This window comes from Lepisosteus oculatus, chromosome 9 (assembly GCF_040954835.1).
Source record: "Lepisosteus oculatus isolate fLepOcu1 chromosome 9, fLepOcu1.hap2, whole genome shotgun sequence".
Taxonomy (NCBI): domain Eukaryota; kingdom Metazoa; phylum Chordata; class Actinopteri; order Semionotiformes; family Lepisosteidae; genus Lepisosteus; species Lepisosteus oculatus.
The window spans coordinates 16,021,978-16,094,066 of record NC_090704.1 but is presented as its reverse complement, the minus strand read 5'-3'; the positions used below and the strand labels follow the sequence as shown (position 1 = coordinate 16,094,066).

Sequence of the window (72,089 nt, the reverse complement as noted above, 5' to 3'; positions counted from 1 at the left end):
TAAGGGCTGAGTGTGTGGGCTCTTCTGAGCCTTGCTATTACAAGGAGATTCAGTTGTCTGAAAAAACGCGTTTATTTCGGGCTGAAAAACACGTTTTGAAAAGTGTCTTGTAACTGCCCCATAACTTACATGGGGTTGACCAAACTTGCAGAAACATGTTTATTTCTGCTGAAAAACACGTTTTGACACATTCTGCACACTGGGGTTAAGGGCTGAGTGTGTGGGCACTTCTGAGCGTTGCTGTTACAAGTAGATTCAGTTGTCTGAAAAAACGCGTTTATTTCGGGCTGAAAAACACGTTTTGAAAAGTGTGATGTTACTGCCCCATAACTTACATGGGGTTGACCAAACTTGCAGAAACATGTTTATTTCTGCTGGAAAACACGTTTTGACACTTTCTGTACACTGGGGTTAAGGGCTGAGTGTGTGGGCTCTTCTGAGCCTTGCTATTACAAGGGGATTCAGTTGTCTGAAAAAACGCGTTTATTTCGGGCTGAAAAACACGTTTTGAAAAGTGTCTTGTTACTGCCCCATAACTTACATGGGGGTGATCAAACTTGCAGAAACATGTTTATTTCTGCTGAAAAACACGTTTGGACACTTTCTGTACACTGGTGTTAAGGGCTGAGTGTGTGGGCTCTTCTGAGCCTTGCTATTACAAGGAGATTCAGTTGTCTGAAAAAACGCGTTTATTTCGGGCTGAAAAACACGTTTTGAAAAGTGTCTTGTTACTGCCCCATAACTTACATGGGGGTGACCAAACTTGCAGAAACATGTTTATTTCTGCTGAAAAACACGTTTTGACCCTTTCTGCACACTGGGGTTAAGGGCTGAGTGTGTGGGCACTTCTGAGCCTTGCTGTTACAAGTAGATTCAGTTGTCTGAAAAAACGCGTTTATTTCGGGCTGAAAAACACGTTTTGAAAAGTGTGATGTTACTGCCCCATAACTTACATGGGGTTGACCAAACTTGCAGAAACATGTTTATTTCTGCTGGAAAACACGTTTTGACACTTTCTGTACACTGGGGTTAAGGGCTGAGTGTGTGGGCTCTTCTGAGCCTTGCTATTACAAGTAGATTCAGTTGTCTGAAAAACGCGTTTATTTCGGGCTGAAAAACACGTTTTGAAAAGTGTCTTGTTACTGCCCCATAACTTACATGGGGTTGACCAAACTTGCAGAAACATGTTTATTTCTGCTGAAAAACACGTTTTGACACTTTCTGCACACTGGGGTTAAGGGCTGAGTGTGTGGGCACTTCTGAGCCTTGCTGTTACAAGTAGATTCAGTTGTCTGAAAAAACGCGTTTATTTCGGGCTGAAAAACACGTTTTGAAAAGTGTGATGTTACTGCCCCATAACTTACATGGGGTTGACCAAACTTGCAGAAACATGTTTATTTCTGCTGGAAAACACGTTTTGACACTTTCTGTACACTGGGGTTAAGGGCTGAGTGTGTGGGCTCTTCTGAGCCTTGCTATTACAAGGAGATTCAGTTGTCTGAAAAAACGCGTTTATTTCGGGCTGAAAAACACGTTTTGAAAAGTGTCTTGTTACTGCCCCATAACTTACATGGGGTTGACCAAACTTGCAGAAACATGTTTATTTCTGCTGAAAAACACGTTTTGACCCTTTCTGCACACTGGGGTTAAGGGCTGAGTGTGTGGGCACTTCTGAGCCTTGCTGTTACAAGTAGATTCAGTTGTCTGAAAAAACGCGTTTATTTCGGGCTGAAAAACACGTTTTGAAAAGTGTCTTGTTACTGCCCCATAACTTACATGGGGTTGACCAAACTTGCAGAAACATGTTTATTTCTGCTGGAAAACACGTTTTGACACTTTCTGTACACTGGGGTTAAGGGCTGAGTGTGTGGGCTCTTCTGAGCCTTGCTATTACAAGGGGATTCAGTTGTCTGAAAAAACGCGTTTATTTCGGGCTAAAAAACACGTTTTGAAAAGTGTCTTGTTACTGCCCCATAACTTACATGGGGGTGACCAAACTTGCAGAAACATGTTTATTTCTGCTGGAAAACACGTTTTGACACTTTCTGTACACTGGGGTTAAGGGCTGAGTGTGTGGGCTCTTCTGAGCCTTGCTATTACAAGGAGATTCAGTTGTCTGAAAAAACGCGTTTATTTCGGGCTGAAAAACACGTTTTGAAAAGTGTCTTGTTACTGCCCCATAACTTACATGGGGTTGACCAAACTTGCAGAAACATGTTTATTTCTGCTGGAAAACACGTTTTGACACTTTCTGTACACTGGGGTTAAGGGCTGAGTGTGTGGGCTCTTCTGAGCCTTGCTATTACAAGGGGATTCAGTTGTCTGAAAAAACGCGTTTATTTCGGGCTGAAAAACACGTTTTGAAAAGTGTCTTGTTACTGCCCCATAACTTACATGGGGGTGACCAAACTTGCAGAAACATGTTTATTTCTGCTGAAAAACACGTTTGGACACTTTCTGTACACTGGTGTTAAGGGCTGAGTGTGTGGGCTCTTCTGAGCCTTGCTATTACAAGGAGATTCAGTTGTCTGAAAAAACGCGTTTATTTCGGGCTGAAAAACACGTTTTGAAAAGTGTCTTGTTACTGCCCCATAACTTACATGGGGGTGACCAAACTTGCAGAAACATGTTTATTTCTGCTGAAAAACACGTTTGGACACTTTCTGCACACTGGGGTTAAGAGCTGAGTGTGTGGGGTCTTCTGAGCCTAGCAGTTACACTGAGATTCTGCTGTCTGAAAAAACGCGTTTATTTCGGGCTGAAAAACACGTTTTGAAAAGTGTCTTGTTACTGCCCCATAACTTACATGGGGGTGACCAAACTTGCAGAAACATGTTTATTTCTGCTGAAAAACACGTTTGGACACTTTCTGCACACTGGGGTTAAGAGCTGAGTGTGTGGGCTCTTCTGAGCCTAGCAGTTACACTGAGATTCTGATGTCTGAAAAAACGCGTTTATTTCGGGCTGAAAAACACGTTTTGAAAAGTGTCTTGTTACTGCCCCATAACTTACATGGGGGTGACCAAACTTGCAGAAACATGTTTATTTCTGCTAAAAACACGTTTGGACACTTTCTGCACACTGGGGTTAAGAGCTGACTGTGTGGGCTCTTCTGAGCCTTGCTATTACAAGGAGATTCAGTTGTCTGAAAAAACGCGTTTATTTCGGGCTGAAAAACACGTTTTGAAAAGTGTCTTGTTACTGCCCCATAACTTACATGGGGGTGACCAAACTTGCAGAAACATGTTTATTTCTGCTGAAAAACACGTTTTGACACTTTCTGCACACTGGGGTTAAGAGCTGAGTGTGTGGGCTCTTCTGAGCCTAGCAGTTACACTGAGATTCTGATGTCTGAAAAAACGCGTTTATTTCGGGCTGAAAAACACGTTTTGAAAAGTGTCTTGTTACTGCCCCATAACTTACATGGGGGTGACCAAACTTGCAGAAACATGTTTATTTCTGCTAAAAACACGTTTGGACACTTTCTGCACACTGGGGTTAAGAGCTGACTGTGTGGGCTCTTCTGAGCCTTGCTATTACAAGGAGATTCAGTTGTCTGAAAAAACGCGTTTATTTCGGGCTGAAAAACACGTTTTGAAAAGTGTGATGTTACTGCCCCATAACTTACATGGGGTTGACCAAACTTGCAGAAACATGTTTATTTCTGCTGGAAAACACGTTTTGACACTTTCTGTACACTGGGGTTAAGGGCTGAGTGTGTGGGCTCTTCTGAGCCTTGCTATTACAAGGAGATTCAGTTGTCTGAAAAAACGCGTTTATTTCGGGCTGAAAAACACGTTTTGAAAAGTGTCTTGTTACTGCCCCATAACTTACATGGGGTTGACCAAACTTGCAGAAACATGTTTATTTCTGCTGAAAAACACGTTTTGACCCTTTCTGCACACTGGGGTTAAGGGCTGAGTGTGTGGGCACTTCTGAGCCTTGCTGTTACAAGTAGATTCAGTTGTCTGAAAAAACGCGTTTATTTCGGGCTGAAAAACACGTTTTGAAAAGTGTGATGTTACTGCCCCATAACTTACATGGGGTTGACCAAACTTGCAGAAACATGTTTATTTCTGCTGGAAAACACGTTTTGACACTTTCTGTACACTGGGGTTAAGGGCTGAGTGTGTGGGCTCTTCTGAGCCTTGCTATTACAAGGAGATTCAGTTGTCTGAAAAAACGCGTTTATTTCGGGCTGAAAAACACGTTTTGAAAAGTATCTTGTTACTGCCCCATAACTTACATGGGGGTGACCAAACTTGCAGAAACATGTTTATTTCTGCTGAAAAACACGTTTGGACACTTTCTGTACACTGGGGTTAAGGGCTGAGTGTGTGGGCTCTTCTGAGCCTTACTATTACAAGGAGATTCAGTTGTCTGAAAAAACGCGTTTATTTCGGGCTGAAAAACACGTTTTGAAAAGTGTCTTGTTACTGCCCCATAACTTACATGGGTTTGACCAAACTTGCAGAAACATGTTTATTTCTGCTGAAAAACACGTTTTGACCCTTTCTGCACACTGGGGTTAAGGGCTGAGTGTGTGGGCACTTCTGAGCCTTGCTGTTACAAGTAGATTCAGTTGTCTGAAAAAACGCGTTTATTTCGGGCTGAAAAACACGTTTTGAAAAGTGTGATGTTACTGCCCCATAACTTACATGGGGTTGACCAAACTTGCAGAAACATGTTTATTTCTGCTGGAAAACACGTTTTGACACTTTCTGTACACTGGGGTTAAGGGCTGAGTGTGTGGGCTCTTCTGAGCCTTGCTATTACAAGGAGATTCAGTTGTCTGAAAAAACGCGTTTATTTCGGGCTGAAAAACACGTTTTGAAAAGTGTCTTGTTACTGCCCCATAACTTACATGGGGTTGACCAAACTTGCAGAAACATGTTTATTTCTGCTGAAAAACACGTTTTGACCCTTTCTGCACACTGGGGTTAAGGGCTGAGTGTGTGGGCACTTCTGAGCCTTGCTGTTACAAGTAGATTCAGTTGTCTGAAAAAACGCGTTTATTTCGGGCTGAAAAACACGTTTTGAAAAGTGTGATGTTACTGCCCCATAACTTACATGGGGTTGACCAAACTTGCAGAAACATGTTTATTTCTGCTGGAAAACACGTTTTGACACTTTCTGCACACTGGGGTTAAGAGCTGAGTGTGTGGGCTCTTCTGAGCCTAGCAGTTACACTGAGATTCTGATGTCTGAAAAAACGCGTTTATTTCGGGCTGAAAAACACGTTTTGAAAAGTGTCTTGTTACTGCCCCATAACTTACATGGGGGTGACCAAACTTGCAGAAACATGTTTATTTCTGCTAAAAACACGTTTGGACACTTTCTGCACACTGGGGTTAAGAGCTGACTGTGTGGGCTCTTCTGAGCCTTGCTATTACAAGGAGATTCAGTTGTCTGAAAAAACGCGTTTATTTCGGGCTGAAAAACACGTTTTGAAAAGTGTCTTGTTACTGCCCCATAACTTACATGGGGGTGACCAAACTTGCAGAAACATGTTTATTTCTGCTGAAAAACACGTTTTGACACTTTCTGCACACTGGGGTTAAGAGCTGAGTGTGTGGGCTCTTCTGAGCCTAGCAGTTACACTGAGATTCTGCTGTCTGAAAAAACGCGTTTATTTCGGGCTGAAAAACACGTTTTGAAAAGTGTCTTGTTACTGCCCCATAACTTACATGGGGTTGACCAAACTTGCAGAAACATGTTTATTTCTGCTGGAAAACACGTTTTGACACTTTCTGTACACTGGGGTTAAGGGCTGAGTGTGTGGGCTCTTCTGAGCCTTGCTATTACAAGGAGATTCAGTTGTCTGAAAAAACGTGTTTATTTCGGGCTGAAAAACACGTTTTGAAAAGTGTCTTGTTACTGCCCCATAACTTACATGGGGTTGACCAAACTTGCAGAAAAATGTTTATTTCTGCTGAAAAACACGTTTTTACCCTTTCTGCACACTGGGGTTAAGGGCTGAGTGTGTGGGCACTTCTGAGCCTTGCTGTTACAAGTAGATTCAGTTGTCTGAAAAAACGCGTTTATTTCGGGCTGAAAAACACGTTTTGAAAAGTGTGATGTTACTGCCCCATAACTTACATGGGGTTGACCAAACTTGCAGAAACATGTTTATTTCTGCTGGAAAACACGTTTTGACACTTTCTGTACACTGGGGTTAAGGGCTGAGTGTGTGGGCTCTTCTGAGCCTTGCTATTACAAGGAGATTCAGTTGTCTGAAAAAACGCGTTTATTTCGGGCTGAAAAACACGTTTTGAAAAGTGTCTTGTTACTGCCCCATAACTTACATGGGGTTGACCAAACTTGCAGAAACATGTTTATTTCTGCTGAAAAACACGTTTTGACCCTTTCTGCACACTGGGGTTAAGGGCTGAGTGTGTGGGCACTTCTGAGCCTTGCTGTTACAAGTAGATTCAGTTGTCTGAAAAAACGCGTTTATTTCGGGCTGAAAAACACGTTTTGAAAAGTGTGATGTTACTGCCCCATAACTTACATGGGGTTGACCAAACTTGCAGAAACATGTTTATTTCTGCTGGAAAACACGTTTTGACACTTTCTGTACACTGGGGTTAAGGGCTGAGTGTGTGGGCTCTTCTGAGCCTTGCTATTACAAGGAGATTCAGTTGTCTGAAAAAACGCGTTTATTTCGGGCTGAAAAACACGTTTTGAAAAGTATCTTGTTACTGCCCCATAACTTACATGGGGGTGACCAAACTTGCAGAAACATGTTTATTTCTGCTGAAAAACACGTTTGGACACTTTCTGTACACTGGGGTTAAGGGCTGAGTGTGTGGGCTCTTCTGAGCCTTACTATTACAAGGAGATTCAGTTGTCTGAAAAAACGCGTTTATTTCGGGCTGAAAAACACGTTTTGAAAAGTGTCTTGTTACTGCCCCATAACTTACATGGGTTTGACCAAACTTGCAGAAACATGTTTATTTCTGCTGAAAAACACGTTTTGACCCTTTCTGCACACTGGGGTTAAGGGCTGAGTGTGTGGGCACTTCTGAGCCTTGCTGTTACAAGTAGATTCAGTTGTCTGAAAAAACGCGTTTATTTCGGGCTGAAAAACACGTTTTGAAAAGTGTGATGTTACTGCCCCATAACTTACATGGGGTTGACCAAACTTGCAGAAACATGTTTATTTCTGCTGGAAAACACGTTTTGACACTTTCTGTACACTGGGGTTAAGGGCTGAGTGTGTGGGCTCTTCTGAGCCTTGCTATTACAAGGAGATTCAGTTGTCTGAAAAAACGCGTTTATTTCGGGCTGAAAAACACGTTTTGAAAAGTGTCTTGTTACTGCCCCATAACTTACATGGGGTTGACCAAACTTGCAGAAACATGTTTATTTCTGCTGAAAAACACGTTTTGACCCTTTCTGCACACTGGGGTTAAGGGCTGAGTGTGTGGGCACTTCTGAGCCTTGCTGTTACAAGTAGATTCAGTTGTCTGAAAAAACGCGTTTATTTCGGGCTGAAAAACACGTTTTGAAAAGTGTGATGTTACTGCCCCATAACTTACATGGGGTTGACCAAACTTGCAGAAACATGTTTATTTCTGCTGGAAAACACGTTTTGACACTTTCTGTACACTGGGGTTAAGGGCTGAGTGTGTGGGCTCTTCTGAGCCTTGCTATTACAAGGAGATTCAGTTGTCTGAAAAAACGCGTTTATTTCGGGCTGAAAAACACGTTTTGAAAAGTGTCTTGTTACTGCCCCATAACTTACATGGGGGTGACCAAACTTGCAGAAACATGTTTATTTCTGCTGAAAAACACGTTTGGACACTTTCGGCACACTGGGGTTAAGAGCTGAGTGTGTGGGCTCTTCTGAGCCTAGCAGTTACACTGAGATTCTGCTGTCTGAAAAAACGCGTTTATTTCGGGCTGAAAAACACGTTTTGAAAAGTGTCTTGTTACTGCCCCATAACTTACATGGGGGTGACCAAACTTGCAGAAACATGTTTATTTCTGCTAAAAACACGTTTGGACACTTTCTGCACACTGGGGTTAAGAGCTGAGTGTGTGGGCTCTTCTGAGCCTAGCAGTTACACTGAGATTCTGCTGTCTGAAAAAACGCGTTTATTTCGGGCTGAAAAACACGTTTTGAAAAGTGTCTTGTTACTGCCCCATAACTTACATGGGGGTGACCAAACTTGCAGAAACATGTTTATTTCTGCTGAAAAACACGTTTGGACACTTTCTGCACACTGGGGTTAAGAGCTGAGTGTGTGGGCTCTTCTGAGCCTTGCTGTTACAAGTAGATTCAGTTGTCTGAAAAAACGCGTTTATTTCGGGCTGAAAAACACGTTTTGAAAAGTGTGATGTTACTGCCCCATAACTTACATGGGGTTGACCAAACTTGCAGAAACATGTTTATTTCTGCTGAAAAACACGTTTGGACACTTTCGGCACACTGGGGTTAAGAGCTGAGTGTGTGGGCTCTTCTGAGCCTAGCAGTTACACTGAGATTCTGCTGTCTGAAAAAACGCGTTTATTTCGGGCTGAAAAACACGTTTTGAAAAGTGTCTTGTTACTGCCCCATAACTTACATGGGGGTGACCAAACTTGCAGAAACATGTTTATTTCTGCTAAAAACACGTTTGGACACTTTCTGCACACTGGGGTTAAGAGCTGAGTGTGTGGGCTCTTCTGAGCCTAGCAGTTACACTGAGATTCTGCTGTCTGAAAAAACGCGTTTATTTCGGGCTGAAAAACACGTTTTGAAAAGTGTCTTGTTACTGCCCCATAACTTACATGGGGGTGACCAAACTTGCAGAAACATGTTTATTTCTGCTGAAAAACACGTTTGGACACTTTCTGCACACTGGGGTTAAGAGCTGAGTGTGTGGGCTCTTCTGAGCCTTGCTGTTACAAGTAGATTCAGTTGTCTGAAAAAACGCGTTTATTTCGGGCTGAAAAACACGTTTTGAAAAGTGTGATGTTACTGCCCCATAACTTACATGGGGTTGACCAAACTTGCAGAAACATGTTTATTTCTGCTGGAAAACACGTTTTGACACTTTCTGTACACTGGGGTTAAGGGCTGAGTGTGTGGGCTCTTCTGAGCCTTGCTATTACAAGGAGATTCAGTTGTCTGAAAAAACGCGTTTATTTCGGGCTGAAAAACACGATTTGAAAAGTGTCTTGTTACTGCCCCATAACTTACATGGGGTTGACCAAACTTGCAGAAACATGTTTATTTCTGCTGAAAAACACGTTTTTACCCTTTCTGCACACTGGGGTTAAGGGCTGAGTGTGTGGGCACTTCTGAGCCTTGCTGTTACAAGTAGATTCAGTTGTCTGAAAAAACGCGTTTATTTCGGGCTGAAAAACACGTTTTGAAAAGTGTGATGTTACTGCCCCATAACTTACATGGGGTTGACCAAACTTGCAGAAACATGTTTATTTCTGCTGGAAAACACGTTTTGACACTTTCTGTACACTGGGGTTAAGGGCTGAGTGTGTGGGCTCTTCTGAGCCTTGCTATTACAAGGAGATTCAGTTGTCTGAAAAAACGCGTTTATTTCGGGCTGAAAAACACGTTTTGAAAAGTATCTTGTTACTGCCCCATAACTTACATGGGGGTGACCAAACTTGCAGAAACATGTTTATTTCTGCTGAAAAACACGTTTGGACACTTTCTGTACACTGGGGTTAAGGGCTGAGTGTGTGGGCTCTTCTGAGCCTTACTATTACAAGGAGATTCAGTTGTCTGAAAAAACGCGTTTATTTCGGGCTGAAAAACACGTTTTGAAAAGTGTCTTGTTACTGCCCCATAACTTACATGGGTTTGACCAAACTTGCAGAAACATGTTTATTTCTGCTGAAAAACACGTTTTGACCCTTTCTGCACACTGGGGTTAAGGGCTGAGTGTGTGGGCACTTCTGAGCCTTGCTGTTACAAGTAGATTCAGTTGTCTGAAAAAACGCGTTTATTTCGGGCTGAAAAACACGTTTTGAAAAGTGTGATGTTACTGCCCCATAACTTACATGGGGGTGACCAAACTTGCAGAAACATGTTTATTTCTGCTGAAAAACACGTTTGGACACTTTCTGTACACTGGGGTTAAGGGCTGAGTGTGTGGGCTCTTCTGAGCCTTACTATTACAAGGAGATTCAGTTGTCTGAAAAAACGCGTTTATTTCGGGCTGAAAAACACGTTTTGAAAAGTGTCTTGTTACTGCCCCATAACTTACATGGGTTTGACCAAACTTGCAGAAACATGTTTATTTCTGCTGAAAAACACGTTTTGACCCTTTCTGCACACTGGGGTTAAGGGCTGAGTGTGTGGGCACTTCTGAGCCTTGCTGTTACAAGTAGATTCAGTTGTCTGAAAAAACGCGTTTATTTCGGGCTGAAAAACACGTTTTGAAAAGTGTGATGTTACTGCCCCATAACTTACATGGGGTTGACCAAACTTGCAGAAACATGTTTATTTCTGCTGGAAAACACGTTTTGACACTTTCTGTACACTGGGGTTAAGGGCTGAGTGTGTGGGCTCTTCTGAGCCTTGCTATTACAAGGAGATTCAGTTGTCTGAAAAAACGCGTTTATTTCGGGCTGAAAAACACGTTTTGAAAAGTGTCTTGTTACTGCCCCATAACTTACATGGGGTTGACCAAACTTGCAGAAACATGTTTATTTCTGCTGAAAAACACGTTTTGACCCTTTCTGCACACTGGGGTTAAGGGCTGAGTGTGTGGGCACTTCTGAGCCTTGCTGTTACAAGTAGATTCAGTTGTCTGAAAAAACGCGTTTATTTCGGGCTGAAAAACACGTTTTGAAAAGTGTGATGTTACTGCCCCATAACTTACATGGGGTTGACCAAACTTGCAGAAACATGTTTATTTCTGCTGGAAAACACGTTTTGACACTTTCTGTACACTGGGGTTAAGGGCTGAGTGTGTGGGCTCTTCTGAGCCTTGCTATTACAAGGAGATTCAGTTGTCTGAAAAAACGCGTTTATTTCGGGCTGAAAAACACGTTTTGAAAAGTGTCTTGTTACTGCCCCATAACTTACATGGGGGTGACCAAACTTGCAGAAACATGTTTATTTCTGCTGAAAAACACGTTTGGACACTTTCGGCACACTGGGGTTAAGAGCTGAGTGTGTGGGCTCTTCTGAGCCTAGCAGTTACACTGAGATTCTGCTGTCTGAAAAAACGCGTTTATTTCGGGCTGAAAAACACGTTTTGAAAAGTGTCTTGTTACTGCCCCATAACTTACATGGGGGTGACCAAACTTGCAGAAACATGTTTATTTCTGCTAAAAACACGTTTGGACACTTTCTGCACACTGGGGTTAAGAGCTGAGTGTGTGGGCTCTTCTGAGCCTAGCAGTTACACTGAGATTCTGCTGTCTGAAAAAACGCGTTTATTTCGGGCTGAAAAACACGTTTTGAAAAGTGTCTTGTTACTGCCCCATAACTTACATGGGGGTGACCAAACTTGCAGAAACATGTTTATTTCTGCTGAAAAACACGTTTGGACACTTTCTGCACACTGGGGTTAAGAGCTGAGTGTGTGGGCTCTTCTGAGCCTTGCTGTTACAAGTAGATTCAGTTGTCTGAAAAAACGCGTTTATTTCGGGCTGAAAAACACGTTTTGAAAAGTGTGATGTTACTGCCCCATAACTTACATGGGGTTGACCAAACTTGCAGAAACATGTTTATTTCTGCTGAAAAACACGTTTGGACACTTTCGGCACACTGGGGTTAAGAGCTGAGTGTGTGGGCTCTTCTGAGCCTAGCAGTTACACTGAGATTCTGCTGTCTGAAAAAACGCGTTTATTTCGGGCTGAAAAACACGTTTTGAAAAGTGTCTTGTTACTGCCCCATAACTTACATGGGGGTGACCAAACTTGCAGAAACATGTTTATTTCTGCTAAAAACACGTTTGGACACTTTCTGCACACTGGGGTTAAGAGCTGAGTGTGTGGGCTCTTCTGAGCCTAGCAGTTACACTGAGATTCTGCTGTCTGAAAAAACGCGTTTATTTCGGGCTGAAAAACACGTTTTGAAAAGTGTCTTGTTACTGCCCCATAACTTACATGGGGGTGACCAAACTTGCAGAAACATGTTTATTTCTGCTGAAAAACACGTTTGGACACTTTCTGCACACTGGGGTTAAGAGCTGAGTGTGTGGGCTCTTCTGAGCCTTGCTGTTACAAGTAGATTCAGTTGTCTGAAAAAACGCGTTTATTTCGGGCTGAAAAACACGTTTTGAAAAGTGTGATGTTACTGCCCCATAACTTACATGGGGTTGACCAAACTTGCAGAAACATGTTTATTTCTGCTGGAAAACACGTTTTGACACTTTCTGTACACTGGGGTTAAGGGCTGAGTGTGTGGGCTCTTCTGAGCCTTGCTATTACAAGGAGATTCAGTTGTCTGAAAAAACGCGTTTATTTCGGGCTGAAAAACACGATTTGAAAAGTGTCTTGTTACTGCCCCATAACTTACATGGGGTTGACCAAACTTGCAGAAACATGTTTATTTCTGCTGAAAAACACGTTTTTACCCTTTCTGCACACTGGGGTTAAGGGCTGAGTGTGTGGGCACTTCTGAGCCTTGCTGTTACAAGTAGATTCAGTTGTCTGAAAAAACGCGTTTATTTCGGGCTGAAAAACACGTTTTGAAAAGTGTGATGTTACTGCCCCATAACTTACATGGGGTTGACCAAACTTGCAGAAACATGTTTATTTCTGCTGGAAAACACGTTTTGACACTTTCTGTACACTGGGGTTAAGGGCTGAGTGTGTGGGCTCTTCTGAGCCTTGCTATTACAAGGAGATTCAGTTGTCTGAAAAAACGCGTTTATTTCGGGCTGAAAAACACGTTTTGAAAAGTATCTTGTTACTGCCCCATAACTTACATGGGGGTGACCAAACTTGCAGAAACATGTTTATTTCTGCTGAAAAACACGTTTGGACACTTTCTGTACACTGGGGTTAAGGGCTGAGTGTGTGGGCTCTTCTGAGCCTTACTATTACAAGGAGATTCAGTTGTCTGAAAAAACGCGTTTATTTCGGGCTGAAAAACACGTTTTGAAAAGTGTCTTGTTACTGCCCCATAACTTACATGGGTTTGACCAAACTTGCAGAAACATGTTTATTTCTGCTGAAAAACACGTTTTGACCCTTTCTGCACACTGGGGTTAAGGGCTGAGTGTGTGGGCACTTCTGAGCCTTGCTGTTACAAGTAGATTCAGTTGTCTGAAAAAACGCGTTTATTTCGGGCTGAAAAACACGTTTTGAAAAGTGTGATGTTACTGCCCCATAACTTACATGGGGTTGACCAAACTTGCAGAAACATGTTTATTTCTGCTGGAAAACACGTTTTGACACTTTCTGTACACTGGGGTTAAGGGCTGAGTGTGTGGGCTCTTCTGAGCCTTGCTATTACAAGGAGATTCAGTTGTCTGAAAAAACGCGTTTATTTCGGGCTGAAAAACACGTTTTGAAAAGTGTCTTGTTACTGCCCCATAACTTACATGGGGTTGACCAAACTTGCAGAAACATGTTTATTTCTGCTGAAAAACACGTTTTGACCCTTTCTGCACACTGGGGTTAAGGGCTGAGTGTGTGGGCACTTCTGAGCCTTGCTGTTACAAGTAGATTCAGTTGTCTGAAAAAACGCGTTTATTTCGGGCTGAAAAACACGTTTTGAAAAGTGTGATGTTACTGCCCCATAACTTACATGGGGTTGACCAAACTTGCAGAAACATGTTTATTTCTGCTGGAAAACACGTTTTGACACTTTCTGTACACTGGGGTTAAGGGCTGAGTGTGTGGGCTCTTCTGAGCCTTGCTATTACAAGGAGATTCAGTTGTCTGAAAAAACGCGTTTATTTCGGGCTGAAAAACACGTTTTGAAAAGTGTCTTGTTACTGCCCCATAACTTACATGGGGGTGACCAAACTTGCAGAAACATGTTTATTTCTGCTGAAAAACACGTTTGGACACTTTCGGCACACTGGGGTTAAGAGCTGAGTGTGTGGGCTCTTCTGAGCCTAGCAGTTACACTGAGATTCTGCTGTCTGAAAAAACGCGTTTATTTCGGGCTGAAAAACACGTTTTGAAAAGTGTCTTGTTACTGCCCCATAACTTACATGGGGGTGACCAAACTTGCAGAAACATGTTTATTTCTGCTAAAAACACGTTTGGACACTTTCTGCACACTGGGGTTAAGAGCTGAGTGTGTGGGCTCTTCTGAGCCTAGCAGTTACACTGAGATTCTGCTGTCTGAAAAAACGCGTTTATTTCGGGCTGAAAAACACGTTTTGAAAAGTGTCTTGTTACTGCCCCATAACTTACATGGGGGTGACCAAACTTGCAGAAACATGTTTATTTCTGCTGAAAAACACGTTTGGACACTTTCTGCACACTGGGGTTAAGAGCTGAGTGTGTGGGCTCTTCTGAGCCTTGCTGTTACAAGTAGATTCAGTTGTCTGAAAAAACGCGTTTATTTCGGGCTGAAAAACACGTTTTGAAAAGTGTGATGTTACTGCCCCATAACTTACATGGGGTTGACCAAACTTGCAGAAACATGTTTATTTCTGCTGAAAAACACGTTTGGACACTTTCGGCACACTGGGGTTAAGAGCTGAGTGTGTGGGCTCTTCTGAGCCTAGCAGTTACACTGAGATTCTGCTGTCTGAAAAAACGCGTTTATTTCGGGCTGAAAAACACGTTTTGAAAAGTGTCTTGTTACTGCCCCATAACTTACATGGGGGTGACCAAACTTGCAGAAACATGTTTATTTCTGCTAAAAACACGTTTGGACACTTTCTGCACACTGGGGTTAAGAGCTGAGTGTGTGGGCTCTTCTGAGCCTAGCAGTTACACTGAGATTCTGCTGTCTGAAAAAACGCGTTTATTTCGGGCTGAAAAACACGTTTTGAAAAGTGTCTTGTTACTGCCCCATAACTTACATGGGGGTGACCAAACTTGCAGAAACATGTTTATTTCTGCTGAAAAACACGTTTGGACACTTTCTGCACACTGGGGTTAAGAGCTGAGTGTGTGGGCTCTTCTGAGCCTTGCTGTTACAAGTAGATTCAGTTGTCTGAAAAAACGCGTTTATTTCGGGCTGAAAAACACGTTTTGAAAAGTGTGATGTTACTGCCCCATAACTTACATGGGGTTGACCAAACTTGCAGAAACATGTTTATTTCTGCTGGAAAACACGTTTTGACACTTTCTGTACACTGGGGTTAAGGGCTGAGTGTGTGGGCTCTTCTGAGCCTTGCTATTACAAGGAGATTCAGTTGTCTGAAAAAACGCGTTTATTTCGGGCTGAAAAACACGATTTGAAAAGTGTCTTGTTACTGCCCCATAACTTACATGGGGTTGACCAAACTTGCAGAAACATGTTTATTTCTGCTGAAAAACACGTTTTGACCCTTTCTGCACACTGGGGTTAAGGGCTGAGTGTGTGGGCACTTCTGAGCCTTGCTGTTACAAGTAGATTCAGTTGTCTGAAAAAACGCGTTTATTTCGGGCTGAAAAACACGTTTTGAAAAGTGTGATGTTACTGCCCCATAACTTACATGGGGTTGACCAAACTTGCAGAAACATGTTTATTTCTGCTGGAAAACACGTTTTGACACTTTCTGTACACTGGGGTTAAGGGCTGAGTGTGTGGGCTCTTCTGAGCCTTGCTATTACAAGGAGATTCAGTTGTCTGAAAAAACGCGTTTATTTCGGGCTGAAAAACACGTTTTGAAAAGTGTCTTGTTACTGCCCCATAACTTACATGGGGTTGACCAAACTTGCAGAAACATGTTTATTTCTGCTGAAAAACACGTTTTGACACTTTCTACACTGGGGTTAAGAGCTGAGTGTGTGGGCTCTTCTGAGCCTAGCAGTTACACTGAGATTCTGCAGTCTGAAAAAACGCGTTTATTTCTGGCTGAAAAACACGTTTTGAAAAGTGTGTTGTTACTGCCCCATAACTTACATGGGGGTGACCAAACTTGCAGAAACATGTTTATTTCTGCTGAAAAACACGTTTTGACACTTTCTGCACACTGGGGTTAAGAGCCGAGTGTGTGGGCTCTTCTGAGCCTAGCAGTTACACTGAGATTCTGCAGTCTGAAAAAACGCGTTTATTTCGGGCTGAAAAACACGTTTTGAAAAGTGTGTTGTTACTGCCCCATAACTTACATGGGGGTGACCAAACTTGCAGAAACTTGTTTATTTCTGCTGAAAAACACGTTTTGACACTTTCTGCACACTGGGGTTAAGAGCTGAGTGTGTGGGCTCTTCTGAGCCTAGCAGTTACACTGAGATTCTGCAGTCTGAAAAAACGCGTTTATTTTGGGCTGAAAAACACGTTTTGAAAAGTGTGTTGTTACTGCCCCATAACTTACATGGGGGTGACCAAACTTGCAGAAACATGTTTATTTCTGCTGAAAAACACGTTTTGACACTTTCTGCACACTGGGGTTAAGAGCTGAGTGTGTGGGCTCTTCTGAGCCTAGCAGTTACACTGAGATTCTGCAGTCTGAAAAAACGCGTCTATTTCGGGCTGAAATACACGTTTTGAAAGGTGTGTTGTTACTGCCCCATAACTTACATGGGGGTGACCAAACTTGCAGAAACATGTTTATTTCTGCTGAAAAACACGTTTTGACACTTTCTACACTGGGGTTAAGAGCTGAGTGTGTGGGCTCTTCTGAGCCTAGCAGTTACACTGAGATTCTGCAGTCTGAAAAAACGCGTCTATTTCGGGCTGAAATACACGTTTTGAAAAGTGTGTTGTTACTGCCCCATAACTTACATGGGGGTGACCAAACTTGCAGAAACATGTTTATTTCTGCTGAAAAACACGTTTTGACACTTTCTACACAGGGGTTAAGAGCTGAGTGTGTGGGCTCTTCTGAGCCTAGCAGTTACACTGAGATTCTGCAGTCTGAAAAAACGCGTTTATTTCGGGCTGAAATACACGTTTTGAAAAGTGTGTTGTTACTGCCCCATAACTTACATGGGGGTGACCAAACTTGCAGAAACATGTTTATTTCTGCTGAAAAACACGTTTTGACACTTTCTGCACACTGGGGTTAAGAGCTGAGTGTGTGGGCTCTTCTGAGCCTAGCAGTTACACTGAGATTCTGCAGTCTGAAAAAACGCGTTTATTTCGGGCTGAAATACACGTTTTGAAAAGTGTGTTGTTACTGCCCCATAACTTACATGGGGGTGACCAAACTTGCAGAAACATGTTTATTTCTGCTGAAAAACATGTTTTGACACTTTCTACACTGGGGTTAAGAGCTGAGTGTGTGGGCTCTTCTGAGCCTAGCAGTTACACTGAGATTCTGCAGTCTGAAAAAACGTGTCTATTTCGGGCTGAAATACACGTTTTGAAAAGTGTGTTGTTACTGCCCCATAACTTACATGGGGGTGACCAAACTTGCAGAAACATGTTAATTTCTGCTGAAAAACACGTTTTGACACTTTCTACACTGGGGTTAAGAGCTGAGTGTGTGGGCTCTTCTGAGCCAAGCAGTTACACTGAGATTCTGCAGTCTGAAAAAACACGTTTATTTCGGGCTGAAAAACACGTTTTGAAAAGTGTGTTGTTACTGCCCCATAACTTACATGGGGGTGACCAAACTTGCAGAAACGTTTATTTCTGCTGAAAAACACGTTTTGACACTTTCTGCACACTGGGGTTAAGAGCTGAGTGTGTGGGCTCTTCTGAGCCTAGCAGTTACACTGAGATTCTGCAGTCTGAAAAAACGCGTTTATTTCGGGCTGAAAAACACGTTTTGAAAAGTGTGTTGTTACTGCCCCATAACTTACATGGGGGTGACCAAACTTGCAGAAACTTGTTTATTTCTGCTGAAAAACACGTTTTGACACTTTCTGCACACTGGGGTTAAGAGCTGAGTGTGTGGGCTCTTCTGAGCCTAGCAGTTACACTGAGAATCTGCAGTCTGAAAAAACGCGTTTATTTTGGGCTGAAAAACACGTTTTGAAAAGTGTGTTGTTACTGCCCCATAACTTACATGGGGGTGACAAAACTTGCAGAAACATGTTTATTTCTGCTGAAAAACACGTTTTGACACTTTCTGCACACTGGGGTTAAGAGCTGAGTGTGTGGGCTCTTCTGAGCCTAGCAGTTACACTGAGATTCTGCAGTCTGAAAAAACGCGTCTATTTCGGGCTGAAATACACGTTTTGAAAGGTGTGTTGTTACTGCCCCATAACTTACATGGGGGTGACCAAACTTGCAGAAACATGTTTATTTCTGCTGAAAAACACGTTTTGACACTTTCTACACTGGGGTTAAGAGCTGAGTGTGTGGGCTCTTCTGAGCCTAGCAGTTACACTGAGATTCTGCAGTCTGAAAAAACGCGTCTATTTCGGGCTGAAATACACGTTTTGAAAAGTGTGTTGTTACTGCCCCATAACTTACATGGGGGTGACCAAACTTGCAGAAACATGTTTATTTCTGCTGAAAAACACATTTTGACACTTTCTACACTGGGGTTAAGAGCTGAGTGTGTGGGCTCTTCTGAGCCTAGCAGTTACACTGAGAATCTGCAGTCTGAAAAAACGTGTCTATTTCGGGCTAAAATACACGTTTTGAAAAGTGTGTTGTTACTGCCCCATAACTTACGTGGGGGTGACCAAACTTGCAGAAACATGTTTATTTCTGCTGAAAAACACGTTTTGACACTTTCTGCACACTGGGTTTAAGAGCTGAGTGTGTGGGCTCTTCTGAGCCTAGCAGTTACACTGAGATTCTGCAGTCTGAAAAAACGCGTTTATTTTGGGCTGAAAAACACGTTTTGAAAAGTGTGTTGTTACTGCCCCATAACTTACATGGGGGTGACCAAACTTGCAGAAACATGTTTATTTCTGCTGAAAAACACGTTTTGACACTTTCTACACTGGGGTTAAGAGCTGAGTGTGTGGGCTCTTCTGAGCCTAGCAGTTACACTGAGATTCTGCAGTCTGAAAAAACGCGTCTATTTCGGGCTGAAATACACGTTTTGAAAAGTGTGTTGTTACTGCCCCATAACTTACATGGGGGTGACCAAACTTGCAGAAACATGTTTATTTCTGCTGAAAAACACGTTTTGACACTTTCTACACTGGGGTTAAGAGCTGAGTGTGTGGGCTCTTCTAAGCCTAGCAGTTACACTGAGATTCTGCAGTCTGAAAAAACGCGTTTATTTCGGGCTGAAATACACGTTTTGAAAAGTGTGTTGTTACTGCCCCATAACTTACATGGGGGTGACCAAACTTGCAGAAACATGTTTATTTCTGCTGAAAAACACGTTTTGACACTTTCTACACTGGGGTTAAGAGCTGATTGTGTGGGCTCTTCTGAGCCTAGCAGTTACACTGAGATTCTGCAGTCTGAAAAAACGCGTTTATTTCGGGCTGAAATACACGTTTTGAAAAGTGTGTTGTTACTGCCCCATAACTTACATGGGGGTGACCAAACTTGCAGAAACATGTTTATTTCTGCTGAAAAACACGTTTTGACACTTTCTACACTGGGGTTAAGAGCTGAGTGTGTGGGCTCTTCTGAGCCTAGCAGTTACACTGAGATTCTGCAGTCTGAAAAAACGCGTTTATTTCGGGCTGAAAAACACGTTTTGAAAAGTGTGTTGTTACTGCCCCATAACTTACGTGGGGGTGACCAAACTTGCAGAAACATGTTTATTTCTGCTGAAAAACACGTTTTGACACTTTCTGCACACTGGGGTTAAGAGCTGAGTGTGTGGGCTCTTCTGAGCCTACCAGTTACACTGAGATTCTGCAGTCTGAAAAAACGTGTTTATTTCGGGCTGAAAAACACGGTTTGAAAAGTGTGTTGTTACTGCCCCATAACTTACATGGGGGTGACCAAACTTGCAGAAACATGTTTATTTCTGCTGAAAAACACGTTTTGACACTTTCTGCACACTGGGGTTAAGAGCTGAGTGTGTGGGCTCTTCTGAGCCTAGCAGTTACACTGAGATTCTGCAGTCTGAAAAAACGTGTTTATTTCGGGCTGAAAAACACGGTTTGAAAAGTGTGTTGTTACTGCCCCATAACTTACATGGGGGTGACCAAACTTGCAGAAACATGTTTATTTCTGCTGAAAAACACGTTTGGACACTTTCTGCACACTGGGGTTAAGAGCTGAGTGTGTGGGCTCTTCTGAGCCTAACAGTTACACTGAGATTCTGCAGTCTGAAAAAACGCGTTTATTTCGGGCTGAAATACACGTTTTGAAAAGTGTGTTGTTACTGCCCCATAACTTACATGGGGGTGACCAAACTTGCAGAAACATGTTTATTTCTGCTGAAAAACACGTTTTGACACTTTCTACACTGGGGTTAAGAGCTGAGTGTGTGGGCTCTTCTGAGCCTAGCAGTTACACTGAGATTCTGCAGTCTGAAAAAACGTGTCTATTTCGGGCTGAAATACACGTTTTGAAAAGTGTGTTGTTACTGCCCCATAACTTACGTGGGGGTGACCAAACTTGCAGAAACATGTTTATTTCTGCTGAAAAACAGGTTTTGACACTTTCTACACTGGGGTTAAGAGCTGAGTGTGTGGGCTCTTCTGACCCTAGCAGTTACACTGAGATTCTGCAGTCTGAAAAAACGCGTTTATTTCGGGCTGAAATACACGTTTTGAAAAGTGTGTTGTTACTGCCCCATAACTTACATGGGGGTGACCAAACTTGCAGAAACATGTTTATTTCTGCTGAAAAACACGTTTTGACACTTTCTGCACACTGGGGTTAAGAGCTGAGTGTGTGGGCTCTTCTGAGCCTAGCAGTTACACTGAGATTCTGCAGTCTGAAAAAACGCGTTTATTTCGGGCTGAAATACACGTTTTGAAAGGTGTGTTGTTACTGCCCCATAACTTACATGGGGGTGACCAAACTTGCAGAAACATGTTTATTTCTGCTGAAAAACACGTTTTGACACTTTCTACACTGGGGTTAAGAGCTGAGTGTGTGGGCTCTTCTGAGCCTAGCAGTTACACTGAGATTCTGCAGTCTGAAAAAACGCGTCTATTTCGGGCTGAAATACACGTTTTGAAAAGTGTGTTGTTACTGCCCCATAACTTACATGGGGGTGACCAAACTTGCAGAAACATGTTTATTTCTGCTGAAAAACACGTTTTGACACTTTCTACACTGGGGTTAAGAGCTGAGTGTGTGGGCTCTTCTGAGCCAAGCAGTTACACTGAGATTCTGCAGTCTGAAAAAACGCGTTTATTTCTGGCTGAAAAACACGTTTTGAAAAGTGTGTTGTTACTGCCCCATAACTTACATGGGGGTGACCAAACTTGCAGAAACGTTTATTTCTGCTGAAAAACACGTTTTGACACTTTCTGCACACTGGGGTTAAGAGCTGAGTGTGTGGGCTCTTCTGAGCCTAGCAGTTACACTGAGATTCTGCAGTCTGAAAAAACGCGTTTATTTCGGGCTGAAAAACACGTTTTGAAAAGTGTGTTGTTACTGCCCCATAACTTACATGGGGGTGACCAAACTTGCAGAAACTTGTTTATTTCTGCTGAAAAACACGTTTTGACACTTTCTGCACACTGGGGTTAAGAGCTGAGTGTGTGGGCTCTTCTGAGCCTAGCAGTTACACTGAGATTCTGCAGTCTGAAAAAACGCGTTTATTTTGGGCTGAAAAACACGTTTTGAAAAGTGTGTTGTTACTGCCCCATAACTTACATGGGGGTGACCAAACTTGCAGAAACATGTTTATTTCTGCTGAAAAACACGTTTTGACACTTTCTGCACACTGGGGTTAAGAGCTGAGTGTGTGGGCTCTTCTGAGCCTAGCAGTTACACTGAGATTCTGCAGTCTGAAAAAACGCGTCTATTTCGGGCTGAAATACACGTTTTGAAAGGTGTGTTGTTACTGCCCCATAACTTACATGGGGGTGACCAAACTTGCAGAAACCTGTTTATTTCTGCTGAAAAACACGTTTTGACACTTTCTACACTGGGGTTAAGAGCTGAGTGTGTGGGCTCTTCTGAGCCTAGCAGTTACACTGAGATTCTGCAGTCTGAAAAAACGCGTCTATTTCGGGCTGAAATACACGTTTTGAAAAGTGTGTTGTTACTGCCCCATAACTTACATGGGGGTGACCAAACTTGCAGAAACATGTTTATTTCTGCTGAAAAACACGTTTTGACACTTTCTACACTGGGGTTAAGAGCTGAGTGTGTGGGCTCTTCTGAGCCTAGCAGTTATACTGAGATTCTGCAGTCTGAAAAAACGCGTTTATTTCGGGCTGAAATACACGTTTTGAAAAGTGTGTTGTTACTGCCCCATAACTTACATGGGGGTGACCAAACTTGCAGAAACTTGTTTATTTCTGCTGAAAAACACGTTTTGACACTTTCTGCACACTGGGGTTAAGAGCTGAGTGTGTGGGCTCTTCTGAGCCTAGCAGTTACACTGAGATTCTGCAGTCTGAAAAAACGCGTTTATTTCGGGCTGAAATACACGTTTTGAAAAGTGTGTTGTTACTGCCCCATAACTTACATGGGGGTGACCAAACTTGCAGAAACATGTTTATTTCTGCTGAAAAACATGTTTTGACACTTTCTACACTGGGGTTAAGAGCTGAGTGTGTGGGCTCTTCTGAGCCTAGCAGTTACACTGAGATTCTGCAGTCTGAAAAAACGTGTCTATTTCGGGCTGAAATACACGTTTTGAAAAGTGTGTTGTTACTGCCCCATAACTTACATGGGGGTGACCAAACTTGCAGAAACATGTTTATTTCTGCTGAAAAACACGTTTTGACACTTTCTACACTGGGGTTAAGAGCTGAGTGTGTGGGCTCTTCTGAGCCAAGCAGTTACACTGAGATTCTGCAGTCTGAAAAAACGTGTTTATTTCGGGCTGAAATACACGTTTTGAAAAGTGTGTTGTTACTGCCCCATAACTTACATGGGGGTGACCAAACTTGCAGAAACATGTTTATTTCTGCTGAAAAACACGTTTTGACACTTTCTGCACACTGGGGTTAAGAGCTGAGTGTGTGGGCTCTTCTGAGCCCAGCAGTTACACTGAGATTCTGCAGTCTGAAAAAACGCGTTTATTTCGGGCTGAAAAACACGTTTTGAAAAGTGTGTTGTTACTGCCCCATAACTTACATGGGGGTGACCAAACTTGCAGAAACGTTTATTTCTGCTGAAAAACACGTTTTGACACTTTCTGCACACTGGGGTTAAGAGCTGAGTGTGTGGGCTCTTCTGAGCCTAGCAGTTACACTGAGGTTCTGCAGTCTGAAAAAACGCGTTTATTTCGGGCTGAAAAACACGTTTTGAAAAGTGTGTTGTTACTGCCCCATAACTTACATGGGGGTGACCAAACTTGCAGAAACTTGTTTATTTCTGCTGAAAAACACGTTTTGACACTTTCTGCACACTGGGGTTAAGAGCTGAGTGTGTGGGCTCTTCTGAGCCTAGCAGTTACACTGAGATTCTGCAGTCTGAAAAAACGCGTTTATTTTGGGCTGAAAAACACGTTTTGAAAAGTGTGTTGTTACTGCCCCATAACTTACATGGGGGTGACCAAACTTGCAGAAACATGTTTATTTCTGCTGAAAAACACGTTTTGACACTTTCTGCACACTGGGGTTAAGAGCTGAGTGTGTGGGCTCTTCTGAGCCTAGCAGTTACACTGAGATTCTGCAGTCTGAAAAAACGCGTCTATTTCGGGCTGAAATACACGTTTTGAAAGGTGTGTTGTTACTGCCCCATAACTTACATGGGGGTGACCAAACTTGCAGAAACATGTTTATTTCTGCTGAAAAACACGTTTTGACACTTTCTACACTGGGGTTAAGAGCTGAGTGTGTGGGCTCTTCTGAGCCTAGCAGTTACACTGAGATTCTGCAGTCTGAAAAAACGCGTCTATTTCGGGCTGAAATACACGTTTTGAAAAGTGTGTTGTTACTGCCCCATAACTTACATGGGGTTGACCAAACTTGCAGAAACATGTTTATTTCTGCTGAAAAACACGTTTTGACACTTTCTACACTGGGGTTAAGAGCTGAGTGTGTGGGCTCTTCTGAGCCTAGCAGTTACACTGAGATTCTGCAGTCTGAAAAAACGCGTTTATTTCGGGCTGAAATACACGTTTTGAAAAGTGTGTTGTTACTGCCCCATAACTTACATGGGGGTGACCAAACTTGCAGAAACGTTTATTTCTGCTGAAAAACACGTTTTGACACTTTCTGCACACTGGGGTTAAGAGCTGAGTGTGTGGGCTCTTCTGAGCCTAGCAGTTACACTGAGATTCTGCAGTCTGAAAAAACGCGTTTATTTCGGGCTGAAAAACACGTTTTGAAAAGTGTGTTGTTACTGCCCCATAACTTACATGGGGGTGACCAAACTTGCAGAAACGTTTATTTCTGCTGAAAAACACGTTTTGACACTTTCTGCACACTGGGGTTAAGAGCTGATGCAGTATGCTCTTCTGAGCCTAGCAGTTACTTTGGGATTCAACAGTCTGAAAAACGCGTTTCTTTCCGGCTGAAAAACACGTTTTGAAAAACCTGCTGCTCCTGCCCCAGCAGTTACATGGGGGTGACCAAACTAGCAGAAACATGTTTATTTCTGCTGAAAAACACATTTTGACACTTTATGCACACTGGGGTCAATAGCTGAGGCAATATGCTCTTCTGAGCCAGGCAGTTACATTGAGATTCCAAAGTTTGAAAAAGCATGTTTATTTCGGCTGAAAAACACGTTTTGAAAAGTGTGCTGTTCCTGCTCCATAAGTTACATGGGGGTGACCAGAGTTTGAAAAAGCTTGTTTATTTCGGCAGAAAAACACATTTTGAAAAGTGTGCTTTTCCTGCCCCATAAGTTACATAGTGCTGACCAAAATTGCCAAAACGTGTTTATTTCTGCTGAGAAACACGTTTTGACAACTTCTGTTCAGTGGGGCTAAGAGCTGACTCAGTGAGCTCTTCTGGCCCCAGTAGTTACATTGGGATGCTTAGATTTGCAAAAAACGCATTTATCACGGCTGAAAAACACATTTTGACAGATTCTGCACACTGGGGTCAAGGTCTGACCCAGTGTTCTCTTCTGAGCCAGGCAGTTACATTGAGATTCCAGAGTTTGAAAAAGCGCATTTATTTCGGATGAAAACACGTTTTGAAAAGTGTGCTGTTCCTGCCTCATAAGTTACATGGGGGTGACCAAAGTTTGAAAAAGCGTGTTTATTTCTACAGAAAAACACGTTTTGAAAAGTGTGCTGTTCCTCCCCCATAAGTTACATAGTGCTGACCAAAGTTGCCAATACGTGTATATTTCTGCTGAGAAACACGTTTTGACAACTTCTGTTCAGTGGGGCTAAGAGCTGACTCAGTGAGCTTTTCTGGCCCCAGTAGTTACATTGGGATGTTTAGATTTGCAAAAAACGCGTTTATCACGGCTGAAAAACACATTTTGACAGATTCTGCACACTTGGGCTAAGAGCTGACTCAGTGTCCTCTTCTGGGCCAGCAGTTATACAGATGCAGCCATTCAAAACAAGCAGGCGATACCTCATTATTTTGCGGTGCGCTTTACGCAGTCTACCGCGAGTTACCGTAAAATCTCGTATAGTACCTCAATAAAATAATAGTATCTGGAATTTCCACAAGGTGGAGCTAATAAAGCTCAACCTCCCATGTTTGAGCTGTCGCCATCAAAGTTTTTAACGAAGATATTACTAATAGTATTAATAATGAATGACCTTGGACAAGCTGTAAACTCAAGTATTGCCATAGTCCACATTCTTTTTTTCATTGACCGTCTATGTAAAAGTAACACCACAGCATTTCGTAATCACGCATTTGTCTCCAATCATGCAAAGTACAGTAATTTTTGAGAATCTCCGATTCACCATGCCTTTCACATGCTCATTAAAGAGATTGATTTAGGAACATAAACATATTACTGTATGCAAACTGTACTGTATACAGTATGTACATGTATATGTAATGTCTTCACTGTGCCCGTTTAAGTATTGAATATTTATATGGAATTTTACCATTGAAGGGAAATCTTAGTAGCTGAGCATAAAAAGAATAGAAGCATACTGCAACGCGTGTGAAGGCCATAAACTATATTAATTCTGGAAAATAAACATACAGTATATGGCTGCTCTCGGTAGTTTAAAGAAAAAATTCACACCAGTATTCCATTTCTCCCTAATCATTTAAAGCATCGAAGTCTTTAACTAACGTGATACTAACGGAGTCAATAAGTATACTTTAGAATATGATTAAAAGGGAATATAATAGGGAATCGAGGATCTAAAGAAATTAATAACGATATAATTATATTCATGTACCACAACGCAAGAACAGTACACACTGTACAATGTCTGCTGATACTGTTTCTCTAGGGCTTTTTCAACATTACTTGGTGACCTTGCCAGTGGCGCTGTGGGTTAGGTTCTTGACACCCCCATCACATTTTGGGTGTTCAAATCCAGCTGAAGTTATGGTTCTTTTTTTTAACAAACATTTCTTTGAAAAAATTAAAGTTTTCCCTGGGTCAGAGATTAAATTAAACTTCACTCGCACCAAACAAATTTATATTTCTAAATATCACAACATGATCGAATTTAAGTCATTTTAATAACAATGAATAGTCACCTATTCATTACAATAAAAACATTTATATTGATTTAAATCGCATTTTGATTTAAATTGCAAATGCAGGTTTAAATATATGTGTTTTTTTTTTATTCACAATCAGACAAATGCAACAGAAATTGATATCTTTGTCTTCTAAGTATCTTAAACTAACAGCATAGCTTTCTCCCCGTTTAGAAAAGTGTAACCTATACTAAAAAGCTGTACACCACCTCCTATAAAGATACATATTGTAATACTTTCGGGTTAGGATAGGACGGACACAAGAACTCATACGTGCGGAGTTAAAGCAAGTTAAAGCCTTGATTTTATATATCACCTTTAAATATATGTGTTTTTTGATTCACAATCAGACAAATGCAACATAAATTGATATCTTTGTCTTCCAGGTATCTTAATAAACTTTCAGCATAGCTTTCTCCCCGTTTAGATTCTGTCTTAAACGTTTAAAATACACGTTTCGAATAGAAAGAAATCCTCTTCCATGTATGTAGAACAGATCAGCAGGTCTTTTTTCCCCAATCAGAGGGGTTTCTGATGGTATCAGCCAATCACCATTCTGAAGCCTACCATAATCTCTGGTATAGGGACATCCGGAAAACTGGTCTTAGTACCGTTTTTCACAGTAAAAGTACGCAACAGTATTCCATTTCTCCCATGTCCTGTCACAGTGAAGTAGGAAGTGCACCTCTGTCTCTATTTCTCCCTGCTTGCTGGCAGTGGAAGCACAGCCTGTCCTCTCTGGGTAACCAGGTGTTTCACGCATGAAAAGTGGTTATTAAAAATCGAAACCTGTTTTATTTATTTTATTTTTATTTAGATTAAGAGTTCCCATCACCCCCATTTCCATTTAAATCGCAAACCCATGTTTAATTAAATGTCTTTATACACAGTTGTAGGGAAAACTGGCTCAGGGACGCCAAATATGTAATCATAGTGGCTCTCTGAAGTCACCAGTTCTGTAGGGTTTGGGCATTTACTGAGACAATTATTAATTGTAGCAGTAAATCACAAAGTTGATTCTTTTGATGGCTTTAGAATCCAACCATGCGACATAACTCAAACAACGCACACACAGGTACTAATACACGAGGATACATTTATTAATACATAGAATATGCATATAAACCTAACAGATCTTATCGAGAGGGTTATCAGAATACAAAAGGTATATTCGGTCAGTTACAAAGAGTTACACATATCAAGAGGACATACGTTCAGTATATCATTCATTAAGACCGTTTCATAAAGTGAACTTGGTTACAACTTCTACATTAGATACTCAAAACAAGTACATAACTCTTAGGAATTAAATTGATATCAACTGGTTGGGATAACAATTGAATTCTCGAGCTGTAATGCATTGAAGTTGAATACTCATCCAATCTCTGGGGATTCAGATCTCCTGCGGGCACAAAGAAACAGTTGCAGGCTGTTGCTGTCCATCCACGCTCTCTGGATCCGTGCCAGGCTGTGCTGTGCGGCTTGCAACGGTGCGCTGCTGATGCTCACTGTTGGCTTTAACTAGCAAAGTTTGTGCACAGGAGAAAAGATGACTGTGGGTCCCAGCAAGTCAGGAAGAGGACCGGTTCGTTCCTGATGAAGAGCTAGTTCTGAATAGTGATTCAGCTGTCCACAGTTCCGACCTGTTCACGAGGCCTGCTGCTGGTTACTCTCTGGCAACCTCCACTCTAGACTCTTAGAACAAAGGAAAGTTCTGGCACTCGGACACACTGGCCGTTCCGTGGTTGACCGGGCTGTGTCTCAGGATGGTCAGGAGGCGCGCTGCGAGAATGTCCGGCCCTTCTGCTCCTGGGCCGTTCTGCCCTGGAATTCTCCTTTGAATTCCCTTTAGAATCTTACTGAATCTCACTGAATCTGAATCTCTGTGTTGCCTGTTTTTACCTGGAGGAACTTCAGCTCATTGATTGGCTGAAAGTTCCATGGGCATCAGAGTCCCACGTGGGTTACTCGGCCCTACCAGTCCCTGATTGGTTGATCAAGGTGAGATATGAGTCACTTACTCCTGACACTTAGTAATGCAGTCCAGATGTCCAACTGGCACTCCCTAGACAGATAGGCGCCAATGGATGACCATTGATCATGATAGCCAGGCTTAGCTAAGTGCATCCCCCTTTGGGAGCTGTCCTTATCAAAAGAAAACATCTTGTATGAATGAACAGAGAAATGGGGCCTAATTTGGGAAAGCTCAGAAACACTTAATTCTGCCTTATTAATAAGCCTCACCGCTACACAGCTGTATGAGCTCCAGTAGTCAGGACAGGAGGCTCTACTGTACATAGAGAGGGGTGGGAGGGGGGAACAAGCTGCCCAGCCATGTGGTTGAAGCTGATACCCTGGATTCTCTCCAGACACAACTGTATGAGCTCCACCAGTCAGGACATGAGGCTCAAGAAACAACAAACTGAAGTATTGTTCCCCGTACTGTTACAAACGTTTGGGTTATATAGTGTCTTCTTCTCCGTTTCTGACGTCACTCGGTCTGATGGTAAAGAGGGGGGTTCATGGTATTTGGTATTACGATGTTCTGGACAAATGGTCAGTTTAAGATTACACCCAGGGGGGTTCCTAGCTTGCATCTGCAATCCTTATCAGTTAACCCCCTTTCCTGCCATAAACCCCAGCTTGTGACTTAGAAGTCTAAACCCCCTACAGAAAGGATTAAATTCAAACCCCCGTCTTCACATCTTTCTTCAGAATAAACCTATTACTTGATTCTCATGGATGCCAGGTTCCACCGGGGATTAAAAAAAATTTTTTTTGGAATAGCGTATCTTATGAAATAGCAGTATAACCTTATTCATGCACAAACAGTGGCATGTTACATTATTAATTTGGGCGTCTCCTCTTGCCAGAAAGCTCTAAATTGCATTTTGAGTGCGGTTTTTGACTTTTTTTAAATTGCAACCCATAAATAAAGCTGATACTGTTTAGACTTTTAATTATTTTAAACTGTATTATAGCAGCACAATGCACAATGCAACGTAAATTGGAAAAATGCACTTGGAATCTGTCCAAGCCCTACTTTGTCAGGCATTTTCTTTTACTATAGCGGACATAAAAACTCCCTTGCTTTTAACAGAGCGTTTCATACAGTAACAAAACAAGGCTCACCAGATAATGTGAATCGAAACCTTTCCAGTTTTTCCAGCTTTTAAAGTCGTGCGATGTCTAAGCAGGAACACATCATTATATCTTACATATGAAAAATACATAATATAGCTCCTAAACAAACGCAAATGTGTTTTTAATAAAATGCTTTTATTCACTGATAATCTGACAATTTCAGGAAGACTAAGGAAGGACTAAGGAAATTGTCATCTGTTGTTGAAGCTCTGTGAGCTCAGTGACTTTGAGACCACAAGTTGTTTGAATCGCCACAATTCAAATAGAGAAAAAAGAGCTGACTGACAAGATTTAAGATGTGGCTGTCAATGTTGGATTAAAAAAAACATGTTGCCCGACGTTAGTTGCATTGCCTGAAAAATAATTTTATTTCGAGAGACTGGATAAGTCATTCAAGTGTTTTTTTTAACTTCCTGAAAAACAAGTAATAATTTAACAATATGTGCAAAAGTTTTATGATATGTCACTGTTGTGAATGTCTGTGGAGTGTATCTTATTTGCCTGTCCTGGCTGTGCTCTCTCGCTCGCCCTCCCCCCCTCTCAATTCAAGTCAATTCAAGTCAATTCAAGGTGCTTTATTAGCATGACAGATGGGTACAATCAGTGTTGGGTATTTACTTTGTAATCTGTGGTCCTTTTAACTGTTTTTACATCTACTGTATTGCTTTGAGATGCCACTTTTAAAGGTGATATATAAAATCAAGGCTTTAACTTGCTTTAACTCAGCAAGTCTGAGTTCTTGTGTCCGTCCTATCCGAACCCAAAAGTATTACAATATGTATCTTTATAGCAGGTGGTGTACAGCTTTTTAGTATAGATTCCACTTTTCTAAAATGTATTTAAAAAATAAAAACGATTACAATCTAATCTTTCCACGTTTGATCCCAAGATCCCTAGAAAAATAAATCTAAACAGGGAGAAAGCTATGCTGAAAGTTTAAGATACTTAGAAGACAAAGATATCAATTTCTGTTGCATTTGTCTGATTGAGAATCAAAAAACACATATATATATAAACACGCGTTTGCAATTTAAATCAAAACGCGATTTAAATCAATATAAATGTTTTTATTGTAAGGCATAGGTGACTATTCATTGTTATTAAAATGACTTAAATTCGATAGTGTTGTGATATTTAGAAATATAAATTTGTTTGGTGCAAGTGAAGTTTTATTTAATCTCTGACCCAAGGAAAAGTTTTATTTTTTCAAAGAAATGTTTGTTAAAAAAAAGAACCATAACTTCAGCTGGATTTGAACACCCAAAATGTGATGGGGGTGTCAAGAACCTAACCCACAGCGCCACTGGCAAGGTCACCAAGTAATGTTGAAAAAGCCCTAGAGAAACAGTATCAGCAGACATTGTACAGTGTGTACTGTTCTTGCGTTGTGGTACATGAATATAATTATATCGTTATTAATTTCTTTAGATCCTCGATTCCCTATTATATTCCCTTTTAATCATATTCTAAAGTATGCTTATTGACTCCGTTAGTATCACGTTAGTTAAAGACTTCGATGCTTAAAATGATTAGGGAGAAATGGAATACTGGTGTGAATTTTTTCTTTAAACTACCGAGACCAGCCATATACTGTATGTTTATTTTCCAGAATTAATATAGTTTATGGCCTTCACCCGCGTTGCAGTATGCTTCTATTCTTTTTATGCTCAGCTACTAAGATTTCCCTTCAATGGTAAAATTCCATATAAATATTCAATACTTAAACGGGCACAGTGAAGACATTACATATACATGTACATACTGTATACAGTACAGTTTGCATACAGTAATATGTTTATGTTCCTAAATCAATCTCTTTAATGAGCATGTGAAAGGCATGGTGAATCGGAGATTCTCAAAAATTACTGTACTTTGCATGATTGGAGACAAATGCGTGATTACGAAATGCTGTGGTGTTACTTTTACATAGACGGTCAATGAAAAAAAGAATGTGGACTATGGCAATACTTGAGTTTACAGCTTGTCCAAGGTCATTCATTATTAATACTATTAGTAATATCTTCGTTAAAAACTTTGATGGCGACAGCTCAAACATGGGAGGTTGAGCTTTATTAGCTCCACCTTGTGGAAATTCCAGATACTATTATTTTATTGAGGTACTATACGAGATTTTACGGTAACTCGCGGTAGACTGCGTAAAGCGCACCGCAAAATAATGCGGTACCGCCTGCTCGTTTTGGCTGCATCTGTAAAGGGATGCCCAAGTTTGCAAAAATGTGTTTATCTTGGCTGAAAAACACGTTTTGACATATTCTGCACAGTGGGGCAAAGAGTTGACTCAGTGTGCTCTTCTGGCCCCAGCAGTTACATTGGGATGCCTAACTTTGCAGAAATGCGTTTATTTGAGCTGAAAATGACGTTTTGTTGCATGCTGAACATTATTGATAATAGCTGACTCTGTATGAAGTTCTGCTAACACCTGATACAGTTGAATAGAAAAAGTTTCAGAAACGCATTTATTTGAGCTGAAAATTATGTTTTTCAACATTCTGAGCATTGCTCATTATAGCTGACTCTGTATGAAGTACAGTTGAATGTGAAAGGTTGCAGAAACGTGTTTATTTGAGCTGTCAATGACATTTTGTAGGATTTTGAACATTGTTGTTAATATCTGACTCAATATGCAGTTCTGGTCACAGTAGATACAGTTGGATAGAAATGGTGGTAGAAACGCGTTTATTTGACCTGAAAATGACGTTTTCTAGCATTCTGAACATTGCTGATAGTAGCTGACACAGTATGCATTTCTGGCCACAGTACTTGCAGATGGTTAGAAAAAGTTACAGAAGAACATATACAAGTATCTGAGCAGAAACTGATGTTTTGTAGCATTCTGAACAATGTTGTTAATCGATGACTCTGTATGAAGTTCTGCTAACACCTTTTACTAAAGATCTAAAAGGTTGCAGAAACGTGTTTATTTGAGCTGAAAATTACGTTTTGTAGGATTCTGAACATTTTTGATAATAGCTGACTCAATATGCAGTTCTGGCCACAATAGATGCAGTTGGATGTAAAACATTGCAGAAACGCATTTATTTGAGCTGAAAATGATGTTTTGTAGCTTTCTGAACATTGATGATAATCGCCAACTCTTTATGAAGTTCTGCTAACACCTGTTACAGTTGGTATAAAAAGTTGCAGAAAAGCATTTATTTGAGCTGAAAATGATGTTTTGTAGCATTCTGAACATTGTTGATAATAGCTGACTCAGTATGCAGTTCTGGCCACATTAGATACAGTTAGATGTAAAAGGTTGCAGAAACACGTTTATTTGAGCTGAAAATGACGTTTTGTAGGATTCTGAACATTGTTGATAATTGCTGACTTGGTGCTAGCTGACTCTGTATGAAGTTCTTTTAACACCTCTTACATTTGGTATAAAAAGTTGCAGAAAAGCATTTATTTGAGCTGAAAATTACGTTTTGTAGCATTCTGAGCATTGTTGATAATAGCTGACTCTGTATGAAGTTCTTCTAACACCTGTTGCATTTGGTGTAAAAGGTTGCAGATACGCGTTTATTTGAGCTGAAAATGAAGTTTTCTAGCATTCTGAACATTGCTGATAATAGCTGACACAGTATGTAGTTCTGGCCACAGTACTTACAGATGGCTAGAAAAGGTTAAAGAAAAGTATATACTTGAGCAGAAACTGACGTTTTGTAGCATTCTGAACAATGTTGATAATCACTGACTCTGTTTGAATTCTGCGAACACCTTTTACTAAAGATCTAAAAGGTTGCAGAAACGTTTATTTGAGCTGAAAACGACGTTTTGTAGGATTCTCAACATTGTTGATAATAGTTGACTCCGAATGAAGTTCTGGTAACATCTGATACAGTTGGATGTGTATGGTTGCAGAGACGCATTTATTTGAGCTGAAAATGACGTTTTGAAGCATTCTGAATATTGTTCATAATAGCTCACTCTGTATGAAGTTCTGGTAACATCTGATAAAGTTGTATGTGAAAGGTTGCAGAAACTCATTTATTTGAGCGGAAAATTACGTTTTGTAGCATTCTGAACATTGCTAATATCTGACTCAGTGTGCAGTTCTGGCCACAGTAGATACAGTTGGATGTAAAAGGTTGCACAAATGACGTTTTTTTCACCTTCTGAACATTGTTGCTTTTCAGCAGCAAAAGTTTTACTATTCAGCCATGTTTCTATCAATGTATCCATTTATTAAAAAATTATTAAAGATTTCTGAATAGACCTAAAACATGCGATGCTTACTACGTTGACCAGTTTAACAAAGGCTGTCATCTTTGTTTACACAGTAATAGCATTTTGCAGTTGAATAATTATATCTAGTTCACGATCTTAGGTTTTAATTCCCTAACAGGTTTTGAACAGAAGTGGCTCAAATTGTTTCATTATTTTAAAAAGAACCACACTGTCCCTCTTAAATTAACTAAATTTAGAGCTATCTTACCAATTGTGTTAGTGCTTAAACAGGAACAATTGATTGAAAAGGAAGTGATTTAAAATATACACATGCTTGCTGTGAATACCCGAATTGTTTTATCAGCTTGTGGGAAAGAAAATTGAAATAGCTGTGGGTGTCTCACAAATTTCATTTCAGTCTGGTTCCAAACATATTTTGTATAGTTTCATGGAGATTCAGGGAATTCCATCAGTTTCTAACATACTTCTCACCACAAACATTTCAAGTAAGTGGCAAAATGTAACTCATTGTAACGAACAGTTCTTTCCGGACCCTATGCGGACAACACAATCCGACGAAGTGGGGGAACACTGGGGAAACGTCATGCAGGAAAACGGGGCTGAAGACAGGGGGGCGTGTCCAAGGTGCGCTGGTGCACGGGGGAGGTGTGGCCGAGGCGAACAATCCAAGAGTAATCCTTAGGGAAAATCCAAAAACACACGAGAAAGTCCAAAACCAGGAGATCCATCAGAACAAGAATTAAAAACCACGAAGACCGGGTCAGAACCGGCGGACAGGGACAAGGAACAGGGGTTAAAACCTTAACGGGACCAGGCGCTTCCTGGTCCCGGACTCGCACGATATGGAAATCAGATGCAGAGCCCAGAAGAGCGTCAGCGCCTGGCTTTTAAGGTGGGCAGGGATGGGAAACAGGTGCAGGGAATGAAGTCTTTAGTGAAAGGGCTGGAGCACCCTTAAGGAGGGGGGACTATAGTCGTGACAGTACGCCCCTCCTTTTCAGGGCGGCTCCGAAGCCCTAAGAAAAAAAAAGGGAGAAAAAAAAAACGATGGAATCCAGGCTGCCAAGGTGCCGTCCGCGGGGTCCAGGTGTTGGCTCTGCATTCTGTAACGAACAGTTCTTTCCGGACCCTATGCGGACGACACAATCCGACGAAGTGGGGGAACACTGGGGAAACGTCATGCAGGAAAACGGGGCTGAAGACAGGGGGGCGTGTCCAAGGTGCGCTGGTGCACGGGGGAGGTGTGGCCGAGGCGAACAATCCAAGAGTAAAACCAGGAGATCCATCAGAGGAAAGAATTAAAAACCACGAAGGCCAGGTCGGAACCGGCGGACGGGGAACAGGAACGGGAACCGAGGTTAAAACCTTAATGGGACCAGGCGCTTCCTGGTCCCGGACTCGCACGATATGGAAATCAGGTGCAGAGCCCGGAAGAGCGTCAGCGCCTGGCTTTTAAGGTGGGCAGGGATGGGAAACAGGTGCAGGGAATGAAGTCTTTAGTGAAAGGGCTGGAGCACCCTTAAGGAGGGGGGACTATAGTCGTGACACTCATATTTTGCTACGTAATTGCATTCCCTTTGCAGCTATATAAAACACGCATTACAAATACTGAGCTAAAGAAATTTAGATAAAACATAATCCACAAATTACTAAATCATAAATAAAAGATGCATATTCACTTATAAAACACATACAGTAAATAAAACCTAAGCACATACCATACTCTACAGCAGAACATTTTCCTTTTACCCGCTAACAAGAATTCAATAAAGCTACAGAATTCAATGCTACAGTTTTCCATGGTGGCTATAATCCAGGGTTTTTGGTCATAGTCAAAATATATGCAGATACTTAGCTCAATGCATGTGCTTATGACTGCAGTTACAATTCATGACATGACCAGACCACACTATGGTCCTACATGGTTAGTAAATTGATTGCCATGACATCAGCTTCTGCTGCTGGGATGAAGCAATGAACTGCAAATTGGAATGTTGTAAAATAAATATTTTATTTTTTTAATGATTGTTTTTTGTGTAAAAAACATTTCTTGAATCTTCAACATGCTATCCAATGCTGCATGGACAAATATTTTATTAAAATAGTGCTTAGATCCCCTGCAGTTTGCATACCCGTGTAAAAGGTCCACTGGCGACACTGTTTCCCCAGTTCTTCTCACTGCCACATACTGTACATTGGAATGCTATTCATTGATTACAGCTCCGCTATTAACACTATAGATCCATCCAGACTAGTCTGCAGACTTAATGATATGTGTATTAGCACCTCTCTCTGCAGCTAGATCCTGGATTTCCTGACTGACAGACCACAGATGGTGAGAGTTGATGGAAAGCTTTCTTCCACACTGACCGTCAATAAAGGTTCCCCTTCAGGGCTGTGAGCTTAGCTCCCTACTGTTTTCCTTGTTTACCCATGATTGTGTAGCCAGACACAGCTCCAACTCCATCTACAAGTATTCTGATGACACTATCATCATTGGCCGAATCACCAGTAATGGTGAGACGGCCTACAGGGATGAGGTCAGCTAGGTCAGGTCACCTGGTGGGGTGGTGCCTTGACAATAATCTCTCCCTCAACATCAGCAAAACCGAAGAGCTCATTGTTGATTTTAGAAAGCAGGTTGGGGACAACACCCCTATTCACATGAATGGGGTGGCCGTAGAGATGGTTAGCAGCTCCAAGTTCCTGGAGAAGGCACAACAATACATTTACTAACTCAGACAGTTGAAAAAACTACATATTAGAGGTGCTCTATTGAAAGTGTGCACACGTGTGGGATTACAGTGTGGTTTGGCAGCAGCTCGTTGTCTGACCAGAAGGTGTTACAGGGGGTGATCATGTCAGCCCAGTTCATCACTTGAATACAGCTTCCCTCTATTGCTAAGGATAACAACTATCCTGGTTTCCTACTTTTATCTCCCCTGCACTCTGGTAAGCATTATAGGAGCATAAAGACATGAACCTCCAGATTCAGAGACAGTTTCTTTCCACATGCAAATAAGCATTTACTGTAATTGCACTTGTACTGTACATAAACTGAACTGAAAAGCAAATCAAGACCTATACAAATGGCACACATAAGTCAGATCTTACCTTATTTCTTATTTAAAACCTTAAGGTTTTGATATCAAAAAAGGTATCTAATATAAGGAAGATTTGAAGATCATTAAAATATTTTCATGGTAATTTTATTATTGATAAATGTGTTTAAATAAACGTGTTTGAAATAATTGAACTACATTTTTAAATAATTATATTTTAATGTATTTCAATATTCAGTGTGTTACAATTGTATTCCAGCTGCCTTTTTGACCAGATCGCTCTTCAATAAGAGATGTCAAGGAGACTTTCTGGTTCAATAAAAATAATCATTACTTTCATAATGTATGACATTAAATTACCACATCTTGAAAAGGTGTAAATGTGAAGTCAATAATTTAAGCTACAAACTGCACATAATTTTCTGGAAACATTTTGTACCGAAAACTGTTAGTAGTGAAAAAGCCATTTTTGTAGGTGTTAAGTTCTGATGAAATGATGTATCATAGAAAAGGCAGAAAGTGATGAACATAAAAGCTACACCTTATATTGTGTGTACAGCATTACAACTAAAAGTCATGCTTTCTGGGACTGAGAATAATAATTTCACCTTCTAAAAAGTTTATTTTGTATTGATTTTATTACAAATATTTACAGAATTAATGCAGAATTAAATCATAGATAGTTCTGCATTAGCAAAATTTGCCATATATTTTTAGCAAGCTGGAAAGGTGCATGTGGATGTACTGTACTAATCTATTTTTTAGAATTTCCTTTATGCTGGTATTCCCTAGTCCATGTTCATCATCATCATAATCAATTAACCAAACTCAACTGTAAAATAATAATATTAAAATCAACAGCAACAGCAATAACCTATACTACTGTGAAATACTGTATATAAGGAGGAAACCCTTATAGATTAATGTCTCCAAAGTAACAGTCTGTAATTATAATACAGTAACATAATACAATACAGTAACATGTAATTCTAAGAAGTTATACTAAATTATAATCATACAGTATACCCATTACATGAGTGCAACTGCTTTCTCAACACAAAATGGAACATTCTGTCCCCAGTCCAAGGTAATGAGCTGTAAATTGGTGATGAACTGTTGGGGATGAGCTGTTGTCTCTGGCAAGTAAATGTTACCAATGGTACTGATGGTTAGAAATTACTGGTGATGGATCGTTATTAATTAATTACCCAAGACTTTCCTTTTACATCAGTTGCTTTTTTCTCCATAACCAAAAGTTTAGAATTGATAGGCTATGTTTTTTTTAACAAGGCCAGTTTAAAATTTGGAAAGAAAAAAATCCACACTTGGAGGCATAGGCAATAGGCAATAGGAAATCTCTATTTACAATCACTTGGGATTTTCACACTTTAAAGATTGTATGTCAAGATTGTTTTTCACTTCCCAACACATTGTACTTACTACACATATTTCAGAATCTGACAAATACCCAACAGCTGATGTATTTTTAAAAGTCATTACAAGGGCTCTGCTCTCTTTTCTGTAACACTTCTTTATTTCTTCTAAAATCATGTGTGAACTAGACAAGCTTGACACTAATGCCCAACTGGGATGCAATCTGCAACAAGATATTTTCTCTATCTAAAAACCTACAGTAGCACACCACTTCATACATATTAATCTTGCAACACTGTACTCGTGTATCTAGATGACAATTGCTTTTCACAGATGCACTCGTTGTTTACACATGTTTTAGGTACAGTATGTTCTTTATAAGTGTACTTTAGGGTGTACTGCACGTGCCCATGTGCCCAGTGCACTTCTAGATGTGACTGCTGTGACTAATTTCAGTACTACGATAATCAAAATATGGAGTACAACCCAAATTTTAAGGCACAGATTTTAAAACAACTATAAAGAGCACACAAATTAAATTCTGACAGTACTATGTTGTAATATATTATACTGTATATTGTTATATTATATTTATTACAGTTTTTCTCAATCACTTACACACTAAAACTCATTCTATGAGCAAAACGTCCCAAACCATTACATCAGCTACCAAAAGAAAGACTCAGTTCCCAAAAGTATTAACACTATTCACCTGTATTCACACAAATTTGTTGAACCTTTTGTGCAAAACTACATACAAATCTTCTCACAAAGCACGGGTTGCACCATGTGCTCATTTACTGTAGAAAATACTGGCATTCAAAAATCATCACAATGTCATCACAATCTGAACTAAATTAACACATAATTCTTTAGATGTGAAGCACAATAAGCAAAATTGTTCACACACCAATAAGAACCTCAGGATGTATAAAAAGGGCCACAGGTGAGTTCATATGCTTTGGAACAATGGATCCAAACAATGCAGAAAGTGCTCAAGTCAGAGGAAGAGTACAACTTAGAGGAGGTGGAGATGGAAAAGGAAGGGCAAGGAGAACATTTGTATCTGATGAGATCCCTGCTACTGTAGTTGTCCTTGTCCATGGAATGACAATGAGGGAAGCTGGGCAAAGAGTACAGCCAAATTTGAGCCTCTTCACGGTAGCATCTAAAATCTGGACCTTCAGATAACAAATTTATTGATATCTATTGTAACATTGAAGTGATGTACTCTGCTCTCTTATCTGTTGTTTGCTCTACTGTACTGTAATATTGTGTGGAGCTGAGTGAGGAAATACATTATATTACTGTACTGTATCACATGAAGTTGGAAATTGTACTCATGTTTTGTAAAAATGGATGACTGTAGCATCACAGCACTTGTTCTATTTTTGCAGAACTGAGAGACAACAAGCTCATGGAGGCAGACCACGGCTGTTATCAGAAGAGTAAGAAACTGCAATTGTCAACATGGTCATAGCCAACAATGTCATTCGTCTGCGAGAAATTCAGAACAGAATAATTGAAGATGAGGGTATATTTCAAGGAATTGACCAAATCAGCATTTCAACTATTGAGCACATCCTTTGACACAACAGAATACGAACAAAACAAGCCTACCATGTTCCTTTTGAAAGGAATTCAGAAAGAGTCAAAGACCAGCGCTTGGAATAAGTCTTCATCCAATATTTAGGCGGTAATTTCAGCAGTATATAGTGCAGGCTATATGATGGCCTACTTTTACTACAGTAATGTTTTTTAGTGATTTACTGTATTTCTACATAATATACATAATCTTTTATTCTCAAATTGTGGTGCGAGATGACCCTTGAAATTTGTTGTGTGCACTGAAAAATTGGTAATTAAAAAAGTCACTCTATCAGCCACAGATACTAGCTCTGTTGCTGAACCTGACTCAGACAGCACTGCTTGTGTTAGCAAGTGTCGGAAAATGGCTACAAGGTGGTGCAATCCAAATTATCTAAGTGCTCAGTGTTATTTTTATTATATGTGTGTGTGAGTGTGTGTGCACGCTCATGTTGGTCATTGAGATTTTCTGTGGTTCCTATGAGAAGATGACTTGTAGGTGGTACTTGGATGCTTTGGTTTGATCAGGGGTGGTACTTGGTCCAAAATGTTTGAGATACCAGTGCTCTAATCTTTTTCTTCCACGCTATTCCCCATTCCTCAACCCTATATAGGAGTTTTTCTCGCCATGGCAGTGGAAATTACAAATGACAGAAATTCATATGAGTGGGAAAACCTTCTCCAGGCAATGGTCTTGGCAGGGGTGGATAAGGCATACCAGGGGGTACATCCCCCCTGCCTGGCCAGGGCTTACATTGCCTGTGATGTAGATTAGATTCTCTGGTCTGACCAGCCCAGAGACCAGATGTTGAGGCAGAATAAATGTGATTTTGCTTTCTTTATACTGAAGATATATATAAGATGTGAAGGAGGGGTTAACTGATTCCTTTCTGCACAAGGACTGGACTTCTTGTGACACAAGACATTCCAGGCTTAGAGTTATGGCAGGAAAGGGGGATAACTGATAAGGATTCCAGATGCCAGCTAGAGACCCCCCCCCCAATGAAGAAAACCTAAAACTGACCATTAATAGTGGTCAAAGTCTGGGGTCTGTCCGAACACAGTGACCTCTCCCCATTACCATGGATATGAACTACGTCAGAAGCAGCTGAAAAGTGCTATATAAACTGGAAGCTTTGTACCTGTGTTTCTTACAATACTTCGGTCTTATTGTTCCTTGCATACAATAAAACTCAGCTGTTTAAACTTCATCTCGGGATCCAGAACTTATTTGTCTGTTACAACAATACCAAATGTTTTATTTTCCTTGTTTTACATAGTTGAATACTTGGGAAATATTTTTACTGCACTTTGCTGTTGAATTGTGTATTTTTTACATTTCCTTTTTATCAAACTTCAGTTTACTGTACTGTACATTCAGGAATTTTTTTAAATTTAATATTGTGTTACTTTACCTGCACACTTACTTAAGTTATGTAGATTACAGTAGCATGATATTGCAAAGTTCAAAATGTATAGAGGTTGTTCTAAAAAAGCATATGGTTCCTGATTCATTGCAGTAACAGGTTTTTACAGTAGTGTTTTGAATAGATCTCACCAGTGTGTAAGAGATATGCAGTGGTGTCTGTGTATTTGATGGCTTTTGTGTGCCATTTGAAGGGAAAGTTTGATTTAGATTAAAGATATGTTTTTGAGTAGAGTGTTTGATTTTTGTCAGATATGTATGAGGTTTGTACAGATCAGTGTGGGTTTCTGATTTTGTGTTTATAGTTTGGGGAAAATTGAGCTTTCTTAGCTGTTGGGAAAAACTGTAACATGACACTGCCAATGAAATAAGTTTAGGGAAAAGTATACATTCTGTTGCAGGTAAATAAAGGATGGTCAGCGAGAGACAGCACAAATGCTGAATGGAAGTGGATTCCGCACGACTCCAAGCTTATACTCCATGCTGGGCTGTTTGCCATCAGTGGAAGTAAAGGTGAACTTCTGTAAAAGGAAAGTGAAGAACAGGAACAGCTCCATCCTAGCCAGCTGCTCTCCCAGACACATCCTCCCTCCTGCAAAAAGATACAGTATGTCCAAGCTGGTTCTGTGCAAGCGATGCCTAGGCTTTTGTCAACCACACAGAGAAGTTTAAGAGTAAGAAATAAAACTAATCTTACAGGATTATCATTGTTCTTTTTGGATTGACAGATCTCTTAATGTGTTATTAATATTCAGATTTATTGAAAGGCATACCCTGCTTTAGGCAATATATTGTAGCTGGACTGTGCAACAGCCAAGGCAGGGCTCCTTGTAAGGCCCAAAAATACTATTGTCATGACCACCAGTCATCGGAAATCTACCTACAAATGAGCTAACCAGTTCCAGGAGCTGACTAATCACAACAAGCGCCTCCACACCTGTTAACCATCATCAACTGCTGTGCCATTTTTTCTCATCTCTATTTAAACCCTCAGAACTCTCTGCTCTCCTAGGGAGCCCCTACCTTGCCCTTTTTGGAAAACCCTCTCAAATTACCTCTTTTGGCTTTTTGGACTTGGTTTGCTCTTGACCACAAACTCATATGGATGTGTGTATTTATGCTGCCTCTACTCCCTCTCTCTAGTCTGCATAGGATCCTCCTACTTCCTCACTTGGATTCCTTACAACTATTTTTGTTTCTAAACTGCTTCAGTTCTTCTATTCCCAAGAGTGCTGTCGGTAGCAACATACCTTACAAAAGCAATACGCACAATTAAGCTGTTTTATCCATACAGACAGCTTTACTATACTACTGTAAAAGCTAGTTCTACAATAATCCAATATTTTGCTAGTAAGTAATCTGAGTAATGCTCAGATTCAATTGACTGAAAAAAAGGAACAGCTGAGGTAGGGAGGTTCATCCAGAGCAGTAATGCATAGGAAGTGTTTTTCCTTAAAGCTGATATCCTTTTTTGGTGATCCCCAAACCATGTTTGTGGTTGCATACTATAGGTTATACTAGGTATCTTACTAGCAAAATATTGAATGTCATAGGAATAATGAATCATGGTAACTATTGCTCTAAAAAGGACAAAAAGCTGTTTGCCACTGCTACCTTTGACTATATAAATGAGAAAAACAGAATTAGTAGTCTACAGTATGTAGACAATTATGCCTCTCAATCTTGTGAAACTTAATATTCATTAAGCAAATTACATATGATTCATTGTGTAAGTAATGAAAATAAAGCTAATTTTCTATTATTTCTTATATTTATCATCCATTCATTTTCTAGCCACTTCTTCGAATTCAGGATTGTATGGGATCTGGAACTTATCTCAGCAGTAATAGGAACAAGACAGAATACATGCTAGATGGGGTGGCAGTCCATCACATGGGAGACAAACACAAACTCAGACGTGCACACACTTGCATCAGGGTCAATTTTCCCAGAAGCCAATTAATTTACAGTACCAGTAATGGTACCGGGACTATGGGAAATCAGAGTACCTGCAGGAGACCCATGCAAACATGGTGAGAACATACAAACTCCATGCAGACAGAACTCCAGATCCAGAATTGAACCCAGAGCCTGAGTGCTTTGAGGCAGCAATGCTAACCATTGATCTGCATGCCCCCCTTATAATTATCAATGATCAAAAAATGATTACCTGCTGAAAAGGGTATGAATGCTTCCCGTCTCACAAACTTCCCTTCAGAGTCCAGGAAGTGTCCAGGGTTGAAAGTGTTTGGTGTCTGCCACTCAGTCTTGTCAAAGAGCACTGAGGTCAAGTTTGCTATTATTGTTGTGCCCTACAAAATTAGAAACATCTGGGCTGATAACACTTGTTTTGTATTTCTTTCAGAAAATTGTCATTCAATTGCACATAACTATTTATACACATTTCAGAACATACATTGACATTTGAATTTTACAAAGCAAAATTACAATAAATTGTCTTTGAACAAAAATAATATACTGCATATATATAAACAGATTGTAACTACCTTTACAAAGATAGAGAAACACACTACCAGAACACCCATTTCATATTTTAGGTTTTGTGAATAATGGAAAAACAAGCATAAAGATGTTCAGAATGGATGTTTTATTTCCCTCTCACCTTTGGAAGAAAGTGACCCCCTAATGTTGTATCCTTATTGGTCATTCTTGGTGCATTCAGGGGAACAGTGTTGCCATGTCGCTGGGTTTCATGGATCACAGCATCAGTGTAGGGAAGATACACTCTGTCTGCCATGGAGGGCTGCCGTTCCTTTCCAATCACTCTGTCTATCTCAGCCTGGACCTTCTCTGAGGCGCATGAGGCAAAGTATGGAAAGAGAGTTTTCATCTTATAATGCCAAAAAATACTAAAACCTGTTCTGAGATACTTTCCAAAAAGAAGATACAGTTCATTCAACAGAATAATGCAATTAATCTATTACAAAAAGAAACAAATTCCAGCTAAAGCATTTATTTCATTTCATAATATTCTTTGTTTGTGCTAATTAATGCTTGCTTTGTGGTTCAGATTCACTTTCACATGCTTGAGGGCTAGTGTGCAGTAGGTGCAACAGGCTTGATATATTTAGGAGCTCAGTGTGCTTACTCACTCTGTATGTCCGGGTATTTGATCATGTAGAGGAGAGCCCAGAGTAGAGAGGTGGTGGTGGTCTCAGTCCCAGCTATAAAGAGGTCCAGAGAGCACAAGACTAGGTTCTCCTCATGGAATCCTGCTGCTGCATCCTTTGCACTCTGATGGGTAGATTGAAATTATTACATCCTATCAATTTATATTTGTGGCAGGTTATCACACAATTAGTGGACTGTACAAAATATACGCCCCTGGTACAGAATTTGAATTTAATAAATTTGTTTCAGTTTTATAAATGGAGTTTAAAAAAGTTTGGGAGGGATGACAACAACCAAGTTCAATCAGACTCAGCTGTCAGTAATTAGCAATCACTCCTGATAATCCATTTCTCTCCCAAACACTATAAATACCTACAAGATCCCTATCTCTCTCTCTTGCATGACTCTCGCTGTCTAACTTGTGTCCTTGCATAGACAGTACTACGACGCTGCCTACACCATTCAATCAATATTCTCGTTTGCTGCTCCGATCTCAGCCAGAAAGTGCAGATTTTCTCGTTCTATGCGTACCAGCTAGCCATTGATCTGACTCTTTGTAGCTTTTCAACATCTGCAGGTCACCTGGACAGTAGCACAACGTCACTAAACTACATTTTAACAGCTTTCGTTCAGGATGTATCTAGGAATATTACTCATTTTCATATCAAAGATATACTTAACATATCCTGCGCTCATAGTTAACTTCTGCATCACCCGACGACATCATCAAAAGTGCAACAAACATGCATTTCCCCCAGCTTCCCACAAGCCTGTTTAACCGTAAAGTAAAAAAAAAAAATAAAGCTTTGAACTTCGGAAAGAGTAATAAATAACCGTGGCTCTTCAACACGCTTCTGCCCAGCTCACAGCAGATCAGAACCTATGAGCCACCTTTCACTGCAATCCCACAACCATCCATTCCTCAATCTCCCTGCGTTTCTTCATTCAGTGGTCTGTATTTGTTTTCCTTATCACATCTAATTTCACCTCACGAATCTCAAGCCCCCTCTGTTCTTCCTCCATGTCCTTTTAATCTCACTTTTCTCCTGCGCATTTAACTGCATCTCGTTTCCCTACCCCTGACAGTCAATTCAGCCTCGGGTTCCTGTTTCCACTGCTACTGCAGCCATCTCCTCGGCCCCTGGTCTATCAGGCGTCCTACCTCCAGCCCAGTCAGCAGTTGTCCTGTGTCTTGTGTCCCTGACATTCAATTCAGCCCCCGGTTCCTGTTTCCGCTGCAACTGCGGCCATCTCCTCTGTTCCGGGTCTGTCCAGAATCCTACCTCTGGCCCAGTCATCAGCTGTCCCATGTATTGCATCCCTGTCTCATTCATGTTTCTTTCCAATTCAGCCCTTATGTCTCATGTCCTCCTCTGGTTGTGTCTTGATCCCCGCCCGGTGTTCAGTTTGGCCTCAGATCCATCCCTCTCATTCTCTGCTGCTACCAAAGCTTGATATTCGTACAGGTAGGTCCTACTTGTGTCCCTTATTCACTTGTGTCGCTATCCCCAGCATCCAGTTCGGCCCCGGGTTCATTCTTCTCATTTTGCGATACTGCTGATGCCAACCTCCACTCTTGCTTCACTTTTCAAGCCACACCTGCTTCTTAGTCAGTTCAGCATGTTCTCAGTTACGGTACTACAGGGCCGACCCATACTCAAACATTTAGCTGCCTGGAGGGGGGTATTCATTTGGGTTGGACCCCCCCAGAGGTTTATATTCTCCCAACTGGAGTTTTTGTTTTCCTTTCCACAGTGCCCACATGTATTCGTTGAGTGGTCAACAGCGCTTTCAGTCCCGTTCCAGATTCCAAGCCGTTAGTTCTTATACTGCCTCAGATACCAAGAGGTTACACATCAACAGGTTTATATGCCTCAGCATTACACACTCACTCCATTTGCCCAGGAGACTCTTATCAAATTAAATGGTTATAGAAATCCAAGACGTTGCCATTTTACCTCTGTCCTTCATTCTATTCACAGTACAAATACAGCGAATGAATCTTCAATTTCAATTGCTGCTTTTGGGGGTACAATTGGAAATTTGGACCTTTATCCATTCAGATAAAAATTTAATAATACTGGTGACTTCCTTTACAATTTACATGTTCTCGCAAATCCGGAGCTATTGCAGACATTTCTTCTAACTCAAGGCTGCCTCCTTGCTGCTCATGTGCATTTATTTTAATAAGCAACACGCCTAGGTCTTCAGAAGCCTTCCTTCTTTACATACAGTAACCCTAAACAAACACTCCCCTAGCTGCCATTCAACCTCTGCGATGACCCACAGTTCATACCATGAATCCTTCTCACCTCCTCCATGCTTCATAATTCTGCATTGGTGGGTTGGGGTCCTGCTTGGTTCTTTTGGGGGTCCTGGTCTCCTTGTCCTGTGGCCCGGAGGCCTGCCCTCAGCCAAGCAGGTAAAGCCACAATTTCGCTCCATGATGCTTTCATCTTTCTCACGCTATTGTAGCGGTGAGGCTTAATAATAAGGCAGAATTAAGTGTTTCTGAGCTTCCCAAATGAGGCCCCATTTCTCTGTTCATCTCTGTGGTGCAGCCACAGAGAAACCATTCATGCAAGATGTTTTCTTTTGATAAGGACAGCTCCCAAAGGGGGATGCACTTAGCTAAGCCTGGCTATCATGATCAATGGTCATCCATTGGCGCCTATCTGTCTAGGGAGTGCCAGTTGGACATCTGGACTGCATTACTAAGTGTCAGGAGTAAGTGACTCATATCTCACCTTGATCAACCAATCAGGGACTGGTAGGGCCGAGTAACCCACGTGGGACTCTGATGCCCATGGAACTTTCAGCCAATCAATGAGCTGAAGTTCCTCCAGGTAAAAACAGGCAACACAGAGAGCCTGAGAGATTCAACAAGTTTCAGATTCAGATTCAGATTCAACAATTCTAAAGGGAATTCAAAGGAGAATTCCAGGGCAGGACGGCCCAGGAGCAGAAGTCTCCCAAGGGCAGGACATTCTCGCAGCGGGCCTCCTGACCATCCTGAGACTCAGCCCGGACAACCACGGAACGGCCAGTGTGTCCGAGTGCCAGAACTTTCCTTTGTTCTTAGAGTCTAGAGTTGAGGTTGCCAGAGAGTAACCAGCAGCAGGCCTCGTGAACAGGTCGGAACTGTGGACAGCTGAATTACTATTCAGAACTAGCTCTTCATCAGGAACGAACCGGTCCTCTTCCTGACTTACTGGGACCCACAGTCATCTTTTCTCCTGTGCACAAACTTTGCTAGTTAAAGCCAACAGTGAGCATCAGCAGCGCACCGTCGCAAGCCGCACAGCACAGCCTGGCACCGAGCCAGAGAGCGCGGATTGGACAGCAACAGCCTGCAACTGTTCCTTTGTGCCCGCAGGAGATCTGAATCCCCAAAAATTGGATGAGTATTCAACTTCAATGCATTACAGCTCGAGAATTCAATTGTTATCCCAACCAGTTGATATCAATTTAATTCCTAAGAGTTATGTACTTGTTTGAGTATCTAATGTAGAAGTTGTAACGAAGTTCACTTTACGAAACGGTCTTAATGAATGATATACTGAACGTATGTCCTCTTGATATGTGTAACACTTTGTAACTGATTGAATATATACCTTTTGTATTCTGATAACCCTCTCGATAAGATCTGTTAAGTTTACATGCATATTCTATGTATTAATAAATGTATCCTCGTGTATTAGTACCTGTGTGCGCGTTGTTTGAGTTATGTCGCATGGTTGGATTCTAAAGCCATCAAAAGAATCAACTTTGTGATTTACTGCTACAATTAATAATTGTCTCAGTAAATGCCCAAACCCTACAGAACTGGTGCCTTCAGAGAGCCACTATGATTACATATTTGGCGTCCCTGAATCGGTTTAATCTACACTATAAATACCTACGAGATCCCTATCTCTCTCTCTCTCTCTCTCTCTCTCTCTCTCTCTAGCTCTCTCGCATGTCTCTTGCATCCAACCTCCACCCCAACTTCACTTCGGCAGCTAACCCCTGGTCACCCTGCATGGGGGTCCTGGTCTCCTTGTCCTATGGCCAGGAGGCCTGCCCTCAGCCAAGCAGGTAAAGCCACAATTTCGCTCCATGATGCTTTCATCTTGGGCATTTGTCATTCCCAAACGCTATAAATACCTACGAGATCCCTCTCTCTCTCTCTCTCTCTCTCTCTCTCTCTCTCTCTCTCTCTCTCTCTCTCTCTCTCTCTCTCTAGCTCTCTCGCATGTCTCTTGCTTCCAACCTCAACCCCAACTTCACCTCTGCAGCTAACCCTTGGTCACCCTGCATGGGGGTCCTTGTCTCCTTGTCCTTTGGCCAGGAGGCCTGCCCTCAGCCAAGCGGGTAAAGCCACAATTTTGCTCCATGATGGTTTCAGGTTTCAGTTGTCTAAGAGAGAACATATTTATGATGGGTCTTCTGCCCTGTACAGACGTTCAAAGGGTGGTTTGGTACCGATTAGTAATAGTAGAGGTCATCTCCCAACACATTAGAATATGTGTATTGTTCCCCCAATCAGCCATTCAACAAAGATAACACAGCTACAGATAGATAACTAAAGTATATCAAAACAAAATATTAAATTAAGAACCCAGTAAGGTAAAAAGACAGTATATGAAAGCAAAGAATCTAGCACCCGGAAAATTTACAGAGATGCCCTTAAGACATTTACATTTTCTATCTGTGTCAAGTAGCTGTCAATGTAGTCCCTGGGTGTTGATGGGTCCCAATCTTCCTTGTGCTTCTTAATCTGTTCTCTGATAAAGGCTTTCACCTCTCTGTGGTATGAAAAAAGCTGTTTGTGCGGTCCAGGTAGACACTTCATAATCGAAGGGAAGGCATCATACAGCTAAGGACAAAATAAAGGGTAGAGATCGGGTTGTAATTTAAAACTACTTCTTCATACATTGATGGTATTAGTCCCATTAACAGTAAATCCTGTGGTGGTGGTGTGGATAGATTTATAGCATTAGAGCTTTTCTTTCTTGTGACAATCTTTGTGCAATGACAAAACATCTAACTGTGTTGATGTTTCTAAGATGTTTCATAGTAGAGTAAATACAGGAACTGTACACACAAAGAGGTTCAATAAGAAAAATGTTTTCTACCTGGGCCCATATGCTTCCTTCCAAATGCATAATAACTGACATCATATACAGCATCCTCTGGAAACTGTTATTACTGTAATGAAACCGGTGTCCAAAAACCAGAGAGCAGATGATATTGGAAATGCCACAATTCAGAAGGAGATGGGGATTGAAAGGTTTACCTTTAAAACATAAACAAGTTTTAAAAACATAAAATGTGGTTATTATTGGAGTCTGTTCATTGTTCTAATTAAAATGAACAGTAGAGAATGTAATTAATTACAATGGTTTAAATTCAAGTTATTACCTTGCTCTTCCTCTATAGCCTCTTGAAGAAATCTACTCTCATCGGAAATGACTGACTCCAAAGTCTTCCTACCCAGTCCAAAGTCTCTCAGAGTGGAAAGAGCAAATCTTCTCTGCTTTTTCCACTGGTATCCATTGCTTAAGAACAAGCCTGTAGGATAGTAACAAATGACTCTTTGAACTAACATGAAATATAACAAAGTTTTTACACATTAGTTATTTTAAATTGCTGGTATTATATACAGTAACAATGAAATTAGAAATAAATTGAAGATATTGTAGCACCCTCGCCAGGTGGTGAGGAGGAAGTGCACCCAGTCGCTGAGGGTAATGCAGCGCAGGCTGGGGGTTGTAGCCGGGGGGAGTCTGGGGTTAGCTGTGTTCTTGTGTTCTCTGAAGCTTAGCGTCCCATAAGTTAAGTGTGTAGTCTGTTAACGAGTTACAAACCTAAATCTGTGTTCTGTCTGTCCCCTAATGTGTGCACCTGGTGTTGGTGTTCTTGTAAAAGAGAATAAAAGAAAGTGCTTGTGTGCCTACACTGTCCCCTTTTGTCCTTTATCCTGAACAAACCTGTTGTTGCTACAATGTTGATCACAAAAGATATTGTAACAAAAAAAAAACAATACTTATTTAGTTGGGAGCAGGTCTCTTTTAACTGGAACATTACAAATAAAAATATTTTAACACGGAACTGTCAAGGAAAATCAGTCAGACCTCCCAGCTTCAGCCTGCCTTGCTCTCGTTATGTTCTATGGCTGTAGTGAGGCAAGAACTGGGAATCAGGAAACTGCATCCTGAAAGATGTGAAAAGCTATAATAAATTAGTGTAAATCAGTTATGGTCCAGTTCTTTTATTTTTTCTACATGAGGGTTGGTTAACCACCTTGGCTAACTAGTCTTAGAACTCAGTTTTGGGACTTTGTCTGATACTATATATGTCTTGTTTAATTTGAGATTCCTAGAACGCAAATACAATACATACAGTTGCAAATACAATCTATTTATATTTAGAAAAACTGGATAATCAAGAAACTTTTTATCTTGTTACTCACATTTGATATTTATCAACATTACTATCTTGAGCTGTTCAGTATGACTATATTTCCTTAATTTAAAGAACTTTTATTTGCAATGCAAATTTTTATCAGATTGTATAATATACAGTAGTATAGTCCTGTAACATGGGGATTCAACATTTTCTGTGCTGTATAAAAATCATTCAAATGACACCCAAGGTTAAAAAGGCAGAACTCTGGTATAGCATGTCACATAAGATCTCTGTAACAAATGTTGTATTTGAAGTTCTACAGGTCCAAATATCATACATATATACTTTATGTACACTGTAAGATATCTTATATTTCATATCCATATACTACATAATGTATATCAGGGTAACAGCTTAGATGAGAAAACAGAACATAAGGGATATTGATAGCTATAACAAAAATTGAAAATACAACCAAAGCCTCTTACCTAATCCACCATACACTGCATCAGCAAATGGACCACAGGGTCGGTCAGCAAAGGCATCCCCCTGGTTAACCAGAGCATCCTTCACCAGTTGATAGCCCATCACAAACACAATTTTCTCTCTTCCCAGGCGCAGGCTAAAAACATCACCGTAGTTTTCTGCCAGCTTGGAAAATGCTGACAATTATTATTTTGTCTTGTTCATTTTAATTCAGAGATAAGCATTGCCCTACCAATAAATTAGCAGAAGTCATAATTTTAAGTATTACAATTATGTGTTACACCCTTATCAAGGGGCATGAATAACAAAGTTTTTCATTAAATGTATTGTAGTGCCCTGGTGTTGTGGCCGAAAAGCAAGAAAAGGGGCTGGACAGGAGGAGTGTCCAGGGCGTGAACTAGGAAAGCCACTGACCAGTGCAGCTGACCAATTGTGGAACTGGTGTTCACAGTAGCGAGATCGCCTGGACTTATGTAAACAGTTTCCCTGGTTTTGCACCCCTTTTATACATGTACCCAATTACCACCCTATACCTGTGTAACTGTACCCGAATTGACACCAGTGTGTTGTAGCCTGTTTGTTTTTTTCTCTCTCTTCTTGTTGTGGTTGCTGTGTCAGACACACACACGTCGGATTTATAAAGAGCTGTGTTTTCAGTCAACAAGAGTCCAAATTCCTGTCTTTATTCTCCCCAAGCCCGTAGCGTTATAGTATGTACAAAAGGGACTCAGTACAATATAATTAAATTACAATAAGGCAAACATAATAAAAAATGAAGTGCAATTCAAGTCGTTCTAAAACAACAGCAATAAATTTAGCCAGTAACGCAGAGAAGTGCCGGTTCCCCCGGTAGCCAAGCAACCCCTTAAAGTGCCTTCTGGGTGTGAGCAGCAGCTGCCAGGGGTCAGAACGGCTCCTCGGTGCCATCGATGGCCACAGCCCTTATCAGGGCTACTCGACAGCAGCCTACCCAGCGGAGAAAGGACTATTTCCCGCATCTACCCAACCGATGTGGCGGGACAGAGACGCCGGTGCAGCTGAGCCACTATAATGGGGAGGTGCAATGGCAGCTTTATGAGGCCCAATTCCAGATGGCCTGGGCAAACGGCTGGTCCCAGGGGAGATGGAGCATTTTGCCCAGGAGTGGCGGCACCGGAGTCCCAGAGCCCTCAGAGGCCGTAGGGAAACGAGAGTGGGGTGGCCTAAAGGGGGGAAAGCCGCCCTTGAACAACACCACCCCCGCTCCAGAGAGCCAGGAGGAGTGCTTCACCCCATCTGCTGCCGTGGGAAGGGTTGGCCACAGCTGGGGTTTGTTTCTCCCCTGCTTCATCCAGGGCAGACCCTGCCAGGCCCTGGTCGACATCAACTCGACCATCAGCCTGCTGCAGACCAATATCCTGCTGGGCACTAAGGCAGCTGGATCCCCAGGATGAGAAACCACCAGCCTGTGCCTGAGGACTGTGACGGGGTAGTGCGCACAGGTCCTCGGCAAGCAGGCACTCACATTGCAGTTTGGGGCTGCTAGGGTAAAACACCCTTTCTACCTCACCCAAATCCACAAGGACTGTATCCTGGTTTTTGACTGGTTGCAGCAGGTGGGTGGTTGCATTGCTTGGGCCGGTGGTAGTTGGTGGGGCAGGGGGAACGGATCTGTCTCGCGGCGGGCAGGTGGGCTGACTAGAGTGGGAAGCGGAGGAGCTGGCAGTGGGCATTGCCCGCTGTTGGAGCCGCATGTCTTGGGGCAAGCATGCGGGAACCAGCTCCTGGGCAGCCTGGACGGGTGGTTGGTGGGGTGGCTGCTGAGGAAATGCGAGAGGCAGAAACCAGCCAGGCTATTCGATGGCGACGGCCACTGGCCAGTGCAGCTGACCGATTGCAGAACCAGTGTGCACAGTCGTGAGATCGCCTGGACTCATGTAAATAGTTTCCCTGGTTTTGCACCCCTTTTATACATTTATACAATTACCACCTTGTTTTTTTTTTCTCTCCTTGTGGTCGCTGAGCTGGATACACGTCTGATTTATAAAGCGTCGTGTTTTCAGTCAACAAGAGTCCAAATTCCTGTCTTTATCCTCACTGAACCCGTCGCGTTACAGTATATACAAAAGGGACTTAGTACAATATAACTAAATTACAATAAGGCAAACAGAATAAAACACAAAGTGCAATTCAAGTCGTTCTAAAACAACAGCAATACATTTAGCCGTCAAAGAATAGTTTATTTCTATGATTAGCAATTATCATGTATGTTTATATAAATGGAAAATCTAAATTTTCAATCCCATAAAAATAGATCACATACCTTTCCCATGTAAATATGCGGATGTTTAGTATCAATATTAAAGACGTTCCCCACGAAGGGTAGTCCCCAGGGTCCGGGAGGAAAGTTCTTGGGATTCTTGTTCTTGACAATGTCGATTATCAGCAGAAACACCGCAAGGAAAAGCAAGATACTTTGGGCATCAAGCCCTTCCAGAATATAATGCAACATGCTAATGAGATATTCTTGCTATTCACTACTACAATCACACTGTTTTTGAAAATGTGGGTGTGTTTTTTTTGGAAGAGATTAATCATTATTTAACTTGGCGGAATCTGTTCTCATTTCACAATCCTTTGCAATCCCCTTTGGACAAACCTTCTGTTTGTGTTCAAGTTAAAGTAATAAACACAGCCTGGGCTGTGAGCTCTCCAAAGACATGATGTTCAATTCCACCACAACTGGCTCAATCCTGGGGTGGAGTGAGAGCTGGGGGTGATGGGGTCAGTCTGCACAACAAATACGATATAACATTTGGAACATGGAATAACAGTGAAATTGTATATGAAGCTGTTTAAATTTGTGCAGATATAGATAATGTTTTGGGAGTACTGCCTCATGTCTTTTTAAACTTAAACTTTTAAAACTAAATGTGAAACAATTTAGGGTCTGTATTTTTTTAGCAGATGATGGAAAAAAGTATATGAGTTATTTGAGATAATAAAGATTACATTCTTGGCCTTATTTTAAAGACATAGATTAAAATGAATCAGTGTAAAAGTTTTTTAAGCACTAAAAATAATGCTCTTAATTAAATCATTTGGAAAGTTTGTTGGCAGTCTCTTTCAAAATTCCTGAAGTTTATAATCAAGCAAATCTCTGACTACAGTACCACTTGACACGTTATTTTTTATTATGAAAGATGATACAAGAACAATAGCCATAAACCTCTAAAGGAACTGTCAATTGTGTATTACTAATAATGTCACAAAAGCCGGTTATTTTTTCATGTCTTACTTTCAAAAATAATTATTGAATTGTAAAAAAATATCACAATGCAAAACAAGCAGGTAGCAAGGGATAACTGAGAAGATTAAATTGCCAGCTAAAATTGGAAGAAAAGATTGTTTTCTCTGAAACTTTCCATCAGAGCACATTAAGTGTCAGTGATTAAATACATTGAGGACAGGGCAGCTGGCTCTGATACTCACTTATCACACAAATCACTTACAATGAAAAAAAAAGACATAAAATTATTCAGAAAAAAAAATAATGCTGTTTGAGATAAACAAATAATAATGTTGCATTTAACAAGATTATATGTGGTACCTTAAAATCATTTTTTCTTTTTTAACTTTGGAAGAATATATACCGTACCCAACTATAATTTACCATTTTTGAATGTGTACTTTGTATTTTAAAATTAGTTTTGAAAATTACACATGAATGAAATTCAGTCTCTTAATGATTATTTCTGCCCTCTTTCTCCACATAGACTCCACAGGAGTCTATGAATTTACTGGGTTTGACCTGTTTTTACTTTGTGTCTTTATGTTGATCAGTGCAATTTTTATGTGATGGAAAAGTATGTGAAACTTTACAACCTGTATTTAGTAACTTGTCGAACCTCCTTTATTGGCAATAACCTCAACCAAGCGCTTTCTGTAGCTGCTAATCAGACCTGCGCAGGGGTTAGGTAGTATTTTGGCTCATTCCTCTATACAAAACTCTTTCAGTTCATGTATATTTCTGGGATGTCTTGCTTTAACAGACTGGGGATTGAGGTCAGGACTCTTGGCCATTCTAAAATATGGAATTTCTTCTTTTTGAGCCATTATGGTATTGATTTACTCCTGTGTTTTGGATCATTGACATGTTACATGACCCCATTTCTTTTTAGTTTTAGACAGACACCCTGACATTCTGCTGTAGAATTTCCTGATACAACTTGGAATTCATTGGTCCTTCAATGATTGCAAGCAGTCCAGGCCCTGAGTCAGCAAAGCAGCCCCACACCATTATACTCCCTCCACCATGCTTCACAGTTGGGATGAGGTTTTGGTGTTCGTATGCAGTGTTTTTTCTCCATAACGATCTGTACATTTACCAAAAAGTTAAACTTTTGTTTCATCTGTCCACAGAACATTGTTCCAGTAGTGCTGTGGAACATCCAGGTGGTCTTTAGCAAACTTAAGACAGGCAGGAATGTGTTTTTTGGAGAGCAGTCGTTTCCTCTGTGGTAACCTCCCATGAACACCACTCTTGTTCAGTGTTTTTCTTATGGTAGACTCATGAACACAGATGTTATCAAGTGCAAGAGATGCCTGCAAATCCTTAGCTGTCACCCTAGTGTTCTTTGTCACCTGTTTGAGAATTGCACGGTGTGCTCTTGCACTGATCTTTGTAGGACGCCCACTTCTAGGGAGAGTAGCAATGATGCTGAATTTCTTCCATTTGTAAACTACTTGACTGTGGACTGATGAAGGCCCAAGTCTTTAGAAATCCTTTTGTAACCCTTTCCAGTCTTATGAGCTTCAACAACTCTTCTTCTGAGATCCTCTGAAATCTCTTTTGATCGGGCTATATTGTAATTCAACAGAATTCTATTGTGAAGAGCAGGTAACCAAAATTGTGGGATGTTTTATACGGCAGGGCAGGTCAAACCTACAGTACACCTGAATTGATTAGAACACCTCACTCATTGATTGGAATACCTAACTCCAATTACCCTCTTTTCAAAGTGTCATTATCCTAGAGGTTCACATACTTTATCCATCAATGACCTTAATTTTCTAAACCATTTGTTCAATAAAGATATGACACTTCAATATGTTGTGTGTGTTGTTCATTAAATAAGACTGTCTTTATTTATGATTATGACTTAGATGAAGATCAGATCACATTTTTGGGAGCCATTCATGCAGAAATCCAATTAATTCCAAAGGGTTCACAAACTTTTTTGCACAACAGTAATAGGGACTCTCAGTCTCCTGGAACAAGCAGAGGAGAGGACATTCTTGTTCTAGTTCTCTAGACTAAAGATAGGAATCACTATGTTTTGGTGGTCATAGAACAGATAACTGTAAAGTATTTTCCTGTCCTAGAGCACTGACAATGAGCAAAAAAGCCTCTAATTGCTAGATAGGCTGTGTTTCTTGACATGACTCACGACTGGTTACAGGGACAAAAATTAATGTAGCAACTTTTCCATTGAAAACTTTGCAAAGCTTTTGAGCAAGCTTTTGAGGCTGTTGAAGGAAGTGGTTCTTTAATGGTTTTTTGAATATTTTGGTCAGTCTGTCATCTTGGTAAATGCAGGACCTGAATTTTTATCAAACCTGTGATGGCATGAAATGAGTCCTTCAAGGCTACAGTAATTAAATGGACCCAGATAGTGCATTGCATTATGCACACCAACTCAGAGACTAAGAATTCTCTGGTAAATAGATACCTGTAATGAATACACCCCTGCACATAACAGGGATGTTGGCCGCCCAGACTGAGGAAGGTCTTCTTTAGCTTAGCTGGCAATACACCTGTTGAGTTATGCCAGACAACTGAATTCGTGCCCATGTGGTGAGGGATAAACTGGGGCGGGAGCAGTGAGGGCACAAGCCAAAGAACCCAAACTTGCTACATTATTATATTTGTGGACTTTGGCTGTTGTGATCCTGTAACGTGGTACCGTTGTTTTTGTCTGTCTCTCTCACCACAACAAATTTCCTCTCACTACAACCACAGTAACAAGTAGGATTCTCTGTCATTCCAACCCATAAGAGAAACAAAGACTTCCACTCTAAAGTTTCTGTGCTTGAATTATATTTGGACCTTGGTTGTTGTTTATAATTAATATAAAATGAAATTTCTGACACACATGTTAGGGTGATGTAACAAAGCTGCTGTCATTTTGAGTCAAGTTTGGAAGTGTAGGACATCTAGGGTTAATTGGTTAGTAGCGAGGGTGTGCACATTTGAGTGTGCACTCTTTAAAAATGGTTGAAAAGTGATATGAAAGGTAACACACAGGAAGTTCACCCATGAGTGAACACACATTGTGTGTGGTTAATTTATTCCTGTTGCCTAAATATGCAGCGTGGCAGCGTGGCAGCATGGCAGATGTTAGATCTCAGATGTTAGATGTTAGGGATCCCATCAGCCCCAAATTGGCAAGCAAAGGTTTTTGGGATCCGGCAGTGGGTGCGTGAAGTGGTATTATGCACATTAGCACTCTCTGGTTTGGTGGCCTAGGGGAATGGAGCCCTGGCCTCAACAGGTTACTGAGAGGTTACCAAACATAGTAAACATGGTTACCAAAAAGGGGGTTAATAAGAATAACAGACAATGCACTGAGAAGAAAACACCTGGTAGTGAAATGTTTCAGACTGATTCATGGTCACATGATTGTATTTGCGGGAAAATGGTTACACAGTATCTATAAAGTGATGGTTGTGCTTGTGGAGGTGTGTTGTCAGAGTTACTGTTTGGTTTGTGATCATAAAAGCTTATTGGTTTAACGGTATTTGTCTCTAGTTCACAGTTGTTTGGTTTCTGGTTTTAATACTTCTCACCATAACACCGTGTGTGAAGGCTGGGTATCCGGTCATGGAGTTAGTGTTCTCAAGGGTAGCGACTACAGGTTAGTTTTCTCATATTAGCGAAACTACAGAGCCATAGAAAGACAGCCAGTTGCAGGGTCAGCAAAAAGCTACGAAAAAAAATTGAGTAGCTGCAAAACTGTGAGACTTTGCACAGATGTAGAAAAACAATATTTTATGACGTTCTGAAGGTGAAAAACCGGGGCGAGACTACTGCAGGCCTACTCCATGTTCTAAAGGTCGACTGTTGTTCAACGTCTGTAGAGAAAGTGGGAGGAGTTCAAGTTTTAAAATTTCAGGTTATTTGGCCCGAAAGTTGCATTAACTCAAAATAAAAATAGAAATGACTTTTCTGTGCATTTCATTTGTTTTTTTATGGGACTGTCTCAATATATGGAATGTTTAACTTTTTTCATTTGCATTTCTGATTCTGCTGGATCTGTCTAGAAACAAAGCAGCCAAGAACTTCCCCCCTGGTCCCTGGTCTCTGCCTTTCTTAGTGAAAATATTGACTTTTGGTAAAGATAAGCTTCATGTGTATGTTACAAAGGATAGTGTTTTAGAAAGGAAATAGAGCTGTGGCTGTGGCATTGCTTGTATTTATACATTGAATTGTGTTTAACTTCATTCTGCGGTTTGCTTGATCAGTACAATTAATCAAGTGACCTCACTTACCTCATCAAAATGGAAATCAAAATGGAAGCATACATAACAGAGAGAGAAGACTTTATTTTATCCTTTAGTTCCTACAGTACCTGAAATTTAAAATTAATGTAGTTGCAGAATGAAACTTTAATCTAATACAATTTAAAATTAAAACAATCCCAATGAAGTGCGGTATATATTTTAAAAGGTCACGCAAACTGATTGTAATTGCTACTATTGTATAGTCTGCGTAATACAGGAAAATGATTGGGTTTATTTTTATTAGTGCAAGTATCATTAATCTTATCACATAAGACTGCTAGAGGTAAGAGAAAGTATGGAAAAAGTGTCAGAATTTCTCTCAGAACTTCAGATACTGAAGTTGCGTTGTGGCAGATGTGCCCAAGAGCCCAAGAGCTACAGTAACGGGTAACATCTGTAAGGCTACACTTCAACATGGCTGTTGTATTTAACAGTAAAACATGACTTTGCACATATAGAAATACAAGGTTATACACAACCGCACATCTGAACTAAACCAAACAAAAATAAAATTAAAATCTTTCTAAAAATATCATGTTTATATTTAGCCCTAATTGCCTCTCGCCACTGTCTGTATTAGTTGTGATGTTGCTTACATGGAATGTATTTTTGTCAATTATTTTCATCAGCTAGCTGAACAATATGGAAATGTTTTTAGCATTTTTTTTAGCATTTAACATTGGAGAAAGATCTGTTTTGAATGGCTATAAAATCGTTAAAGAGGCTTTAGTCAAACGATATGTAGATATCTTTACCGATCATCCTCAAATTCCATTGTTTGTGGATCTCTTTAACAACAAAGGTAAGAAAGATACTTCATTGATCCCGTGAAGGAAATTGCAGTCCAACAGCAGCTTAGCACATTCAACACAGCACAGTGTAATGAAATTATACAATAATACAAAAATAAAATACATACAAAACAGTCAGTACAGTCAGTGTGAAGTGCAGTAAAAAGTAAAAAATGGATTATAGAGTTTATCACAGTACAAAATATACAAAAACAGACCCGAAAGTACAATCCACAAAAAGTTGTATTGCAAATGATAAATATATTGCACAAATCCCTAGGATATATTGCACAAAAAACAGTTGTAAACAGGAAAAAAACAGATGTAAGCAGAGAGTTTTAGGTTTAGTCCAAAAACAAGTCGATGTTGCCCCTGCCCAGACACACAGTGGATGAGTTGTACAGTATTATGGCAGAAGGCAAGAATGACCTTCTGTAGCACTCCCTGTCATACAATGGTTGGATCAGCCTATTGCTTAACATGCTCTTCATTCTCACAAGCATGACATAGAGGGGATGGGAGACGTTGACATGACCGTTAACCGTAAACATGATATTACGGTTATGTGGTACTGAAATCCTTTAATGCAATATGGGGATAATTTGTGGAGCACTTTGAGATGTTGAGTCTAAGACTACCAAATCCATGGAGGATGAATTCAAAGCTTTAAAACAATTTCATTTTTTCTCAAGAAAGTATTCATACTTATTAATACACAGAAAGTGTAATACTCTGTATACATCTTTTTATTATTTCAGGACTACCATTTGATCCCCGTTTCACCATAAATAATGCCGTCTCAAACATCATCTGCTGTTTGGTGTTTGGAGACAGGTTTGAGTACAGTGGCTTTCAGGAGTTGCTGAGGTTAATTGATGAAGCTGTCTTTTTAGATGGGAGCAATTGGACACATGCAAGTACAGCTTTTCTGCTTCATATAATTTCTAAAATTTCCATGTGGAGTAAACAGCAGAAACAGCTCCTGTGGATAGATTACTGTTTAGGACTGCACTATACATACATAATTTCCTACCTTGAAACTTAAGCTTGGCCTTTGTCTTTATTTTAAAATATAGATTTATAATTTGTTCCCCTGGATAATGAGAAGAATTCCTGGGCCCACAGGAAAAACATCTCATGCTAGAATGCTGTGATATCTTTTGTAAAATCTAAGATTGACGAACACAGAAAGAACTGGGACCCTTCAGCCCCCAGGGACTACATTGACTGCTACCTGGGTGAGATGGAAAAGGTAAAAGAGTGGAGTGTTTCTGAGTCACAGGCAGGTATATATATATAGGTAAGTATACAAGAATAGAGTAGTTGCTGATGAGTTGTTACAATATGAACGCATTTTGATTTGTAGATTTGTAAGAATATCATTTCATATAGAAGTACTGTATCTGATGAACTGTTTGACTAACAAAATAACCTGACTTACAAAATATGTTTGCCGATTTTTTTTTAATTAGCTGAAGATTCAAACAGATCTCTTAAGGGGTCACAACATTTTCTGAAAAAAATGTATTGAAAAGATTACAGACTGCCAGGTATAATGAATTTACTTGTCACAATCCATGTTGTTGGATTATGAAAAAATTCAATAATTTATTCAATTGAGATAAACCAACAGTATAAAAGTTAAAAAACACAAGTGATTGCTATGGTTTTGTCATTTCAAATTAGCTACATTCATATTCTATTCTTTGATTATTATTAATTGACATACTGTATCATGCTTGGAATATTCCATACAGTAGACACTTTGCTAAAACATTTCGATTTTTATATCTGTTTTTGTTTTGTAGCGCAATAATGATACTGAAGCAGGTTTTGCTGAAGAAAACATGCTATTGCACTTTGGATTTGGCACAGCAACCACTCTACTCTGGGCTCTTCTTTATATGATTAAATACCCAGAAATGCAAGGTAACTATTTGTATCACTAGTGTTGTGCAGAACAGGCATTCCCAGTTCTGGTCCTGGGGATCCCCACTCCTGTAAGTCTTTGTTTCACCCTAGCACTCAATTAAATAATTGAAACCTAAATAGAGCTTGTAATTGGCTTAAGTTGAACTCTTTGTTTTCAATTCCTAATCATATTTTGAGACTGTTATTTAACCTTCAAACTCTTCAAAGATCTTCAAACTCTGAGTAGAAAACAAAATATTGCAAAGGCTCCAGCTGAACCAAATTCTTGGTTTCTTTTAAGGATTCAGTTGACTAAAGAGTTCATCTTAAATTAAATCTAGCAGGTTTGTGGTTTTCAAAATTAAAAAAAAAACTAATAGGCTTTTAGTTAAATAGGATCACTGCTTTAACGTCTTTACTAACAAGTTACTGTAGGTGTCTAATGCAGCTATACAAATCATGCATTAAGTTATGGAATACCATGATGGAATTGATTGAAAATTGATTTGACTGTGACAAAAAAAACTTCTTACAACAACTTAGTGTACAGGATCCGTACCCACCCTGCAGCATAGAAAGAAGTCTATGTCTTTGCATAGAGAAGGTCCTGGCAGAGATAGACAAAGTAGTTGCACAGAGACGACAGCCCTCCATAGCAGACAGACCCAACATGCCCTACACTGATGCTGTAATCCATTAAGTCCTAAGGATGGGGAACATTGTACCCTTGAACCTACCCAGGATCGCTTCTACTGACATAACCATAGGAGGGTATATTTTCTTGTGTCACAAACATTTTGACATGTATCTGAAAATTTGTATTAATAATAATAATTGCTTACACTTATATAGTGCTTTTTTGGACACTCCACTCAAAGTGCTTTACAGGTAATGGGGACTCCCCTCCACCACCACCATCAATGTGCAGCATCCACCTGGATGATGCAACGGCAGCCATAATGTGCCAGAACACTCACCACACATCAGCTATCGGTGGGGAGGAGAGAAGCGTAATGAAGCCCATTCTTAGATGGGGATTATTAGGAGGCCATGATTGGTAAGGGCCAATGGGAAATTTGTCCAGGATGCCGGGATTACACCTCTACTCTTTTCGGGAAACGCCCTGGGAATTTTAATGACCACAGATGGCCTCGGTTTTATGGCTCATCAGAAGGACGGTGCCTGTTTACAGTATAGTATCCCCGTCACTATACTGGGGCATTAGAACCCCCACAGACCACAGGGTGAGCGCCCCCTGCTGGCCCCACTAACACCTCCTCCAGCAGCAACCTTAGTTTTTCCCAGGAGGTCTACCATCCAGGTACTGACCAGGCTCACACCTGCTTAGCTTCAGTGAGTTGCCAGTTGTGAGTTTCAGAGTGATATGGCTGCTGACATTGGATTGTATTGTATTTAGAAATGTCTCAGCCTACTTTCCAAATGAGTACAGGGGATTAATCCTTCCAGGTGTAATAGACCACATCACCTCCACCTCCAGTGCCCTTGCCCCCATTCTCCATGGGCCTTTTTGGCCTGAAAAGGGACAGACCTATTTAGAAATGTATGAGTCCAGTATCTTAGGTATGTATGCTCACTAAAGTAAACACAAAGTCAACAGTGGTAAAAGTTAATATTTTATGTTTTCTCCGATCCTGTAGGGAACAACTGTGACCAAACATAACCTCAGTGCTGTTTGACAGAAGGGAGAGGGCAACACCAGATACATTCAATCTAGGACACTTTCTAAAATATGGGAAGTTTATAAGAAGAGCTGCATTCATGCCATTCTCAGCTGGTATTTATTTGATTTTAATGTGAATATCTATGTATTTCATGAAGTGTTGTGAAATAATTTGTGTACATATCTGAAAGGCAGAATTAGGCACAGTGGTAAGCATGGTTTTGTCGGAGTACTGGGTCATTGGGTTCAATTTCTGGGATCCTATCAGTGTAGAGTTTGTATGTTTTCTGTGTTCACGTGGGTTTCTGCCCACAATGTAAAGACCTACAGTTAGGAAGGTTAATTGGCTTCTGGGCAAAATTGGCCCTGGTGTGATTGTGTGTGTATTAAGCAACATACAGATATTATGGGGCACTGTAATTTTTATTTTACAACTCGTTCTTTCATAAATCTCCATAATATTTACTGCCATTTTATTTCTTTCAGGGAAGAGAGTGTATCTGGGGGAACAGCTGGCATGGATGGAGCTGTTTCTGTTCTTCACTTCCCTTCTTCAGAGATTCAGATTCTCTCCTCCTTGAGAGGATCCCAGTCTGGAGTTCAGTATGGGAACAACACTGAGACCAAAGCAATTCAGGATCTGTGCAGTATCTCGCTGAAAGAATTTTACAGATACAATAGAACTGGCATTCATATACTTTACTTTAGTCAAAGAGCCTGATTGTAGAATCTAATCTCACCTGTTTTCATTCCTGACCTGATCTGAATGCATTCTAAATGTATTCTTTGCAGAGAGAGACAGACACCTGTTTTATACTGTATGTAACAGCAATAATTGAAAGGCAGTTATAACCTTATCAGAAAAAGGCATTATTCTGTGAAACTATTTTGTATAGGTTCTAATGCATATGCAATGCACACTTCTAAAAATTATCCATTTAATAGCAACATTAGAGAGTGGCCAGGTCTGTACTCAGACTATAAAATTTGATTGAAAACCTCTTGAATTCAGAGCACCATCGGAAATACCCTGTGTGTTTGTATTTATGGGTGTTCTCCAGAAAATCTCCTTTTTGGTAACAAATTAAAACTCATTTCAAGCCTTCGCTGAACTGCTTTGTGACTTTTAACAAACTCTACTCTGATTATTTATGCATTACAACAACAAAGACTGGTGTAACTTTACTGCTTCATATGAATGCCAAACTTATCTGTGAATTTTTGGTAACTGAGTTCAGTGATTAAATAATGATTAAAATAATTAAATAATGATGAACAAATTAAACATTTAAGAAATGCGACAGTTCTTAAATACATATGTAAATTGTTAAATAAACATATATACCAAATTAATTTATTTTTGTAAATGCCTAATTAATTTTGTTGTAAACATTACAAACATTACACATTTATTAAAATAAATACAAATATAATGCAAATAAAAGGCTGTTGTATTTTTCAGGTATAAGATCCCACAGCAAACAAACTAAATCTCTGTATATATGAACTTCTAGGAACAGAGAAACTCAAGTTCAATGCAAAATAATGAACATTAAGCAATCATACTGTGTTTTATGTAAAAATTCTTTCCATTATAATTCCACTGTTAAAGATTTAACTAACCTTAATTTGATGGGTTATAAAATGAAAAACTTGTCATGTTTCTGTTTTGTAATTTTCTAAGTTCTCCATTAATAATTTGAACTTATTTTTTTTTAAATAAAAATACATTTGATGTGACACTTTTTCATTACCTAATCTAATATTATAACAGGATTGTGGTAATTCAGTGTAATAAAATGTGTATAGTTTGGCATTATTTTCACTTATATTTTGCTGCCTTTTAACCTGTAAGCAACAACTGTACGTGGCAAACAGGCAAAGCTCTCATAAACTTAACTGTCTATACTGTACATAATACTTACTCTAGTATTTTCGCAAAAATAATCATTCCTCAAATGTCATTATGTCTTATTTTCCATTTAGCTTTGTAAATGAGCAAGCCTCATTTAAATATTTATTTATTTGAATATGGTATTTGGTAGCATTGAGTTGTTCTTAGACAGACTAGATTCAGCAGCACTATTTCATTTACTGACACAGATTCTATTCAGTGGTGCTTTTCCATTCAAGTGGCTTAGTGAATCAAATGAATGAAATTAAAGAATCTTTTGAATTGATTGATTTAACTGAACTGAATCAAATGAACAGGTATGCTAAAAAGCTGTCCAGCTCTAGTCTTTACAAAAGAGCCGTATATGTGGTTTAGGAATTTGCACAATCATGGACTTTCTTCAATAATGTTCAGGTCCAACATTTTATTTCTAATTCCTGACACATCACCAGCATATTTGACCAGCATATTACCACTCCAGGTTATTTTTCAGCTGTTATTTTATATTTGCTTTATTTGACCTGATTTTTCTATTATTTTATAATCCAGCTATTTCCATATACTGTAACATTTTATGTGCTTTTGTATTATAATATTTATTTTTTGTGACCAATAATTTATTAACTTTTGCAGGGAGATAACAATATCAAAGTATGTACAGTATATATATGGTGTAAAGTGAATGCAAAGGAATTGTATGTCAAAAATAAGAAGACAAAACCCAGTGAAGTTCCTCCCTCTCCCCTCTACTCGTTCCTCCCTCTCACCTATATTCTCCTATTACCTTCCTCATCCCCTCCTCTCCCTCTCTTTAAGTTATGAAACATAAGGGGAGACACAAAAGAAAGATTTTTTTTAATCGTTCAAATATTTTGTGTTTGCCATGAAGTAATATAGGTGTCTTGGCTGTTTCAGCAAGAAACATTTCACCTCCCAACAGTCCTAAAACATATGCATAAAAGTGCCCACAGCATCCCAAGAACACAGCATAGTTCCAATGGTGCCAATTTCATTAGATATCTTTTTTGACAGATAAAATGAGATCTGTAGATGAGATTGAATGTATAAACTGATGATTAGGATTTCTGGAGGCATAATGTATGTCAACTTTGTCCATGTAATGTCATCTGCAGAAATCTAGCCCACGTATAGTGAACAGTTAATTTCTGATATCTTGCCTTCAAGAAAAGAAAATGTATTATTTGGAATTACTGTATGTTTTTCTTTTTATCAATATTTAAAAAAAAATCCTGCAACTAGTGTAATGATAACTGTATCCCCCAAGGCCCTCTGTAAGCATGAATTGCAGAGCACTAATGCAGATACAAAAATGAAGAGGTACCTTGAAATGTATACTTTAATTTGAGGTCCTCAAATGTAAGCAGAGTATTACTGTATGTTCAATTATATCATTGAAGTGTGCATGCCTCTATTCTTCCATAAAGAAAATGGAATAGGTTGATTAGACATAGTTACGAAAGACAGGAGATTTGGTACATCATTTAAGCATTTTAGGCAGGGCTGTGAGATAATGCAAAACAGAATTTCAGATCACTCTTGTGCAGCCAGAAGGTCGATACCGATTCCTTATCTCCTGCCCCCAGATGGTATTTCAACACATCTCTATGATATAACACAGATTTAAGTTTGAATTTCAAACATGATTTCTTGAATTTATCGTATTCAATAAGGGCTCAGAAAAGTATCCCCATATATTAGGGGATACACCGAGAGGGTTTTTCAGGGATTTTCCAACTAAATTTCCATCCTATTTAAACAAGAACAGGCTAAAAAAATTTCAGATCTGAAAAATAAAAATTTTAGAACATACCCAACAGTCTAAATTCTCAGACTTTACTGTCAAAGAACTTAATCTAGTTAAATGTGAACAGAAATTAGCTGAATTCTTAATTTGTAAAACCCACCAGCTTTACTATTGGAATATGCATATTGTAGATATTATGTAAGACAAAGTCCCTTATGAGCGCTCAAATTGTGCAGTAAAAAGCTGGTGCGCATTATCTTTAAATTAAATCCAGTAATGGTACTCCACTGTCTGATCCTCACCAAATAAATTCTGAATTCCATTATTTTTATCAAACTTTACACACCCCCATGGCCAATTTGACTGAGAAAAATATTCAAGATTTTTGACAACCCATAAGCTTCCCAGACTCAACCAGGTTGAAGCAACAATACTTGGTGCTCCTCTGTCTGGAGGAGTGTAAAGCAGCTCTATAGTCTATCCCAAAAGACTGGTCCCCTGGCCTTGAAGGGATACAGCCAGAGCTCCCACTTTACTGCTGAGACAAACTGGTGAGGTCATGATTAGGAATACTGTGAGTAAATGCAGCTTTTGTAGATATGTAAATACGGCAAACATACTCTTATTAAAGAAAGAGAAGGGCCTAGGTAATTGCAAAAAATTTCCTTAATTAATAGCTAACTTCATACAGTACTTATATACTGTAAACGTTCTTGACCATTCCATTAAGATGTTCATGACTAGCTTGATACATCAAGACCAAAGATTGGCCTCAGATAATATCCAAAGGCCCCTTCATATAACTGATCATATAATAATCTCAAGTCTTTTGTTCGCTTGGAATGGGAATATCTTTGGGGCTGTATTGGATCACTTTGGACTGGGCAAAGATTAAGTAGATATGATTAAAGTCTTATATGTCAATCTGTCAGCGATGATAATAAATTTCAACACAATTTTCCATCTCCAGCCGGACTTGCCAGGGCTGTGCGCTTCTGCACTCCTGTTTGCTCTATCTGGAATCCTGGAATACATTATGTGCCTATGAGAGAAATACAGGTTCTGTAGGTGTATTCCCTGATTGTAGGACTGAATACTTGAAACAGTAAGTTAAACCTACTGTATATCCAATACGCAGTGCTTTAAGTCTGCAGTTGCATGTGACTGGGCACTGGTGTTTGTGGAGCTGGAATAATCCATAGAGGGGTCCATCACCATGTTGAAATCAGAGCCGAGCAATATTTTAAAATGAGACACTCACACTCACAAGTCTTAAAAAACAAACTTCATAAATTGCCCTTATAATCATACAAACCCTTTACAAAATTTATCAAGAAGGTCCAGGGAGACAAGATACTGACAGTCATCTCTATATGGTATATACTGTAAACATGTCTGATGCTCATATCATATGCATACACCATTGGAACCTACAATGACAAGATGGTGCTATTGAAGCAGTTATCCTTAGAGATGCCTTGCAAAGCTAGCTGCATGTCTGGATCTTTGTTTCAAATTGAACTGATGGAAAGATAAAGTGCACAGGCTAACTGCTGACAGGCAAGATCACCTCTGGATTATTGGAAAACATGACAGATGGAGTTTGTTCTATTGTGCCAGAAAAAACGGCATCAGCTGAGCGTTTGTGTGTTGAAAGTCATCTTTATTCATATGCATATGGAAGTCTTGCATCGTGTGGCACAAGACTTCAAAGACAATGCTTACAATGCTCTTTTATACAGTGAAACAAATGATACAAGATACACTCCCACATGACTCTTTACTTGCATTGTGGCTATATATGGTAATTCTAAAAGGCTGACCATTACATATACAGTATATCCTTTACTGGCGGCCTTGCGTGACAAGCAGCCCCTTCTGCTGAATAGACCATTTGTTCCAGGAGAGGTCACTTGGTAATTTCCCTGAGAACTATGTCAGCTATGCATAAAGACATCATGTGGCTATGTTATCTTTTGAGACCCGATATCCTGAGACAGATTTAGTAAAATATAAGTAAAAAGATACAAAGTTAACAAGATATAATACAAACTTCTAGTAAGGACTTTTAGTTAATTCCCTCAGTTCTTTTACCCCAACCATCCCACACGCTTCAAGCCATACCTTCTTCATAGGAGTCTATAGAAAGACTCCTCAAGGTGACCGTGTAACCCTGAGCAGTATAACTGAATTCATGCTAAATACTGTATATTGTAGCGGCGAGGCTTATTAATAAGGCAGAATTAAGTGTTTCTGAGCTTCCCAAATGAGGCCCCATTTCTCTGTTCATCTCTGTGGTGCAGCCACAGAGAGACTATTCGTGCAGGGTGATTTAGGGTTTCTTAGGACAGCTCCCAAAGGGGGATGCACTTAGCTAAGCCTGGCTATCATGAATAATGGTCATCCATTGGCGCCTATCTGTCTAGGGAGTGCCAGTTGGACATCTGGACTGCATTACAAAGTGTCAGGACTAAGTGACCCATATCTCACCTTGATCAACCAATCAGGGACTGGTAGGGCCGAGTAACCCACGTGGGACTCTGCCCATGGAACTTTCAGCCAATCAATGAGCTGAAGTTCCTCCAGGTAAAAACAGGCAACACAGAGAGCCTGGGAGATTCAGAAGGGATTCAGGAGAATTCTGTGGACTGTTCTAAAGGGAATTCAAAGGAGAATTCCAGGGCAGGATGGCCCAGGAGCAGAAAGCTCCCAAGGGAAGGACATTTTCGCAGGGTGCCTCCTGACCATCCTGAGACACAGCCCGGACAACCACGGAATGGCCAGTGTGTCCGAGTGCCAGAACTTTCCTTTGTTCTAAGAGTCTAGAGTGGAGGTTGCCAGAGAGTAACCAGCAGCAGGCCTCGTGAACAGGTCGGAACTGTGGACAGCTGAATCACTATTCAGAACTAGCTCTTCATCAGGAACGAACCGGTCCTCTTCCTGACTTGCTGGGACCCACAGTCATCTTTTCTCCTGTGCACAAACTTTGCTAGTTAAAGCCAACAGTGAGCATCAGCAGCGCACCGTCGCAAGCCGCACAGCACAGCCTGGCACGGAGCCAGAGAGCACGGATTGGACAGCAACAGCCTGCAACTGTTTCTTGTGCCCGCAGGAGATCTGAATCCCCAGAGATTGGATGAGTATTCAACTTCAATGCATTACAGCTCGAGAATTCAATTGTTATCCCAACCAGTTGATATCAATTTAATTCCTAAGAGTTATGTACTTGTTTCGGGTATCTAATGTAGAAGTTATAACCAAGTTCATTTACGAAACGGTCTTAATGAATGATATACTGAACGTATGTCCTCTTGATATGTGTAACACTTTGTAACTGATTGAATATATACCTTTTGTATTCTGAAAACCCTCTCGATAAGATCTGTTAGGTTTACATGCATATTCTATGTATTAATAAATGTATCCTAGTGTATTAGTACCTGTGTGTGTGCGTTGTTTGAGTTATGTCACATGGTTGGACTCTAAAGCCATCAAAAGAATCAACTTTGTGATTTACTGCTACAATTAATAATTGTCTCAGTAAATGCCCAAACCCTACAGAACTGGTGCCTTCAGGGAGCCACTACAGTTACATATTTGGCGTCCCTGAGCCAGTTTTCCTACATTTTTGGCCTCCCTGAGTGGGCGTAGCAAGACTGAAATGAGTCAACCAAGCGGAATAATTCAATATAAAACGCCGCGGGTTTCATACACGACAATACAGTGTGCTGAAAGCCGAAAGAAAAGAAGTTCCCCTTGCTCTTTAAGCAGTGCTTGATTGTTTTGTGATCTTTTGCAATCTACCGGGTTGATTGCATACTTGATCTTGTGGTTTTCTGTGGTAAAACTGTGATTTCGTACTTAAAAGTAATACTCTTTAAGTTTAACAATGGCTGCTAAAAGGTCTGAATTCGAGTCGCTATTAAGCACTCTCTCTAGCAGCGACAGGTCTGACCACGATCTCTGCCATATCTCCGTCAGCGGAGAAGCTAGTAGAATAAATCTCCATTCTCTGAGAGAGCTAGCGAAGGACATAGAGAGATTTGACCCCGCAGTGTCAGAGAATAATATCGAGAGTTATATTCAGGACCTCAGGTATACCCTGCAGTACCTGCCAAATACCACAGAACAGGAGAAAGTGTTTCTGGTCAGGAAAACTACCAGCAGAGCTTTACATGAGTGGATGGCTAGGCAGATGAAAGAAGTCTGTAATGATTTTGAGGAGCTGTGTCAAGCACTTATCGAAGAATACAGTGCGTTTATTGACCCGACTGCTGCGATATCCGCCGCTCTTAACATTAAGCACGAGAGAGCAGAGTCCCCTCGCGAATATTACGAGAGACTTAGATGAACTTATTTTGCAGGGCGAAATGATGAGGGTTGCGAAGAGAACACACATTTCAAGGGTTTATTCATTGCGAATCTCCACCTGTCAGTCAGAAAGATGATCTTAATGCATACAGATGCACAGACCATGAAAATGACTGATATTAAGAGATTCGTGCAGAAAGCCTGGGAGTATGATGTCCAAAGTCGCTCTCAGCAAAAAGCTGCTAAAGTGACTGTGTTCGCCGTCAGAGCCAGCAGGGTTAATTCCCCCCTGCTCGAAGGAGCACAGGCTCCTGAGCTGGCTAAGCCCCGTTCCAAAGCACTCACACAGGACCACACCCAGCGTCCTAAGTGCCATGAGAACACCGGGGGAGGGAAAGGGCTAGAAAAGGCTGAACAAAAGGATTCAGTAGCCGCCCGCCTGGCCAGGCTTGAACAAGCTTTATTAGGACAGGGACAACCGCTCCCCAAGGCTGCCGGAAGCGTGAATGAGCTGATACTCTCCACTGGAGGAGGCGCAGACCCGCCCCCTCTCCCTCCCTCAGTCTATCTGATTGAGCGGAAGGGTTCCTGCCTGGATGAATTCAGCCACTCCCAAGTGAGTGCTGACTCCACCCCTGAAGTCACAGAGCAGGCAGTAAAACACAGAGGAAAAGCAGGAAGCTTTTACCTCGAGGCTGCCATTACACAGTGAGACACCGATTGACACTG

General features: G+C 40.5%; 1 protein-coding gene and 1 pseudogene across 2 annotated transcripts; one reads left to right on the top strand and one right to left on the bottom strand.

The window, feature by feature from the left end:
• Positions 1 to 36,000: 36,000 nt before the first annotated feature.
• On the bottom strand, positions 36,001 to 54,080 carry LOC102693029 (cytochrome P450 2J2-like). 2 transcript variants are annotated; one of them, XM_006634826.3, is made up of 9 exons: positions 53,768 to 54,077; positions 51,468 to 51,630; positions 49,993 to 50,142; positions 49,707 to 49,867; positions 49,271 to 49,447; positions 44,571 to 44,712; positions 44,081 to 44,268; positions 43,628 to 43,769; positions 36,001 to 42,049 (listed from the first exon to the last, which is right to left on the bottom strand). In XM_006634826.3, exons 1-9 carry the CDS (start codon positions 53,954 to 53,956, stop codon positions 41,874 to 41,876), a joined length of 1,488 nt encoding a protein of 495 aa, XP_006634889.2. In that variant the 5' UTR covers positions 53,957 to 54,077; the 3' UTR covers positions 36,001 to 41,873. The 2 variants fall into 2 exon arrangements, with proteins under 2 accessions (XP_006634889.2, XP_015210913.2); XM_015355427.2 differs by lacking the exon at positions 49,271 to 49,447 and having other exon boundaries at positions 53,768 to 54,080.
• Positions 54,081 to 60,313: 6,233 nt separating this feature from the next.
• On the top strand, positions 60,314 to 64,242 carry LOC107076433 (cytochrome P450 2J2-like; annotated as a pseudogene).
• The last annotated feature ends 7,847 nt before the right edge of the window (positions 64,243 to 72,089 follow it).

Bases quoted from the DNA above. Each gene is read 5' to 3' on its own strand.
- LOC102693029 (XM_006634826.3), bottom strand. From the start codon at position 53,956: ATGTTGCATTATATTCTGGAAGGGCTTGATGCCCAAAGTATCTTGCTT. The intron at 49,868-49,992 runs GTAATAACTTGA...TATGTTTTAAAG, and splicing joins GGCTATAGAGGAAGAGCAAG to GTAAACCTTTCAATCCCCAT. The intron at 44,713-49,270 runs GTAAATGTCTTA...TCTACCCATCAG, and splicing joins ACTTGACACAGATAGAAAAT to AGTGCAAAGGATGCAGCAGC.